This window comes from Canis lupus, chromosome 21, assembly GCF_003254725.2.
Source record: "Canis lupus dingo isolate Sandy chromosome 21, ASM325472v2, whole genome shotgun sequence".
Taxonomy (NCBI): domain Eukaryota; kingdom Metazoa; phylum Chordata; class Mammalia; order Carnivora; family Canidae; genus Canis; species Canis lupus.
Window position 1 is genome coordinate 28,880,239 of NC_064263.1, and position 59,172 is coordinate 28,939,410.

General features: G+C 40.3%; 4 protein-coding genes across 4 annotated transcripts; all 4 read right to left on the reverse strand.

The window, feature by feature from the left end:
• Positions 1-9,456: 9,456 nt before the first annotated feature.
• Positions 9,457-10,395, reverse strand: LOC112667510 (olfactory receptor 51I2). Its single transcript, XM_025459235.2, has one exon. The coding sequence runs from the start codon at positions 10,393-10,395 to the stop codon at positions 9,457-9,459; it is 939 nt and encodes a 312-aa protein (XP_025315020.2).
• A 13,153-nt stretch (positions 10,396-23,548) lies between these two features.
• Positions 23,549-24,496, reverse strand: LOC112667361 (olfactory receptor 52H1-like). Its single transcript, XM_025458940.1, has one exon. It carries the CDS (start codon positions 24,494-24,496, stop codon positions 23,549-23,551), a length of 948 nt encoding a protein of 315 aa, XP_025314725.1.
• Positions 24,497-37,169: 12,673 nt separating this feature from the next.
• LOC112667907 (olfactory receptor 52H1-like) lies at positions 37,170-41,375 on the reverse strand. The gene is made up of 2 exons (XM_025459965.1): positions 41,364-41,375; positions 37,170-38,123 (listed from the first exon to the last, which is right to left on the reverse strand). Exons 1-2 carry the CDS (start codon positions 41,373-41,375, stop codon positions 37,170-37,172), a joined length of 966 nt encoding a protein of 321 aa, XP_025315750.1.
• Positions 41,376-57,582: 16,207 nt separating this feature from the next.
• Positions 57,583-58,533, reverse strand: LOC112667908 (olfactory receptor 52H1-like). Its single transcript, XM_025459966.1, has one exon. It carries the CDS (start codon positions 58,531-58,533, stop codon positions 57,583-57,585), a length of 951 nt encoding a protein of 316 aa, XP_025315751.1.
• Between the last annotated feature and the right edge of the window lie 639 nt (positions 58,534-59,172).

Here is a 59,172-nt window from a genome sequence, read left to right on the forward strand (position 1 = left end):
AAAGGCTTGTAGAGCTCTAGGGCTAGAACAGAGGGAGGGACTATTTCCTCTAGAAATAGTCTTAGCTCTGAGACACACAAGTGGCCTCTAAGAGAGGTATTCCTTGGAGCTGTTCACAGAACAGAAGGAGCTGCAGAGCCACAAAGCTGGAAAAGCTACCCAATCATCTCCACCCAGTCCAGAAAATTCTCCTCCCAGTTAAGTGGAAAACTATATATATATATCTCCAATAGCTGGATATGAGTTAACTCTGTACACAATTATGAGCAAAAATGAAAGGAAGAAAAAGGACAAAGAGTAATCCACAGCCCTTAAAGTCATGCTTATAACAGGAATCTTTCTTATTTTTAAAAAAATGTTATATCCTAATGCTTCAGTATCTACAACTAAGTATTAATCATATGGGTTCTAATGTATTATGCTGAGTAAAATAAGTCAATCAGAGGCGGACAAACATTATATGGTTTCATTCATTTGGGGAATATAAAAAATAGTGAAAGGGAATAAAGGGGAAAGGAGAAAAAATGAGTGGGAAATATCAGAGAGGGAGACAGAACATGAGAGACTCCTAACTCTGGGAAATGAACTAGGGGTGGTGGAAGGGGAGGTGGGCAGGGGGTGGGGGTGACTGGGTGACGGGCACTGAGGGGGGCACTTGATGGGATGAGCACTGGGTGTTATTCTATATGTTAGCAAATTGAACACCAATAAAAAATAAATTTATAAAATAAAAAAAACGAAATCATATGGGTGACTTCAGTATTTCTTAGGTTTCTTTTTTTTTTTTTTAACATATATCTGAATTCAACCACAGAATTGAGAAGTCACAGAATAAGGAGCAAAGTGAGTGCTAGGTGTAACACAAAGTATTTTGGCCACCATTTTGTGCAGTGATGCCTTATTTATTTCTTTAGCAAACTCACATGGAATGATGAACCTGTACTGTACTCAAATGGGGACATGGCTGAATTGAATCTGGCTCCTGATAACAAAGTGTATTACATTGGGAGATGTTTCCTTGTGTGTGTCTCACTGTTGAATACAGATATGCTGAGCTAAGCTCTGAGTAAAAAAGGGACAAAAAAAAACAAGAAAATGATAGAAATTCCTTTCAGTGTTCCAGAATTACCCTCCAGCTCTCAGTTGGATAAGGACCACTGGGATGTACACACATGCATATGCATATACACATATATATACACACACACAATAAATATAACCTATTTGTAATGACTATGGATTAAGAGAAAAATATTGAGGCAGAAAATTAAAGACTTAACTTTTTAATATAGAAAAATCCATTACATATATGCATACGTATATGTATGTTTAACTGCTGCTTAAAAAATATTAACCAAGTCCCTAATTAACAGTAGTTTAAAAAAGGCTTTTCTTTTTGACATAAATTGCATTTGTTCAAACTGGTAAGATTAGTATTCAATGTGATATCTAAATATACTGATATCTAAGTAAATCATAAATTTATAAACCAGTTTATAATATTTTGTGTGGTCTGAAGTCTAACACGGTTAAAAGATTATATTGAAAATGAATCAGAATCAGTTTAAAAATAGTGTCCAATTTATACCAGAGTTGTGCCTTCATTCTTTCCTGCCTGAAAACCATAAACTTATTTTTCTACATTATTTATAAAAATATTCTTGCACATATTTGTATACAAAATGTTGAATGGTATTTCCCATAATCATTCATTTCCATCCTTGCTGAATAAATGAAATGGGAACTATTTACATTCTAGTGTTTGCAACCCAGGCGTATAAAGTTTTGGATGTATGTGTTTCACAGACATTTCTTTGTCTGAGTTTCAGAACTATTTTACTTGCTTCTACATTATTAGAAATTTTAGTCAAAGACCTATTACGAAACTACTGACTGCTGGATTTTTGTGTTAAAATCCACAGAAGATTTAGTTTACACAATGTCATGACATGTCAACTGTTCAAATACAGGAAAAGCCACCTAGCACTCTACTACTTCTAAGCTGTTTAACATTCACAGAAGGCTTTGTCTCAGAGACAGTGCTGGATTGCCAAATCTAGTATTTAAAGTTGACTCTGGGTTTTCTATGTAGAGTATCATGTCATCGGCGAAGAGGGAGAGTTTGACTTCTTCTTTGCCAATTTGAATGCCTTTAATGTCTTTTTGTTGTCTGATTGCTGAGGCTAGGACTTCCAGTACTATGTTGAATAGCAGTGGTGAGAGTGGACATCCCTGTCTTGTTCCTGATCTTAGGGGAAAGGCTCCCAGTGCTTCCCCATTGAGAATGATATTTGCTGTGGGCTTTTCGTAGATGGCTTTTAAGATATTGAGGAATGTTCCCTCTATCCCTGCACTCTGAAGAGTTTTGATCAGGCATGGATGCTGTGTTTTGTCAAATGCTTTCTCTGCATCTAATGAGAGGATCATATGGTACTTGGTTTTTCTCTTGCTGATATAATGAATCACCTTGATTGTTTTACGAGTGTTGAACCAGCTTTGTGTCTCAGGGATAAATCCTAAAAACCAAAAAGCCTCCACCCCAAGATTGCTAGAACTCACACAGCAACTTGGTAGTGTGGCAGGATACAAAATCAATGCCCAGAAATCAATGGCATTTCTATACAATAACAATGAGACTGAAGAAAGAGAAATTAAGGAGTCAATCCCATTTACAATTGCACCCAAAAGCATAAGATACCTAGGAATAAACCTAACCAAAGAGGTAAAGGATCTATACCCTAAAAACTATAGAACACTTCTGAAAGAAATTGAGGAAGACACAAAGAGATGGAAAAATATTCCATGCTCATGGATTGACAGAATTAATATTGTGAAAATGTCAATGTTACCCAGGGCAATGTACACGTTTAATGCAATCCCTATCAAAATACCATGGGCTTTCTTCAGAGAGTTAGAACAAATTATTTTAAGATTTGTGTGGAATCAGAAAAGACCCCGAATAGCCAGGGGAATTTTAAAAAAGAAAACCATATCTGGGGGCATCACAATGCCAGATTTCAGGTTGTACTACAAAGCTGTGGTCATCAAGACAGTGTGGTACTGGCACAAAAACAGACACATAGATCAATGGAACAGAATAGAGAATCCAGAAGTGGACCCTCAACTTTATGGTCAACTACTATTCGATAAAGGAGGAAAGACTCTCCACTGGAAGAAAGTCAGTCTCTTCAATAAATGGTGCTGGGAAAATTGGACATCCACATGCAGAAGAATGAAACTAGACCACTCTCTTGCACCATACACAAAGATAAACTCAAAATGGATGAAATATCTAAATGTGAGACAAGATTCCATCAAAATCCTAGAGGAGAACAGAGGCAACACCCTTTTTGACCTTGGCCACAGTAACTTCTTGCAAGATACATCCACGAAGGCAAAAGAAACAAAAGCAAAAATGAACTGTTGGGACTTCATCAAGATAAGCAGCTTTTGCACAGCAAAGGATACAATCAACAAAACTAAAAGACAACCTACAGAATGGGAGAAGATATTTGCAAATGACGTATCAGATAAAGGGCTAGTTTCCAAGATCTATAAAGAACTTATTAAACTCAAAGCCAAAGAAACATACAATCCAATCATGAAATGGGCAAAAGACATGAAGAGAAATCTCACAAAGGAAGACATAGACATGGCCAACATGCACATGAGAAAATGCTCTGCATCACTGGCCATCAGGGAAATACAAATCAAAACCACAATGAGATCCCACCTCACACCAGTGAGAATGGGGAAAATTAACAAGGCAGGAAACCACAAACGTTGGAGAGGATGCGGAGAAAAGGGAACCCTCTTACACTGTTGGTGGGAATGTGAACTGGTGCAGCCACTCTGGAAAACTGTGTGGAGGTTCCTCAAAGAGTTAAAAATAGACCTGCCCTAGACCCAGCAATTGCACTGTTGGGGATTTACCCCAAAGATTCAGATGCAATTAAACGCCGGGACACCTGCACCCCGATGTTTATAGCAGCAATGGCCACGATAGCCACACTGTGGAAGGAGCCTCGGTGTCCATCAAAAGATGAATGGATACAGAAGATGTGGTTTATGTATACAATGGAATATTACTCAGCCATTATAAATGACAAATACCCACCATTTGCTTCAACGTGGATGGAACTGGAGGGTATTATGCTGAATGAAGTAAGTCAATCGGAGAAGGACAAACAGTGTATGTTCTCATTCTTTTAGGGAATATAAATAATAGTGAAAGGGAATATAACGGAAGGGAGAAGAACTGTGTGGGAAATATCAGAAAGGGAGACAGAACATAAAGACTCCTAACTCTGGGAAACGAACTAGGGGTGGTGGAAGGGGAGGAGGGCGGGGATTGGGGGTGAATGGGTGACGGCACTGAGGGGGGCACTTGACGGGATGAGCACTGGGTGTTATTCTGTATGTTGGTAAATTGAACACCAATAAAAAATAAATTCATTTAAAAAAATAAATAAATAAATAAAGTTGACTCTGAGCCATTGCTGCTTACAAGCTATATTCCATGGTAAAAATACAGATGGCCACTCAGGAACCTTCTTTCTCTTGCCTTGTTGTAATGTGCGATATTTGCCTTAAAAAAACAACCTGAGGCTCCCAGCCTTCATTCTGTCCTGCCACTGTCCATATGAACATGTACTACATCCTCACCAGTCACATTCTCCATCACACTGCAGCTGTTCAAAACCTGGTGTGAAAACAAAACAAAACAAAACAAAACAAAAAAAAAACCTGGTGTAGCTGTGCAAGGAGGAGGTCATTTAAAAGCAATGGTTAGTAAACACATCTCAAGAGACTTTGGCCTAGCCCTTCCAGCTCTGTTCAGATAGATTTCTCTCACAAACACTAACAACCAAATTCTGTAATCACAGAGCCCTCCAAGTGAATATAGTGCCACCCACATTGTAGGTCACAATACACACTGTTGAAGGAATAAATAAAGGAGTGAGCTGTTATGTTTCTTTTAAGCAAACAAACAATGAAGCTTGTAAGGAACATAGTATGTTGCCAGAATTATATCTAGTCCCCTAAAAAAACCAATACTTTTTTTTTGACTAAAAAAAAGTTGAATAAAAAAGAATGTCTAAATATCTCTGCTAGGGAAAAGGAGATTGAGAAACACTCGAGAAAGAAATTTTTCTGAGCACCTGTCAGTTAAAGATATAAAATCAAGATTGTCCAATAACCAGCTCTGTTTGTTGTATTTCTATTAGTTGAGATCTGTTTAGATCTAAACTGTTAGTAAAGCTTGCCACACATCCATGCTTTTGGTGAGTGATGCATGACTCCAGAAATGTTTGGCTGGGGTTTATACATTCTCTTTGAAGATTGTGGGGGCTTATGCAAATTTCAGTGAAATATCCAATGTTTAGATAGTGTCAGCTGACTCCTGAATGACACATGTACAAAACAAACTAAATTAAATAATCATTTAACAGAGGGGTTGCTGGGTGGCTCAGTAGGTTAAACATTTGCCTTTGCTCAGGTCATCATCCCAGGGTCCTGGGATCAAGCCAGGGATCAAGCCCTGCTTCCAGCCCTCTGTTCAGCAAGGACCCAATTCTCCTTCTCCCTCTGCCTGATGTTCTGCCTGCTTGTGCTCTCTCTCTCTCTCTGTGAAATAAAGAAATAAAGACTTAAAAAGAATAATGATTATCTAACAGGTAACATACCTCTTTCTGTTTATTTTCTTACATATATTTGATAAACAAGTTTTCCATGTGTAATAGAAGAAAAGAAAAAGAAATAAAAACACTTCAAAAAAAAAAAAACCACCTCATATTATAAATATGACTGCAAGCCACATACAGCTACACCTAATGTGAAAAATCCATTAAATAAAATGTTGGCTACTGGCATTGGTTTGAAAGATCTTCCGGGGCTTCCCAAGTGTCATTTGAAACTGGCCACCATATTCCAAAGACAAGAAGAGCCTGAAAGAAGAGGCAGGACACTCCCAATCAGTAGGTGGCAGATGTAACAAGCAAGGGAACTTACATACGAGGTTTGTCTTGGGTGGCCTAAGGCCAGTACATCTTTAACCTGATACCAGAATTTTAAAAGTTTAGAGGTCTTACTTGGTCTCAGTCATGTATAATTTACAGAAGGCCTCAGCAAGACATGAGTATCTCAGGGTCATGACCTTGGGGCCATTTCAAGAAAGGGCAAGACAAACTATGCACATTCCAAGGACAGGGTCAGAAATGAGGAGCCTCGATTTCTGGGCTCCAGTGCTTAGGTCGACTGGGGTCACGTGCTCTCCATGATCCTCCCAACAGACATTCATGTGGAGGCACTGCTTGATTAGCTGTCCTCCTCTTCCCTGCATAGGGTAATGCCTCAGCAGGGACTCAATTACTTGTCTGAGGCCAGGAAGATGGTAATTCACAGAGTGATGACTGAGTTCATAAATCTGTGTTTTGGCCCTCTTGAAACCTGAGCCCTCTTCAGGGCACACACTCCACTCAACTGTCCAGAGGGCATCTGGTTGTCGTTGCTCAATGCACAGGCCCCAGCACATGAATCCCCTCTTCTCTGAAAATGAAATAGAACAGCTCAGCGTCCTGAGTCCACCCCTGTGTCAACACAGTGAGACAGTGTGGCAGCTGATGAGGGAGTGGTGGGTATCTTCCTGATGAGGCAATGCCCTTGCTGTGGAGAACTGTAACTCAGAAGAAAGGCAGTGTGTGCCCCTGCTCCTGTTTATTCATTCATAGAACAGTATCCGGGGAGGGGAACTTGTCATCCCACTGAGTGGCACCTGCAGTGGCAAAGCTGTCTCGTCCTAGCAGAGCTGAGTAGGTCCGGGTTGGCTTCCTTGAGGTGGGGCTGCACCTCCCTGATACTGGTGTCAGCCATACCCAGGCACTGGTTCATAAACCTCTACTACCTCATTCTTGTTTCTAAAGGTTCTCCCACTTCCCAGCCTCATATAGAAATTAATTCCATAGAAGGCCCCGCCCCCCCCCAAATGGATGTATGTTTTTTCAATTCTTATACTCTCACTGCATTGATTTTATTATGAGTCTTATGATGTGGGAAGGGAGACAGGAATCCAACCCTATCCTTAGTCTTGTTCTAGTTTCTTCTCTCTGTTACTTGTGTTGACCTACCTGACACAGGCCCTGGAGGATGAGATTGGCACCCCTGACAAGACAATGCAAAAGCATGACCTCTATTACTTAGAGATTTTTTCCCCCAGAAACCTCATTATAACTCCCATCCAAGATTAGTTGATCCAATTCAATATATAGTCTTCTTAGGTGACCTAACTTTCTGAGGCAGAAGTAAGAGGCCTAAAACAAAAGAAGTATAAAGTCTTCTTTGCTCCTTTTTAGTTGGCCAAAATCCAGATATTTTTCTCTTTCAATAAGGAAAAATATTGACTTCAAAGGAAAGCTTGTTTAAAAAGAGAGAGAGAGAGAGAGAGAGGAAATAAGGTGGAGAAGACCCAGAGGTGTTTATAGGAGGCTCCTATTTCAGTGCTCCTTGTCCTTTCTCCTTTCCACCCATGGCTGTCAAAATTAGGCTGTGGTCAAAAGGTTGTCTTCTTCTTCTCCCTGGGGTAGGAATCAGAGAATGTTTTCCAAATTTTCATATATAGAAGTTTCCCCAAGTCTTGCCTTTGTATCTATATAATTATTTAACCCTACTCTCAAGCCATGATAAATTATTACTATTACTACTACTACTATTACTACTACTACTGCTATTAATCAAGGTGACAGTATAGAGCTTCTTGTGTGAATCAAAATAATCATTATTTGAACTGATTGAAACCCATAGTCTGACTCATTATTTTCCATTTGAAATCATGCTGCACTATGTTACCCAATCATGCCCTTAAAATAATTTATATAGTGAATGAAGCACTTACATTATGAGTCTCTTATTTCACTTATAAGCATATATGGAAATGTGGATCCCAAATACATCACTTCCATTCAAAAATAATTCCCTCCCTCTGGCACCTGATATTTTTTCTTCATATTCCCTCAAGAAAGCTTCACAGAGACAAAACTAGATAACTTTATGCTCAGCCGCTTTAGTCTCTGGCTCAGTATCACTGGTGGTAGGTCAGTCTCCACAGAGCACCTCCTTTAATTTAGATTAGATGTATGCTAAAAGCTCATCTGAAAGCTCTCCACTTCTGCCAAGGACTTTTTATTGTATTATACCTCCCCAGTATCAAGGAAAGAGTGTCCATGAAAACCAATTTAATAGAAGTTCCAAAATATTTACTTTGTAGTGTCTAAATCATAAATTCTCTATTACCTCTCCCAGGGATTTTTAGAAGTTCTAGAAAGACATGATTTTTGGCATCTGTTATCACATCATTTTATAGAAGAAAATTAAAGTCCCAAGAAAGGAAGAGAAAGAGAAATCATATACTTAGTATAATGGCAAAAAAACACAAAAGTTTATCGTTCATATATTGAACACGGTTTTCCCTGTGGAAGGATAGATTGGTGAGCAGATGAAGGAAGCAGAGAAGAATCTGGACTTTCTTCTAGATGTCAGTCTCTTTCAGTTTTCCAGGGTCATACGTTTTATATCACATTCTGACAGTACATCAAATTTCACTTTGTGAAGTTGAAACACTCATGAATGTGATGACAGTGAAGCCAAAGGGAAGGATAACATTTGGAATATTAGTGAGGCCAGTTCAGCACACAGATAGTATTTGTAGGTGTTATATACACATAATGGAGACAGACAAGTATTTTTCTTTAAGATTTATTTATTTTTGAGAAAGAGAGAATACATATGCACGCTGCTGGGCAGGGGGAAGGGCAAATAGAGAGAATCTTCAAACAGTATCCCCCAGCACAGAGCCTGATGTGGGGTTCCATCTCATAACCCATGAGATCATGACCTGAGCCAAAACTAAAGGTCAGACTCTTAACTGAACTGAGCACCCAGGTTCCCCAGGAAACAAAAGTATAGATTCTCATCTGGATCACCAATTATCTGTATTACTCTGAAAAAATTGACTTAATTCTCTATACCTCTTGAGATCATTATAAAGTTTAAATGAATTAAATCATATCAATAATTTCTACAGAACCTGACATTTTTAATGATTCAATGAATTAGCTAATATAATATTGGTAACAGTCACTGTAATGGAAAATGATTCTTATTTATATCAGTCTTCCTCTGTTAACAGTTATCTAATAACCTATGACTCCAATATTAACCTCTCTATGAATGCCACTGAAATTTGGTGAGTGTACTAGACATTTTTTGTTCTAATTTCATTGCTCCATTTTCTTTTTTTTTTCATTGCTCCATTTTCTGACCTTTACTTTCCCCTATATATTTATTTTATTCTAGATGATACAAAGATGATAATGTTGACAATGATGATGATGATAAGGACACTGTGAGTAACAACATATGCCCGTATTGAACATGAGATATTAAAGGCAAACATGAAGGTCACATTCTGATGGGGCGAAACATACGGACAATGGCTCGGCGGATCTCCTTTGTCTTGGCACTATAAATCAGAGGGTTGAGCACAGGAGGTACAAAGAGGTAAACATTAGACATGAGGACATGTATGTAGCGTGGGGCATGCTTCCCAAAGCGGTGGACTACAGAAACCCCAATCATTGGTACATAAAATGCAAGTACAGCCAAGATATGTGACACACATGTGTTGAGAGCTTTCAGGCGTTCCTTGCGGGAAGCGATGGCCATGACTGAACGCAGAATGAGCACATAGGAGAGGAAAATAAAAAACATGTCCATGCCAAAGGTAGATACAAGAACAAAGAGTCCATAGATGCTGTTGATAGTGATATCAGCACAGGCTAGCTTCATCATGTCTGGGTGCAGGCAATAGGAGTGAGAAAGAACATTGGATCTGCAGACAGGCAGCCTCTTGAAGAGGAAGGGAAGGGGAAAGAGGGTGATGAAGCTCCGGGCAGTCACAGCTACGCCGATTCCAGCAATGACTCCATTGGTGAGCACAGTGGCATAGTGCAAAGGATCACAAATGGCCACATAGCGGTCAAAGCTCATGGCCAGCAGAATCCCTGACTCCATCATGGAGAAGGAATGAATGAGAAACATCTGGATCAGACAGGCATCAAAAGCAATGCTGCGGGCGTTGAGGCAGAAGGTTCTGAGCACGGTGGGCAGCGTGGCCATGGACATGGCCACGTCACTGAAGGACAGCATGGACAGGAAGTAGTACATGGGCTCGTGGAGACTGGGCTCCACTCGCACGGCCTGTAGGATCACAGTGTTGCCTCCGAGGGCCAGGGCATACATCACACAGAGGGGCCCTGCTAGCCAGGAGTGAGAGCTCTCCAGACCAGGGATGCCAGTCAGGAGGAAGGAAGCAGGATGACTGACATTGAACAGTCCCATGGCAGGGGGAAGCCAGGGCACTTTATAGGTTCGGACCTGGAGGACTTTGGAGAGTTGCCCTTTCTGGGGGGCAGGGGCCAGGGAGTCGGAGACACCGGGCATGAAGTCCACACAGTGGGAAACTGAGGCCTTCCTGAGATCACTGCTTAGGGGAAAACATTGGCAAACTTCCTTTCTTCATATTTCCTCAGCATCAGGCTTCCGGCTGGGATAATAACCCTCTGCTTTATAGATGAAGGAAGACATTGATAATACATCAGTTAGGTAAAAGAAAATGTTTCAGTCGCATTATGTTAAGCCGTATTCTCTACAATTTCAATATGTCCTTGAAGCAGCATTGAACGTGTTAATAGAGAACCTTGGCAGGTTGTGGCATCAGGAACTCACATTATTAACCCCTCACCACATAGGCACAGCCTTACCCGGGTTTTGTTACAATGACACGTTACTCACTGCATTCCCAGACCTTAACTGCAAAGACTTTTCTGTCTGTGAGAGTGATTATAGTTGGTATTCTCCCGTCATTCGGATGATCTGGAAACTCTTTCACCTTCATTGCCTCATGATGATTAAAGACAGGGCTGGAAAGCTTTGCTTCTGGCAGAACTGTGTCAGGCAAAGGCACCCTCCTTAGGCAGAGGAACTCCAGAAATATTTTCCATTTCCCCTTCTCCCAACACTAATGACACAAGGCCAGAGCCTAATCTCAGAGTCTTTGCTGAAGAGGAGGAAGGAAGAAGGGGACTTGGGAGCCTCCGTTATCTCAAGGCCCCAGAAGTGCTCCAGGTAGGACTAATGCAGCATTATTACATGGGGAACGTGCCTGGAATTTCTGGGGTAGTGTATGACTCGGATCACCCCGTGGTTCCCAAGATCAGTGCCACCTCTCTGTGTGATTCATTGCATCCGTTCTAGTCACAGAGCTCAGTCTGTGCCCGCCTGGCCTGTCTCCCTCCAGGCATGTGATTGCTTGGGATCCACCACTGAACAAACCCTTTTTTCTTCCCCCTGAATACAATTCCCATTCTTCATACACCACCAGTGATGGAATTTAGGGGAAAAAACCCAGAAGACAAGTGAGCAAAAGTGAAGGGAACAGAGAGAAGGAAGAAGAAACCAGGCTTCAATGAGCACGACTCCGGGCAGGGCAGGGCCAAAGCCATTCTGCGTGTAGGGATTTAAGTTTTAGTATTTGTGGGAAAGTGGCTGCCTGGCAGTCCCAGGATCACATTCTTTATCATTCCCAGCAGTGACTCACTCATGGTGTGAGTTGTCTGGATGAATGTGAAGAAAGGAAACCAGGAGAGAAACCAAGCAGTATGGAGCACATTATGTGTCAGATACTCTGCAAGGAAAACGTTGTATCTACTTACCAGGCTAATCCATGACAGATGAGGAGGCTTCTGGCTGTGAGCCTGCCTCCCACCACAGGGCAAGTAGCTGGTGATGCCTCAATTTGCATAGAGATGTATAAGACTCTCTAGTATCTTATCCAGTCTTTGAGGCACCAATAAGGTGTTGGAGGAGAATTTGAAAAGGAAAATAGAGTACACATTTCTGGACGGAGATTTCAAAGGTACTCTTGGACCCACGGGATGGGCACAGACTCATGTGGCAAAGAAGAGGCCGAAGTCCCTGTCTCCAATGCTGGACCCAGTTCCTGCAACCCTGGAACTCTGAACCCTCCCCTTCTCTGCAGTCAATAGGGACCAGGTGGTTTAGGGGAAGGGGTGCTGGAGGGGTGAGGAGCCTTGGGGCTAAGCTGGCTCTGGCTTGCCCTGGCTGTGTGTGAGCTTGAGAGAGTTTTGTTCTCTTTGTAGATCAAGCTCCTTCCCACTTGTCACTGTTGTTTGGATGTATTCTCTGATTCTTCATGGATCTCATGTTCTGTTACATTTGAACTTCTAGTCAAAGAGAGAATGCCTATAAAGTTTGCTGTGCAAGAAGGCACAGATAGGCAGAGATGGAGTTGGGGGATGAACAGAGAGGCTCTTCTGATGACCAGCCTTGAAACCAAGGGCAGAAAAAGCAAAAGATTAGAGATGCTTGGCCAAGTCAGGCTCTTGTAAAGTTTAAGACTAGCTGATTTCCTTACTCTCTTATTTCCTGAGCAGCTTTCACAGGCTTTAATGTCAGAATTCCTAATCAAATCGAAGGTTTTGTGATGTGATCACTCAGCTGTTAGTTTGATCCATTTTGTAGCTTGTAAACCCCTTGCTCCTGGATTTCAGAAGTTTGCCTGTGCCGAGCTGACTTTCCTCCCTAGTCTGTGTGATGTTAATGAGTCATAGAGACCTGGATGCCAAGTGCATTGAATCTGCCCAGTGAGCTGTGTGCACAGAGAATCACAGCGCAGTACCCAGAGTTGCACAGTTAGTGGCTGTGCCAGAACAGGGACCCCAGTCCTGGGGCTCTGCACCTGCTCTGCTCACTCTACTCAAAGCTCCCTTGTGCTAACCTCCAGGCACTCTCTCCCTTCTCATCTGTCATCTCCTCCATCCCTTTCAGGGTTTCACTCCTTCTTAAAGCAGGCTTCAGGTGAGTCAGCTAGCTGCCCCCTACAGGGTTTCAGAACTCACCAGAAGCCAGACAGAGGAGAGACCCTGGAGGAACAACACACCCTTCTCTCTATCAGCTAGCATGAATTCATGACTGCCCATTTTGTATCTAATTCTAAGCCTCTGGAGAGAGCAGAGTGATGCTGCTTTGTGTCTGAAAAGTCATCAGGAAGGTTTTAGCCTCTAGAGGTCCTTAGAGACCATGGAGAATAAAGCGTGTGCTCCTGTTTCTGAAAAAGAATTCAGCAATTAATTAGCCAGTCCAATTCTCTACCCCATGCAAGATACCATCTGTGACGGAAGGACAGGAGTTTAAGAAATGATCTCATTACCTTCTAGGGGATCCTGGGACTATGTAATATGTTGACCAAGTCCAACATTTAAAGTATTAACAGAAAATAAAACCAATTTTGCTTAACTGACCCCTTGGAATTAATTGAATCTGGCTAGTTCTTTCTTCCACCCTGGATGGAAACAGAGTTTCCTAAGATTTCTGGTCACATTCAGAGGATCGCATAGCCTCTGGTGACCCTGGTGCATATTCACAATGCCCATGCTCACATAATGGCCAGAAGGTCCAGCATTCAGTCACACTATTCCTCTCCCCCAATCCCTCACTTGCTAACCTGGCTTTTGATATTTCATTCCGGAAGGGCAGAGTAGAGACAGTGGATGATTCACAATCCATGAGTGCTTCAGTTGGCTGTTACCATGCTTACTAGGTGTGTTAAGTGTTTCGACCTGACTCTTTCATATTGTGTTTCATAGATTACTGAAGAAAATTCTGGGCAGCCCAGGTGGCTCAGCGGTTTACTGCCGCCTTTGGCTCAGGGCGTGATCCTAGAGACCCAGGATTGAGTCCCATGTCCGGCTCCCAGCATGGAAGCCTGCTTCTCCCTCTGCCTGTGTCTCTGCCTCTCTGTCTCTGTGTTTCTCAAGAACAAATAAATAAAATCTTAAAAAAAAAAAAAGAAACTTCTTTCCCTCTTTTACTTCTTCTTCACTTAATGTAAATTAATATCTCTTTATTCTGAATGGCTGATTATGATTTCACCCTACACAGGTCACCCTTGTAGAAATGTAGGCTCTGTGGACCAAATCAAAGACACCATGACAGCTGTCTCTAGCATACAGATCATCCAGGGAATGGTCAACCTTACACCAGTGTAACAAATACCCACCTCACAACATCACTAGTCTGTCATTCCAACAGCAGGGGCACTGTCATTTCTCCACTTCGATTTATAGGCCCTATGAATAAGGTACCTGTCTGCCACGTCTCTCTTTCCCCTAATATCAAGTAACATATGTTCTCTTGTAGAATTCTTAAGGATTCTTGACCCAAGGTAAAATGGGCTGTACCTCTCTACCCCTTTCTCTTGGGTGTGGAGTATGAGGTTGAGAACTTAATTCTTTCCAGTAGTCCTCTTCAGAAATCTTATCCTCTGGGATGCCTGGGTGGTTCAGCCGTTGAGCATTTGCCTTGGGCTCTGATTGTGATCCCAGGGTCCAGGATCAAGTCCCACAACAGGCTCCATGCAGGGAGCCTCCTTCTCCCTCTGCCTATGTCTCTACCTCTCTCTCTCTCTCTCTCTGAATAAATAAATAAAGCCTTTAAAAAAAGAAAAAAAGAACTCTTATTCTATAATTCATGACTCTTTTATAACTTTAATTAGTGTAGAATTTCTCAATCACAGCACTATTAACATTCAGGGCTGGATAATCCTTTATTGTGGTGTGATATCCTTTGCTTCCTGGAATATTTATCAATATCCCTGGTGTTCACACAGCACGTGTTCCACCCCAGTATTGACTTCCAAAAATGCCTTCAGACACTGCCAAACATCCCTGTGGGACAAAGCACCATAGGGGAGAACCACTGAATCCCAAGGAGGCAAGTAGGTGTTTAAAGTTTCGCTACCCAGTTCTCTAAAAACTAATTCCAAATTTCCCCCAGGTTGTTCATTAAGAAGAAAGTACCCACTGTCTTTACGTATTGACCATTTGGAGATACGAAGGATTCACATTAAAATTCTGTTCCTTGTAAGTGTACATGTCATAATCCCGGCAGATTGGAATCTGTTCTTCCCAAAGGCCACTTTGGAACTGCAGTTATCCAGTTTGGAGTTTGCCTATTTCCTTTATTGAACCCTTCCCTCTGCAAGGATTTCAGCTTGTGTGCAGACATTGCCTTCATCACTCCCCTTTCCCATCATTTCTGTTATTCCTTGACTTACCAACGTAGTTCAGAAAGAGGTCTTATGCATCTGTTTCAGGTTCTTAAACACTACTCTAGTTCATGCTTCCTGCTTCCAATCTTGTGGCCTCATCATTTCCTCTGGGTGGATTTCTGTTACCTAAATCTCTTCCTGCTGATTCAGGATAAGCCTAGGTTTCTCTAAGATTCTTAAGCTCTAAGCTTCATTAGAAGCCTTATGTACTCTGTGACTCTTCTCCTAATGTTTAAGCTTGTTCATGACACTCTAGTTCTTTTCTTTTCTTCATGAGGGAGTTTATCAAATACTACTGAATTCCCTACAACCTTAAATAAATTAAGGACTCCGTGTTATATTCATTGCCTTATCCGACCTACGTAGCTCATTGCTTGCATCTTGGTTGTGTTTGAGAATGAATGAATGACATTACTGTCAATGTCATAATCACAGATGAAGTCTGGCATGGCTTTCTGTGATATAGATATTTAGGAACTGCTGTTGGGTTGGAGTGAGTCTGTGGGCACATGCATATTCATGACATAGCTAACGATGTTTCTGTAAATCAGCAGTTCTTACATGGATCCTCTGAGAGTGTCATCTGTGTTTATTACCATTCACTGGTTTTCAAAGTTTCTTTAAAACTTAGATGTTGAGAAATATTTTTGGAGATGAGAAATAACATGAGCAGTGCAAACAGCCATTTTCAGAATATCACATGGGATTTGGACTTGCAGCCAAATAATTTGAACCGTGGTTTGGCCTCAGTCGATTCTTCCCAAATACTTCCTCCTTTATATTTCCTGAAATGTTGCTGCTATGGTCAATGAGGGGATGTATTCAGAGTGTCCACAGCCTATGGTTGCAAAATTCATTTTGAGACCATGAAGAAGTAAGGGGTCTGGTTCCTCTCACATCCCCTAATGTAACCTAGAGGCTCAATAATATTTGTTGAATAAAAAAGTAAATGATTAAATGAAATAGCCCAACACCACTGTTATGTATGTAGTCTGTGCCTAGATTGATTAAAGCTTTCGGAATTCTGGAATATGAATCCTATATCCATATTAGTATCAATTTATAAGTTAAAAATTACCAAAACATCCTCTTCATAATAAAATGTAAAATATTCCTTATTTTAATAAATTATGAATACTATGTGGCAAAGGGATATATCAAAGATGCTCAACATCACTCATCACCAGGGAAAAATAAATAAAAAGCACCATGAGATACCACTCCACACCTGTCAGAATGGCTAAATCTAAATAGTCAAGAAATAACAAGTGTTGAACAGATGTGGAGAGAAAGGAACCCTTGTACACTGTTGGTGGGAATGCAGACTGGTACAGCCACTGTGGAAAACCGCATGGAGTTTCCTCCAAAAATTTAAAATAGAAATAACACATGGTCCTGTAATCCCACTACTTTACCTGAGTATTTACCTGAAAACAGTAATTTTTAGTGATGTATGCAACCTTCTTTATGTTTATTGCAGCATTATTTTCAATAGCCAAGATATAGAAGTAACCCAAATGTCCATTATAGTTGAAAGGATAAAGAAGAGGTGACCTAGGGCGGGGCAAGATGGCAGAGGAGAAGGGTCCCCAAGTCACCTGTCCCGGCCAACTTACTTAGGTAACTTTCAAATCATCCTGAAAACCTACAAATTCGACTTGAGATTTAAACAGCTGGAATGCTAAAGAGAGAAGGGTTTCACTTCTACCAAGGTAGGAATGTGGGGAAAAAAAAAAAAGAAGAAGAAGAATCCAATGGGGGAGGGACCCCCGCGAGGAGCCGGCTAAGGCCAGGCAGCGAGGGTCTCCGGAGCAGGAAATTCCAGCCTCTGAGAAGCAGGAACTTTAAAAATCCACACCAGATTCTTCCCAGAGGGAAAGGCGCTCGCAGGGAACTCGGCCAGAACCGCAGGAGGGGCAGAGGAGCCCCCAGGTCCCCGGGGTCACTAACAGAGGAAGCGCCCCACACCGCGGGCCCAGCGGGTAAAGGGCTGGAGCGCCCGGCGGGGCCTCGGGAGCAGCTCAGGCGGGGGCTCCGGGGAGGGGGCTGGGGGCTGCTGCCTTCGGGAGCCGCGGGCCCGGAGCGTGATTCCAGGAGCTCAGGCCCCGGACCCCAGGGAGCAGAGGACACAGACCAGGATCCTGCTCCCCTGGGGCAGGCGGGGCGGGGAGGGCACAGGACAGCGAGGACGCTCCTGCTGCCGGGCTCACCCAAGCTGTGCAGATCGGCGCCTCCGTGGCCCCGGAACATCCAAGCCAACGTGGACTGGGAGACTGCGGGAGTGACTGCGGGAGTTACTGCGGGAGCTGACTCCAGGGCTGGACCCTGGCTGCCACCACTGTTGTTCCTCCCTGTGTCACCTTGTGCCTGGGAAGGTCGGGGCCACCAGGGAACAGGGACCTCACAGGATAAACAGCTCCCACTGAGCCCAGCACCCTGCAGGGGGCAGGGCATCTCCCCCAGGTGCACACACCTGAGAATCAGCAAAGCAGGCTCCTGCCCCAGAAGACCAGCTGAAAGGACAGGGGAAGAGCAAATTCTTGGACCAGCAGCACTGGAAAGCTCCAGGGGAAATCGAGGGATTTACAGTATATAGAACAGAGGATACCCCTCTTTGGTTTTTTTGTTTGTTTGTTTTTTGTGGTTTGTTTTGTTTTGTTTTGTTTTTGGTTTTCTTTTTCTTCCTTTTTCCAGTACAACTCGTTTTTAGCCACTCTGCACTGAGCAAAATGACTAGAAAGAACTCACCACAAAAGAAAGAATCAGAAACCGTACCCTCTATGACAGAATTGGAGAATTTGGATTACAATTTGATGTCAGAGAGCCAATTCAGAAGCACAATTATAAAGCTACTGGTGGCTCTGGAAAGAAAGCATAAAGGGTTCAAAAGACTTCATGACTACAGAATTTAGATCTAACCAGGCCGAAATTAAACATCAATTAAATGAGATGCAATCCAAACTGGAGGTCTAATGACGAGGGTTAATGAGGTAGGAGGAGTGAGTGGCATAGAAGACAAGTTGATGGCAAGGAAGGAAGCTGAAGAAAAAAGAGGAAAACAATTAAAAGACCATGAGGAAAGGTTAAGGGAAATAAAGGACAGCTTCAGAAGGAAAAAAAATCTACGTTTAATTGGGGTCTCAGAGGGCGCCAAATGAGGCAGAGGACCAGAAAGCATATTTGAACAAATTATGGCTGAGAACTTCCCTAATTTGGGGAGGGAAACAGGCATTCAGATTCAGGAGCTAGAGAAATCCCCCACTAATATCAATAAAAACCGTTCAACACCTCCACATTTAATAGTGAAACTTGCAAATTCCAAAGATAAAGAGAAAATCATTAAAGCAGCAAGAGACAAGAGAGCTCTAACTTATATGGGGAGAAATATTAGATTAACAGCAGCCCTCTCCACAGAGACCTGGCAGACCAGAAAGGGCTGGCAGGATATATTCAGGGTCCTAAACGTGAAGAACCTGTGGCCAAAAATACTCTATCCAGCAAGACTCTCATTCAGAATAGAAGGAGAGATAAAGAGCTTCCAAGATAGGCAGAAACTGAAAGAATATGTGACCACCAAACCAGCTCTGCAAGAAATATTAAGGGGGACTCTGTAATAGAAAGAGGATGCCCAAAGAAATAATCCACAAAACAGGGACTGAATAGGTATCATGATGACACTAAATTCATATCTATCAATAGTAACTCTGAACGTGAACGGGCTTAATGATTCCAACAAAAGATGCAGGGTTTCAGACTGTATAAAAAAGCAGGACTCATCTATTTGCTGTCCACAAGAGACACATTTTAGACCTAAGGACACCTCCAGTCTGAAAATGAAAGGTTGGAAAACCATTTACCATTCAAATGATCCTCAAAAGAAAGCAGGGGTAACCATCCTCATATCAGATAAAGTAAAGTTTATCTCAAAGACTGTAGTAAGAGATGAAGAGGGACACTCTATCATACGTAAAGGATCTATCCAACAAGAGGACCTAACAATCATCAATATTTATGCCCCGAATGTGGGAGCTGCCAACTATATCAATCAATTAAAAATCAAAGTAAAACCATACTTAGATAATACACTAATACTGAGAGACTTCAACATGGCACTTTCTGCAAATGATAGGTGTTTAAGCACAACATCTCCAAAGAAACAAGAGCTTTAAATGATACACTGGACCAGATGGATTTCACAGATATTGAATGTTACATCCAAATGCAACTGAATACACATTCTTCTCAAGTGCACATAGAACTTTCTCCAGAATAGACCACATACTGGGTCATAAATCAAGTCTCAACCAATACCAAAAGATTGGGATTTTCCCCTGCATATTTTCAGGCCATAATGCTTTGAAACTTGAACTCAGTCACAAGAAGAAATTTGGAAGAAACTCAAACACGTGGAGGTTAAAGAGCATCCTGCTAAAAGATGAAAGGGTCAACCAGGAAATTAGGGAAGAATTAAAAAGATTCAGGGAAACTAATGAGAATGAAGATACAACCATTCAAAATCTTTGGGATACAGTCGAAACTGTATGAGAATGGATACAACCATTCATACAACTTTTGGGATTCAAAAGCAGTTCTGAGAGGGAAATACATCGCAATAGAAGCATCCCTCAAAAAATTGGAAAAAATTCAAATACAAAAGCTAACCTTGCACCTAAAGGAACTGGAGAAAGAAGAGCAAAAAATACCTACGCCAAGCAGAAGAGAGTTAATAAAGATCCAAGCAGAACTCAATGAAACAGAGACCAGAAGAACTGTAGAACAGATCAGCAAAACCAGGAGTTGGTTCTTTGAAAGAATCAATAAGATAGATACACCATTAGCCAGCCTTATTAAAAAGAAGAGAGAGAAGACTCAAATTAATAAAATCATGAATGGGAAAGGAGAGATCACTACCAACACCAAGGAAATACAAACGATTTTAAAAACATATTATGAACAGCTATACACCAATAAATTAGGTAATCTAGAAGAAATGGATGCTTTTCTGGAAAGCTACAAACTACCAAAACTGGAACAGGAAGAAATAGAAAACCTGAACATGTCAATAAGCAGGGAGGAAATTGAAGCAATCATCAAAAACCTCCCAAGACACAAAAGTCCAGGGCCAGATGGCTTACCAGGGGAATTTGACCAAACATTTAAAGAAGAAACAATACCTATTCTACTAAAGCTGTTCCGAAAAATAGAAAGGGATGGAATATTTCCAAACTCGTTCTATGAGTCCAGCATCACCTTAATTCCAAAACCAAAGACCCCACCAAAATGGAGAATTAGATGAATACCCCTGATAAATACAGAAGCAAAAAATTCTCAACAAGATACTAGCCAATAGGGAAGTCCGGGTGGCTCAGCGGTTTAGCGCCGCCTTCAGTCCAGGGTGTGAACATGGAGACCCAGAATCAAGTCCCACGTCAGGCTTCCTGCGTGGAGCCTGTTTCTCCCTCTGCCTGTGTCTCTGCCTTTCTCTCTCTCTGTGTGTGTCTCTCATGAATAAATAAACAAAATCTTTAAAAAAATATATTATTAATAAAAAAGGATACTAGCCAATAGGATCCAACAGTACATTAAGAAGGTTATTCACCATGACCAAGCAGGATTTATCCCCGGGAAACAAGGCTGGTTCAACACTCATAAGCAATCAACCTGATAGATCATATCAACAAGAGAAAAAATAAGAACCATATGATCCTCTCAATAGATGCAGAAAAAAGATTTGACAAAATACAGCATCCATTCCTGATCAAAACTCTTCAAAGTGTAGAAATAGAGGGAACATTCCTCAGAATCTTGAAAGCCATCTATGAAAAGCCCACAGCAAATGTCATTCTCAGTGGGGAAATGCTGGGAGCCTTTCCCCTAAGATCAGGAACAAGACAGGGATGTCCACTCTCACCACTACTATTTAACATAGTACTAGAAGTTCTAGCCTCAGCAATCAGACAACAAAAAGAAATCAAAGGCATTCAAACTGGCAAAAAAGAAGTCAAACTCTCTCTCTTTACCAACGACATGATACTGTACCTAGAAAACCTAGAAAAAGACTCCACCCCAAGTTTGCTAGAACTCACACAGCAACTTGGTAGTGTGGCAAGATACAAAATCAATGCCCAGAAATCAGTGGCATTTCTATACACTAACAATGAGACTGAAGAAAGAGAAATTAAGGAGTCAATCCCACTTACAATTGCACCCAAAAGCATAAGATACCTAGGAATAAACCTAACCAAGGGGTAAAGGATCCATAACCTAAAAATTACAGAACACTTCTGAAAGAAATTGAGGAAGATACAAAGACATGGAAAAATATACCTTGCTCGTGGATTTGAAGACTTAATATTGTGAAGATGGCAATGCTACCCAGGGCAATTTACACATTTAATACAGTCCCTATCAAAATACCATGGCTTACTTCAGAGGGTTGAAACAAATCATCCTAAGATTTGTGTGGAATCAGAAACGGCTCCAAATAGCTGGGGAATATTGAAAAAGAAAACCAGAGCTGGGGGCATCACAATGCTAGATTTCAGGTTGTACTACAAAGCTGTGGTCATCAAGACAGAGTGGTACTGGCACAAAAACAGACACATTAAAAAAAAAAAACAGACACATAGATCAATGGAACAGAACAGAGAATCGAGAAGGGCCCTCAAATGTATGGACAACTAATATTCGACAAAGCAGGAAAGACTATCCACTGGAAAAAGGACAGTCTCTTCAATAAATGGTGCAGGGAATTAATGGATAGTCTCTTCAATAAATGGTGCTGCTGCTTCTCCACGTGCAGAAGAATGAAACTAGACCATTCTCTTACACCATACACAAAGATAAACTCAAAATGGATGAAAGATCTAAATGTGAGACAAGAATCCATCAAAATCCTAGAGAAGAACACAGGCAACATCCTTTTTGAACTCGGCCACAGCAACTTCTTGCAAGATACATCCACGAAGGCAAAAAAGACAAAAGCAAAAATGAATTATAGGAACTAAATCAAGATCTAAAGCTTCTGCACAGCAAATGTGATAATCAACAAAACTCAAAGACAACCTACAGAATGGGAGAAGATATTTGCAAATGACGTATCAGATAAAGGGCTAGTATCCAAGATCTATAAAGAACTTATTAAACTCAACACCAAAGAAACAAACAATCCAATCATGAAATGGGCAAAAGACATGAAGAGAAATCTCACAGAGGAAGACATAGACATGGCCAACAAGCACACGAGAAAATGCTCTGCATCCCTTGCCATCAGGGAAATACAAATCAAAACCACAATGAGATACCACCTCACACCAGTGAAAATGGGGAAAATTAACCAGACAGGAAGCAACAAATGTTGGAGAGGATGTGGAGAAAAGGGAACCCTCTTGCACTGTTGGTGGGAATGTGAACTGGTGCAGCCACTCTGGAAAACTGTGTGGAGGTTCCTCAAAGAGTTAAAAATAGAACTGCCGTACAATCCAGCAATTGCACTGCTGAGGATTTACCCCAAAAATACAGATGCAGTGAAACGCCGGGACACCTGCACCCCGATGTTTCTAGCAGCAATGGCCACAATAGCCAAACTGTGGAAGGAGCCTCGGTGTCCATTGAAAGAGGAATGGATAAAGAAGATGTGGTTTATGTATACAATGGAATATTCCTCAGCCATTAGAAATGACAGATACCCACCATTTGCTTCAACGTGGATGGAACTGGAGGGTATTATGCTGAGTGAAATAAGTCAATCGGAGAAGGACAAACATTATATGGTCTCATTCATTTGGGGAATATAAAAAATAGTGAAAGAGAATAAAGAGTAAAGGAGAGAAAAAGAGTGGGAAATATCAGTGAGGGTGACAGGAATGAGAGACTCCTAACTCTGGGAAACGATCAAGAGGTGGTGGAAAGGGAGGTGGGTGGGGGTTCGGGTGACTGGGTGATGGGCACAGAGGGGACACTTGACAGGATGAGCACTGGATGTTATGCTCTATGTTGGCATATAGAACTCCAATAAAAAGTACACAAAAAATAGAATAAAAAAAGAAAAAGAAATGCTGATCTTTCTATTGTTTTTATTAGCTGTTTTGTAATTGCCTTAGGACAATCATAAGGAATTGCTAAATTTCACTTCTAGAAATAAATATACACATATATAATATTGTCTATACTCAGTTTTATCAGGATTTTTTTTTGCAATTTTTATATCTGAATAGATTCTGCGTAAAGTAACAAAGAAGGCAAACCACATGTCAGATTAATAAGGAATTTTTTCATCTATTCCTTCTCTGGACCCAGGGCTACAGATTAGATTTCTAAGATAATATACATTAAGAACTTCTCCCACTCACCTAGACTTCAGGCCTATATCACTGCAACCTTCTGGGGAAAGAGCAGGAGAATAACTTTGTCCCGGATCTGCTTGGTCTTTACTCCATAGACAATAGGATTGAGTGCAGGTGGCATAACTACATAGAGGTTAGCAAAGAGGATGTGAAAAGTACGGGGGACATTATGCCCAAAGCGATGGGCAAGGATGGAGAAGAATGCTGGTATATAGAACATGAGGATGACACAGACATGGGAACCACAGGTGCCAAGGGCCTTCTGACGGGCATCTAGGGAGGGGAGGCGGAAGACTACACAGAGGATGAGGGTGTAAGAAACGGCAATGAGAATCACATCTGAGATGACTGTCATGATGGGAACACAAAAGCCATACCAGATGTTGATGGAGATGTCAGCACAGGCAAGTCGGGCCACACCTATGTGCTCACAGTATGTGTGTGGTATGATGCGTGTCCCGCAGAAAGGTAGACGATTTGCAAGGAAAACACATGGAACTATAACACAGAAACTTCTGAAGGAAATTCCCACAACAATTTTGACAGTGGTCCTGGGGTTCAGAATAGTGGTGTATCTCAGAGGGGAGCAGATGGCCACATAGCGGTCAAATGCCATGGCCAGGAGTATAGCTGAGTCCAGGACAAAGCTATAATGCAGAAAGAATAACTGGGTGAGACAACCAGGAAAACTGATTTTCTGGGGACCAAGCCAGAAGATGGTAAGGGTTTTGGGGACACATGTGGTAGACAAGATCACATCTGTAATGGCTAGCATGGAAAGGAAAAAGAACATGGGTGCGTGAAGACTCCGCTCCACAGCAATGAGGTAGAGAAGGATACTGTTGCCCACAATGGCCACGAGATAGATAAAGCAGAAGGGGATGCTGATCCAGACGTGGTACTGCTCAAGGCCAGGGATGCCCAGGAGGGTGAAGTCACCTGTGTTGTAGCTACTCAGGTTGTACATGGCCAGGGTGGTCTCATGAATAGATTTTGAGTCTGAAAAACAAAATGTGTATAGTGAACCTGAGAATATTGTATGGTAATTCTTCCTCCGCTCTCTCCTTCCGGTTAGTTCTCCTCTTTCCTATCTGCCAAGAAAGATACTCCCAGTGCTCATCTCTTTAAGAAAGATTCCCTAGACTTGATACCCTGGTAGTAGTCCTACCCTTGGGCATCTGGAATCTTCTTCCAACTGCTCAAATGCTATTCCCATTTTAATACCTAATATTATATATTACTGTATAAAAATTATATTATATCAAAAAATATATTATATCATAATATTATATTGATAATAATAATGTAATTTTTTGCTATATTGAAGTGAACAGAGAGAACCACAGCTAAGTACATACAGAGAAAAAAAACTAAGAAAAGTGGGGATACATTGGGAAAATAACAGGATAATTAACAATGACAGACTCCTACTAGACGTCAGGCTTTACACAGTATCATCTCATTTAGAATAATCTTCTGAGTAAGTATTTTCATTCTCCTCATTTGTTTTTTATTGTTTTGCTCTAGAATCTAACACTCTGAGAGAAAATTTTACCTAAGATTTCATTTTGGATAACTGGCAGAGCCAAGATCAGTACAGTCCACAGCTAAAACTCCACCACAGCTGTGGTGCCAACCAGGTGATTGCTCAGGTGACACACTGTTAGATGCCAGGCGCTGAGAAGAGGCCTGAGATGTAGGGAAGTCAGTGGTGGGAAACCTAACACTTAAACTGCAGTGTGTCCAGCACACTAAACCTACAACGATTGAAATTACTCTACTAGGAGAGTACACTCTACCACCTGGGATTTGCAGACCAGAATGTTCTCTGAGACTGATATTTGGTGCCTCACCATGGAGAATGATATGGAAATGGATATACAGTTCAGCCTCCAGCCCCCTCTCAGCACTGAAAGGGGAATCTTTTAAAATGTGCTCTTGATAGCAGCCCGGTGGCTAAGTGGTTTAGCAGTTTCTTCAGCCCAGGGTGTGGTCCTGGAGACCTGGGATCAAGTTCCAGTGTCAGGCTCCCTGCACGGAGTCCTGTGTCCTCCTTGTATGGGGCCTGCTTCTCCCTCTGCCTGTGTCTCTGCCTCTCTCTCTCTCTCTCTCTCTCTCTCTCTCATGAATAAATAAAATAAATCTTAAAAAAAAAAAAAGTGCCCTTGGTAAATATAGAGGGCACCTCTAGTGGAAGAAATGTACAATTGATACATTTAAATCCCAGGTCAAGATAAAAGCAAACAAGGAAATTCCATAACATAAAAAATAATATTTTGCGAAACGTTCACAGTACTATACTAGTTAAAACTCTTTACATAAAATCACTTCTATAATCCTCTTAAAAACTCTATGAGATAGGTAATAATGTTGCCTACATTTTGAGGATGCAGAAACAGAGCACAGAGAAGGTAAGTAATTGCCAAAGACCACAAGATAAGCAAATGTTAGAGCTACGGATAAAACCCAGGACGTCTTTTCATAGACTCTTATGTAATAAAGGAAATTCTCTACAGAGTGTATAGCAAATGGCATACACATGACAGCTGTATAGCAGAAGATAAAAAAATTAAGTCACATAAAGAATACACAAATACTTCATGAATCTACAGACAAGTGCTGTATATGCAATCTAATACAACAACATGAAAGCTTGTAGCTCATGGAAGCAGAGAACAGACTAGTGATTGACAGAGGTGGAGGTGGGGGTTATGAAATGAGTAAGGTAGTCAAATGTACAACCTTCCAGTTATAAAATAAATGAATCCTCCGGGTGGAATGTATAGCACAGTGACTCCAGTCTATAGTCTGAAATTCTATATTTAAAACTCGCTAAGAGCATAGATCTTCATGGTCCCTATCACAGGAAAATAATTCACCACGTGGTGATGGATGTTAACTTGACATATTGTGGTGATCATTTTGCAGCAAGTTTAACATCCTTGTCACTCACCTACTCCAAACTTTTCCCTCAAAGCATGATAATCTCATCTTGAATATCTTCATTTGTTCCTAAAAGGTCAGGCACCCAATTCTAGGACTCTTTCTTGAAGAATTGTAGCTTTGAATTGTCCAGCCTCATTAATCACACACATGCTAACTTTGTATCTGCTCAGCTATGCGGTTCAGTGATTACCAATTTGTTCTTCAACAACCTTGAGCTCCCCCCCCTCCCCGATCATTGTCCTTTTCACTACTTTTCATTCACTATCCTGGTGTCTTTGCATTCGTCTTTTCTGGTTTGAATTCTGATTCATCATGTCAACCACTCTCTTACACATATAAGGTCCACTGACCTCCTATCACATATGTATGCAAAACTCAAATCCTAAAACTCACCAACCTTATGAGTCCTTTAGATCAAGATGGAAAGGCACTTAATCAGGTTTAATTGTTTTCCCATAATTTCATGATCATCAACCTTAAGCTTCACCACAGCACTGCCAGATGACCTAAAAACATAATCTTGTTCAGCTCAATCTCCTTGGATGACTTTTTTCCTACTTTTCTCCAAGCACATACAACAACTCCAACTCCCTCTTTCTCAGCAGATAATCTTTCATTTTACTTCACATAGAAATTAGAAAACATTGGATATGAAATCAAGTAAGACAGCACATCTACATATATATGCATATACACATACACACACGCATATACTTTTTTTCTTGTCATAATTGAAAAAATATCCCTTTTTTTCTCTACTTTTTTCTGTCATAATTGAAAAAATATCTATTTTTTTCTCTACTTTTTTTGTCATAATTGGAAAAAATATCCCTTTTTTTCTCTACTATTTTTTCTGTCATAATTGGAAAAAATATCCCTTTCATATCTTGGCCCAAAAACAAACCGAAACTCCCTCTCTCAAATCTTTCCAATTTTCATTATTATTCATTTCCTTTCTTGTCTTTGCCTTCAGCCTAGGCTTTTAAAATTTCTACTCTTTTAACATTTAAACAATTAAAATGTGCTCAAGTATTTTCTAGTCTAAATTACACAGAAACAATTATATTCTCTCATCATAGACATGTAGTTGTCTACACCACATACATGTTTCTCATGTCCTATTCACCCTTTAATTCATCCTAATCTCATTTCTGTCCTCCGTTTTCTACCAAAGCAACTTTTGCTAACACCACCGGTGAAGTCCATGTCCCACCCTGAGTCCTTGCTGAACTTCACAGCAGCATCTAACACTATTCAATATCCTCTCCATCTTGAAACATCCTCTGAATACTTTATCACAACACTGAGTTTTTCTTCAATTTCGCTGGCATCCCATCTCATCCTTTGCCTGTTCTTCCTATTCCTTGTATCTTAAGTCCTAGAGTTCCTGAAGGCTCTGCTTGAAGCCCTCTTTTCTTTTCTTCATACTTTTCCTGATCTAGATCATCAACTCTTAAGATCTCAATTAATAGCTGTGTATGACATCTCCCAATTTTTTACATGACACATATATTCAACTCCTTTCTGGATCTCCTCTTATGGATATCTCATAGGCACTCAAATATAGCTTTTCAACAAGTAAAATCAAATTCCCTCATATATCATCACAAATCTGATGACCCATACTGTATCCAATAAGTCATAGGATATCAATATTATAGACTCAATAGAGGTGCACAGCTAGAGCTTCTCATCTTCCCCTGCCTGCTCTGCTCTCTGCCGGGTCTCTCACCTCATCTCCAGGCCTCCACACCTCAGTGTCCTCTCAGAGTCAGGGGTTCACAAGGGACATGCTGATGGAAGTGGCAGTGGGATTGACATTCCCCCTGACTCCTGGGCAAGAGACTGTCTCTGAGCCACAGCCTGGAACCCTGGAGCTGCTCCTACCTGCCGATGCACGCAGCCATCACTGTCCATGCCCCTTTCTGTGATCAGGAAACCAATGCACAGTGAGGCTCGGGTCACACACAGCTGGGACGAGGAATAAGGTCTCCTGGATCCTAGTCCAGGACCCTTTCCTGCCTGGGAAGTCTTTGCCTTGTTCCCACCAGATAGCAATTTTCCTCTTGGCAGGAGAAGCTACTCTGCCACTCACACAGATTCAGCAGCTCATCTGACCTGGGATCCCCCCACTCTGAGGGGGTCCTTGTTCTGACTCCATTCACACAGGCATGCTTTCTTGCCAGCATGAGTCACTGGGGGCACTGGGACACACACACCTGCATGAACCAGCCACAGACTCAGACTCACCTCGATCCATCCATGGTCTCGCCCCCATGGGTTCCAAGCCAGAGCCTGTGTCCTACCTCTTCCTGCGCTGATGATCCTTCTCACGCTGCCTGCTTCTCCTCAGAGTGGCTCACAGACTGTGTCCTGCCTAAGGGGCTGGGGGCACAAGTGTTCCGTCCAGGGAGGAGCAGAACAAGGAATGTATTAAATGCAGCTGGAAGCAGTCACACAGAAAGAAGGCAGAGGGGAAGAGTTCAGGAACTGAACTCTGGCAGCAGGTGTTCAGTCCCAGCTTTGTCATATGATTTGGAGTGAACAGATTAAGCACTTTGGCCGTTGGTTTAATCAGAATTCCTGATCCTCATGCTCTCTGTGGAGGTAGGAGTGAGAGGGAAGCCAGTCACAATGATCCACTTGTTGCCATGTACTTCCCCTTTAGCATAGTGGTTAAGATTTGGAGTGAGCTCCATGGCCACAGTATATGGTTCAGACCCTAGTCTGCCACCTACCAGCTGTGGGACTTTGCACAAGATATTCAACTTCTCTACGCCTTTATTTATTTTACTTAAACTGGGGATAAGACAACTTTTAAGGATAAATAAAATTCAAAAAATCATGTAAGAATCAAAAAACAATATATGTAAAGTGATTCTGGGACCTCTGGACAAGATAGTGGAGTATGATTCTGAGCTCACATTGTACTCCATAGCCCTAGATAATATCCATATCACTTAACCAACCCAGAAAATGACCCAAAGCCAGGTGGAACATGCTCTCCACAGTAATCATAAAGAAGAGGCCTCATCAAAAGTAGTTTTTGATTTAAGCATAATGGCTTAAATTATGAAATGGCTTTTTCATAAAAAAACAATAAAAAGTGAATAACGAATAAGTCAGTTTTGCCTGACACACAGCCAATACCAAAAACATGTTAAATAGAATAATTGTAATTATTGTACTTTCAGCATTTGTATTATTCCTGAATCTAATCCTGTTGAGAATTTTTCCACTTCATTCCTAGTCTTCATTTCATAATCTGATCAACCATCCATCCTTTAACATATCTTAGAACACAAAAAAAGGAAAGATAGAGACTAAACTAATGATATTTGAAAGAAGAATGGTCCTGAGTTTGGAAAAATCAAATTGCTAAAAGTCAGGCTGAAAGATTCAAAATAGACCTAGTTAGACCAAACTAGCAACCTTTTTTTTGCCATCGGAGCCCAAGAAAAGCAGGTTGAATATAAGACTGTTTCCAATAAAATAGAGAATGTGGTGGTATTGTCTTTTAATCCCTGTTCCTAGTCCCCAATCTGTACCTTCCATATTTTTTTGATCCAGGAACTATGACAAGGGAGTCTCACTGGAGTGAGACTCACTCCAGTTCTCAAACTTAACAGTCTCACTGGACCTCCAACACAGGGTCTCCTTGGCAAATCAAAGTTGTTCTCTGAAAAAGAATCTGAGGTAGTCTGTTTCTATCAGGACAAACAGGCTCTCTGAAACAACTACAGGAAGATTGGCACTTCACCAGGATCTTCAGTGCTTGGATCACCATGGGATAAATCCAGGTAGAGCATAGGGAGAGGAAGAGGTTTTCAGGAACCCTCAGATCCTGTGACTGAGCCTGGCTGAGGAAGTCCTGTTGCCCATCAGTCAGGAGCTCTCACCTCTCTGCTGGGGAGGTGGGATTAAAGATGAGGAAGGGACATCCATCCTCCATCTATCCAGTGCTGCTCCAGTCCCTGCTGCCCCACCCTGTCCATTCAGTAGTCAGGGCATCAGTGATCTGGGGATTCTGAAGGTACTCTAGGACAAGCCTGGGGGAGAGCAGGTGTGGGCAGGAAGAATTTATGGGTCTCTTTTCAGGACATCAGGGGGGCATGGACCCTGCATTCCTGGTGGGATTGAGAACCTGTGAGTCTCAGCTGTGCACTGTTAATGAGGGATCTGCAGCAATCTGCAGTCATCTCTGCTGACTCTCCTAGTCCCCCCAGGTTTCCATGCCTCATGCACTCAGAGCCCTGGAAAGGAAGAGACCAACCAGGGAGGTCTCTGCAGAGCCCCTGGGTGGGGCACAGCAGACTCAGATGGAGACATGCTTCCTGCTGCACAAATAACAACCCCAGCTGCCACCTAGACGTGGACAGTCCTCATTACTTAGTATTTGTTTCTGCCCCCTAGCCCGATATACAGACAAAGCAGTGTGGGGGAAGAGCCTGGGCTGTTGAATCAGGCGGACATGGGATTGAATAGATTCCACTATTAAACAGACTGGAGCAAGTGTCTTCTTCTTTGAGCTATTTTTTTTTCTTTTATACAATGACGATTCATGGACCTTCCCCAAGAGGTGGTGTGAAGAATAGAGCAGCAAACCGGAGCACCAGCAGGGTATTTGAGCTTGGGAGAGCTGACACGTTACTCAGGGTTGTGTGGCTTACAGTGTCAGCTTAAGGACAAACTCTGGCTATCTGAGATGCCTGTGGGACCCACATGGGGTAGCTACTGGACCCTCATAGTAGACAGTAGCTTCACAACTCTTCTCTCTCTTACCAATGCCTTTCCTTCCATGTAGAGGCACATAAGAGGATGTGGTAATGACGTATTTCACAATATGTCCTCCACAGTTTGTCTTTGTAGACCTCGTTTGCATGAATTGTTTTGCAATTACACCGTCACAAAACAAACTTACAGTATGCCAAAAAACAACAACAAAATCTTTATGGTATTTTCATGCTGTATTTTAATAGTCTAGAATACTCTAATAACCTCTTCTGCCCAACCTTTCCCTTGTGGAGTATGTGTGGATACATTGGACTAGAGCATATGAGAGCAATTGTTGATATATGGCCCACTCTGAAAACATGACAATTTATTTCTAAGAATTCTAAGTGAGGAATCCATCTTGCACTGCTCTCTGTGGGAGTATGTACCTCAGCAGGCTGATCATTTTACACGACCACATAATATCACATGTTTAAGGAGTGGTTAGTGATACATAGAACCCATAGAACAAACAAAGCTGGCAAAGTATTATTTCACGAGATAATATAAATTCTCTATAGTACATACCACTATGCACACTTTCAAGAACCAATATGTATATTTATGCTAGTCTTCATTGGTTTCCTCTGGTTAATCCAGTAGTACTTATTATAGTATATTTTATGCCTTTGAATACAATAGATATGAGACTGTGTTCCATGGTTATTTAAAATTGTATTTTTCTAGTAATTTATTTTACTCTACAAAAGCCTTAATATATGGTTTTTGGAAATTAAAAATATCATCTTTCCTCATTGATAGTTTGATATATCCCTATGCAAGTACATCCACCTTGGCGATTCATTGGTTTTCTTCAGCAGAAGAATGAACTACAGCGATGATTAGGTGGGTCTTGTCTCACTCTTGGATGTATCCTCCCAAGTTTACACTTGGAAATAAAATAGTAGAAGGCAACGTGAAGACACACTTATATCATATTCTTGATTTTGGCACTATGGAAATAATGCTCATATTTTCATATATCAGCTTGTCTGACTCATATGCCTATCCTCAATTCCTTTCCAAGAGGAAGTAAGAAATGTGTGATGAAATTATTAACTTTCGAGTGTCAACAATAGCATCAAGGTATGAGATAGTTTACAAACCTCATCTACTGATATTCCCACCAGCTTCCTACCTCTACCGAAGACTAGTTTATGAGTCTCCCTTTTCTCACTGTCCAGCTCCCCTGCACAATGCCATTATCATTATGGACGATTCCTATACCAACTTACAGATCAGAGTTAACAGATTTTGAAACACATGGTTTCTTGCCTAGGCTCAGTATTCCCTCTGGCTGGCAGATCCTGTTCCCCTTATTCATGAGGCTCAACTGCTTTGTGTTCTTCTAGACAATCACGGAAATGTACTTTGCCATAAATCTTTCCTGGCCTCTGAGGAATGGTTGAGTATGCTTCCTTTGTGTTTCCCTAACATCCTATGCCACTCATTGCAACATATAAGATTAGCTAAGCAAAGTCTTTGTAAATGTGATGTACTCCTTTTGCTAACATAGAAGCTTTCTGATTGTAAGCAGCGTGGGTAGTACTTACTATATATCAGTATTGCCAATTTCTATGCATTTTGCTTCCTATAACATGCACTTTGTGAATGTTACTCAACTGAAATTATGACACATAAATCATTGTCCATTTATTTTAAAACATAGGTTCAAAATGACAGGTGCAAGGCATAAAACCAACTGCCTTCTCTCTTCAAAGAGAGACATTGTAAATCTATTCCATTACTCATTTTTATAAGGCCTACATTATTCTTCTGAACACAAGAAATATATCCAGTTGCCATTGGCTTTTAAAATAAAACACGTACACAATCAGGTCTAGGTATACAATGCAAATGTCTGGCTAAATGGGAGTAAACAGGATGATGGAATGAGTAGCACTGAAATCTAAGAGACAGCAAATGTAATCACAAACACCTAAAGAATGGTGACATGGAGAATTTCTGGAAGAGAGGTTTTAGAGACACATTCTTGTATCTCTACTATTTGTAGGATACAGCTCTAAATTCTGAGGATGGAAAGGTAAAACCCTTCATTCCCCTAATGGTTTGGTTTTAATATCTCATATCTAATATAAGGGATGAGGAATTTGCAAAAAGAAAAATATATAGGATAAGACAATTTATGTTTGACACTATTCTCTTTTAAATCCAACCAGAACATGTAATGTCATTCATGGTCTGACACTGGAACAGAATATTTGCAGCCAGTCTCGCCACAAAGAGCCGTTAGCAACTGAGGCAGTAGATTTGACCTTGAGGAAGAGAAACACCAGGCTTAACCTGTTTTCTCCTTCCATAAACATCAAAGTGGAGTGGGAATTTATTTTATTTTAATTTACCTATTAATTATTTATTTAAAATCAATTTTGTTAACATATACTGTATTATTAGTTTAGGGAGAGAATTTAGTGATTCATTATTTGAATATAACACCCATGCTCATTACATCAAGTGCCCTCCTTAATGCCCATCACCCAGTTATACCATCTCCCCATCCACCTCCCCTCCAGCAACCCTCAGTCTATTTCCTATAGTTCCTCCTTTTTTAGGGTTTACTTCCCTCTCTATTGTCATCTTATTTTATTTTTTCTTGCCTTCCTCTATGTTTAACTTTTTGTTTCTTAAATTCCACATGAGTAAAATCATATGTATTTGTCTTTCTCTGACATTTCATTTAGCATAATACCTTCCAGTGGAGGAGGGATTTTATTTTTATTTTTTTTTTATTTTTATTTTTTTATTTTTATTTATTTATGACAGTCACAGAGAGAGAGAGAGAGAGAGGCAGAGACACAGGCAGAGGGAGAAGCAGGCTCCATGCACCGGGAGCCCGATGTGGGATTCGATCCCGGGTCTCCAGGATCGCGCCCTGGGCCAAAGGCAGGCGCCAAACCGGTGCGCCACCCAGGGATCCCGAGGAGGGATTTTAAATGACAATGATAAGCTCAGAGTTAAACATGCTGAGATTCTCCTTCCAGAAAAGAATGACAGTGGTAAGTAGTGGAATACTAACCTAACAGCTAACATAGATTAATATTTTACAATCTGCAAAGCACATGATCCACATTACTTGTTTCATCCTAACACTGGCCCCCTTAGGTAAAAAAGCAGACACTAAGATTTATTAGGAAGATCATATATGGACACTAGGGTATAGAGTTACCAGCACAGGGACTATAAGTCACAGAAATAAATGAACCCCTTTATAGAGTGATGGTAGAAATATAATAACAGGGCAGCCCCAGTGGCTCAGTGGTTTAGCGCTGCCTTCAGCCCGGGGCGTGACCCTGGAGACCCCGGATCAAGTCCCATGTCAGGCTCCCTGCAGGGAGGCTGCTTCTCCCTCTGCCTGTGTCTCTGCCTCTCTCTCTCTCTCTCTCTCTCTCTCTCATTAATAAATGAATGAAATCTTAATAAAAAAGAAATATAATAACAGATAACTGGGCCAAAGATAGAGAGTGGGAGAAGGTAAGGACACAATGCAGAACAAAATCTCTTGCTGTATTGCTTTTTCTAGGGCATTGAGCTTTCATGGGAGCCATTCCTGTGTGTTGGTGAACAACCATGGCTTTGAGTTCCTAACAGGATGAAACGAGAATGTACTCTTTGTGTGTGTGTGTGTGAGAACGTACTTTTTTTTTTAACTTTTTTTTTTTTTTTTAACGAGAACGTACTTTTAAATTAGCTCAGAATCTATTTATTTAGGTTTCCACAGTAAGCTTTTAAAAATATCAGCTCTTATCTAACTCATGTTCTCAGAAGGGCGGAAATAATTAGAAGAAAATAAGAGGTCATTTCTTCTGATATTTGTGAGCAGATTTACCAAGCTGGTACATAGAGCAGAATCCTCAATTAGTAGGATGGGGCTTAATTTAAGACAATTAGACTTCACCAAAATTAGAAAAACGGGCTCTGATATCTCTACTTATGTTTTCTTCCCTCTGACGTTATCTCAGGAGTGAGGTTATGTGGAGTGGGAAAATCTCTGAACGAGGGGTTTGGCAGATGCTATTCAAGCTCTGCATTTATAAGTGCCTTGCCATGCACCTTAGAGAAGTCATGTTCACTCTCCAGGCTTCAGTTTCCTCATCCTAGAATGAAGTTTGGATGATTCCAGTTCCACAGGACCTGACCAGGCTCCTCCTCCTCCTTCCTCTGGTCCCCCCACCTCAGTGTGCTCAAGCCACATGTGCCTCTGCTTTGTCCACAGTCATGTCACACTGTTTCCAGCCCCAGGACCTTTGTGTGTGCTGTCCTCTCTGCTACTGATCCTCTTTGCCCACTTGTAGTGCATCACTGCATTCACTTCATTTCTCTCTCAGTTACATTACTCTTTGAAGGTAGAGAATTTATTTGTTTTCATGTTTCTTATGAATCTCTGTCCTGAGAATATGAGCTCCACAGAGCAGGGCAGAGTCTCTTTGTATTATTAACCCGAATACTTAGAAGCATTATATCCCGAATGCTTAGAAGCTCATTGCAATACAGTGAGTACTCAATAGATAGCCCTAAATCAGTGGATAATTTTCAAAAAATGAAAGGTTTATCATAGGAACTCTAGATCATTCTTCGAATATGACACATAGTGTTGTGTGCCATGTGATCCTTGTGCAATTAGATGCACCTTCTCATGCATGTGCTACTTCCCTGTAGACTTCCTCTGTTTATCCCTCCTGTACCGCACTTATGCGTCTGATAGTTGATTCTTTACCACTGTCCAGGAAACACACTCCGTAGGTAAGGGCCTCACAGGCTTCAGGCCAGTGGGGTTAAATGTCTACTTTAGTGTCCCAGTGAACTGGCATGAGATCTCCTGACCCAATCTCTGCAGCTCCCTTCCTCAATGTGTCTTGGAGCCTAGAAGTTACTGTCTTCCACTGGGGTGAACAACTTTAGTGTTAAAAAGTATATGTTATCTCTTCCTCATTACAGCCCTGCTAGTAGACCACCCAGTTCATAGCACTTGTATTGAAAGACTTCATGTGTTGGGGCACCACTGAAAGGGAACTGTGAATGTACATCATGAATAATAATGAGCATTGAATATTATTGTAAATATTCTCAATCCACTTACAGATCCCCTCAATAATGGATTATTCATTGGTATTTTTACTTTTAGTCTCTCTGCTTAAGTGTTTCTCCCTTACATTTTTCACTACATAGTTGCAAAGTTGCAATTTTCAAATTTGTATTGTTTTGTCCATTTAAAGTAAGTCAGCTCTCTGTTTCCACCTCCTTTTCTTATTATATTCTATATAACTTCATATTCCACAAACAAATAGGCCATCAGGAATTTTTCATACATAGAACCATCTCCTACATTAGATTATGTCATTTTCCTGGTATGCAAAAGTACCTGCAGGCAGATCTTACTTTATATTTAAAAAGAAATTAGGGGATCCCTGGGTGGCTCAGCAGTTTAGCGCCTGCCTTTGGCCGAGTGTGTGATCCTGGAGTCCCGGGATCGAGTCCCAGGATTGAGTCCCACATTGGGCTGCTTCTTGCATGGAGCCTGCATCTCCCTCTACCTGTGTCTCTGCTTCTCTCTCTCTCTCTCTCTCTCTCTCTCTATCTGTGTGTGTGTGTGTCTCATGAATAAATAAATAAAATCTTAAAAAAAGAAATTAGCTTTTTTTAGGGGTGCCTGGGTGGCTCAGTTGGTTAAGTGCCTGACTCTTGATTTTGGCTCAAGCCATGATCTCAGGGTAATAAAATTGAGCTCTGTGTTTGGCTCTGTGCTAAACATGGAGCCTGCTTAATGTTCTCTCTCTCCCTCTGCCTCCTCCTCTCACTCCCTGCTCATGCTGTCTTTAAATAAATAAATTAGATTTTTTTCTCATATTGCTACATTAATACCCCTATACAGTGATGTTAGTTTTCCCATAGCATATTAAATATCATTCTGAACCCTTGGTAGAAAACAAAAGGATGACCTTATCTCTGATCTGCTTGGTCTTCACTCCATAGACAATGGGGTTGAGTGCAGGTGGAATAACAATGTAGAGGTTGGCAAACATGATGTGGAAAGTGCGGGAGACATTGTGTCCAAAACGATGAGCAAGGATGGAGAAAAAGGCAGGTGTATAAAACATGAGGATGACACAGACATGGGAACCACATGTGCCAAGGGCCTTCTGGCGGGCATCTCGGGAGGGCAAGCGGAAGACCGCACAGAGAATGAGGGTGTAAGAAACGGCAATGAGAATCACATCTGAGATGACTGTCATGATGGGAACACAAAAGCCATACCAGATGTTGATGGAGATGTCAGCACAGGCGAGCCGGGCCACACCTATGTGCTCACAGTATGTGTGTGGTATGATGCGTGTCCTGCAGAAAGGCAAGCGTGTAAGCAAGAATATAACTGGCAGGATGATGCAGAAGCTTCGACAGGAGATGCCCACTGCAATCTTGGTGATGGTCCTGGGGGTCAGAATAGTGGTGTATCTCAGAGGGGAGCAGATGGCCACATAGCGATCAAATGCCATGGCCAGGAGTATAGCTGAGTCCAGGACAAAGCTACTGTGCAGAAAGAATAACTGGGTGAGGCAACCAGGAAAACTGATTTTCTGGGGACCAAGCCAGAAGACGGTAAGGGTTTTGGGGACACATGTGGTAGACAAGATCACATCTGTAATGGCTAGCATGGAAAGGAAAAAGAACATGGGTGTGTGAAGACTCCGCTCCATGGCAATGAGGTAGAGAAGGATACTGTTGCCCACAATGGCCATGAGATAGATAAAGCAGAAGGGGATGCTGATCCAGACGTGGTACTGCTCAAGGCCAGGGATGCCCAAGAGGGTGAAGTCACCTGTGTTGTAGCTACTCAGGTTGTACATGGCCAGGGTGGTCTCATGAATAGATTTTGAGTCTGAAAAACAAAATGTGTATAATTAACCTGAGAATATTGTATGGTAATTCTTCCTCCACTCTCTCCTTTAGGTTAGTTCTCTTTCCTATCTGCCAAGAAAGACCCTTCTAGTGCTAGTAAGAACAACAATATTCATGTCTTGAAGAAAGATTCCCATAAAAAAAAAAGAAGAGAAAGAAAAGAAAAATTTCTCAGATGTGACACTCCTAGTACTAATTACTCAGTTACTCTGGAATCTTCAATCTCCCTAATTTTTTTTCCATGTAATGATTGAGTGTTCACTGAATCAATGTAATTAGTTTCTATGTAGACTTGAGTCCAGAAAAAAAAAAAAAAAAACAATCTAACCACATGCAGAGAAAGAAACTAAGAAATGGAGCACAATTGGAAAAATAAGTAGATAATTAATAATTACAACTCCTATTATTCCCAGCTTTACAAAGTATTGTCCAATTTAGAACAGTCTTCTGAAATATATATTTTCTTTCCAATAAAAGCAGCTCAACTTTATTAAAGGGAAGCTAGGGAGAAGCAGGCAAATGAAGGTCTCTGCAGACACTACCATCACTGATAGGACTGCCAGGCCCATGTCTGTTGGAAAACAGGAAAGGGTCAGTGTCCTGCCCCCTTTGGTCCATTTTGGGACCAGGGGTCCAGGCCCTCATTACTTGGGGCCCAAGTACAAATCAGCCTTCTATTTTCCTCAGGGTCTCCAGCAGAACATTGGTGCTTTGCTCAGAGTTGATGCAAACCTTCTTGTTGGGCAGGCCAATATCAAACTCAACTCTTCCCAGGTTGTTGAGAACCCTTACTGATGGCTTTAGAGCAGCCTTCTCAGGTCATGTCCACAGAGAACTCCTACTTTAGCATGACTGTGGATATGGTCTGAGACATATGTTTTTATCCCTCCATTTTTTAAATAGAATCTAATACTCTGAGAGAAAATTTTACCTAAGATCTCATCTTGGGGAACTGGCAGAGCCAAGATCTATACAATCCACACATTTATGCTATGGTGCCAACCACATAATTGCTCAGGCGATACATACTAGATGTCAGGCACTGATAAGAGGCCTAGGATGTAGGGAAGTCAGTGTGGAAAACCTAACACTCAAACTGCAGTGTGTCCAGCACACTAACCCTATGCCAATTGCAATTACTCTCTTGATTTCCCTTACATTCTAGCACCTGGGATTTGCAGACCAGAATGTTCTCTGAGACTGATGTTTGGTGCCTCACCATGGAGAATGATGTGGAAATGGACATACAGTTCAGTGTCCAGCTCCCTCTTAGCACTGAATGAAGAAACTGCATCAAGTGTCTTTTAAAAAAAATAAGTATTGGTGTGGGCGACCACAAACTAACTGGAGTAACTGAACCAAACCAGGGCCGGACTTGGGTCCCTCATTCACTCAAAAGGCTTGGGAGCCTAAAGGGTGAATAGTTGGTTGACGCTTGAGAAAGGGCTTGAGCAATGGTTCTCAGGGCTCGCTTGTACGTGGTCGCCCACATAACACAATAGATACAACTTATTCTGGCCTGGTCATAAATGTAAGTAAGGGTCTGTCTGTCCTTGCTGGTCTGTTTACCATACCTAATATTCCTTTGAAGTATGCACATCTGGAGCAACAAGCTTATCTATTTACCAAGGTCTTCTGGCACCCGTGAGTCTGTCTTACATGCTGAGAAAGGGGAACTTTGGAGGGTTTCACAAACATGCTAAAAATAGACATTTTCTTAGCTTTGTTTTGCTCATGCTATAAAATGTTGTAAAACCTTGAATAAAGCTGACACTGCTTGGACATCATCCACTGTGTCCCTCCTGTCCCCATCTCTTTACTTTTCTTTTATTTTCCTCATCCCCTTATCCTTGGGACCCTAATCGTGTTGCCACAGCACGTGCAACATATTGAGATGCCTGGGTGGCTCAGCTATTGAGCATCTGCCTTCAGCCCAGGGTGTGATCCTGGAGACCTGGGATCAAGTCCTACATTGGGCTCCCTGCATGGAGCCTGCTTCTCCCTCTGCCTGTGTCTCTGCCTCTCTCTCTGTGTGTGTCTCTCATGAATAAATAAATATTTTTTTAAAAGTATTGATATTATTACATTTTAAAATAGTATCTTAAAATTTTTTTAAATAAAATAGTATCTTAAGAGGGTTAACTTGCAAGCATACAAGTGACATACAGTGACATTTCTTGTCACTGTAGCCCATTTATCATCATTGTTTCCTAGCATAAGAAAAAGAATCTTTATAATATTTTGAATGAAAACAAACTATCCCCAATAGCACTAGGGTATAAATAGTATTATTATACCTCTCTCAAAGAGACTAACATAGATGGAAAGTTGAGTAAGACCCAAATCCAGGCACTTCTGACTCCAAATGGTGTGTTTTAAACTTCTATGATACCCCCTCCCCAAACCATAAACATGTGGTTAAAAACAGAAAAAGAAAAAGGAAAAAAAAAAAAACTATTAAAGACATGTATTCAAAGAGAGTAACTGAGGGACCTCTAATGGAAGAAATACAGAATTAATACATTTTAAATCTCAAGTCAAGATAAAAGCAAAAAAGCAACCTCTGTAAACAAAAGTAATATTTTGGGAAACCTTCACATACTACACAAGTCTAAAGCTCTTTACATGAAATCACTTCTATAATCCTCTTAAAAACTCTATGAGATAGGTAATGATGTGACCTACATTTCAAAGATACAGAAACGGAGCACAGAGAAGTTAAGTAAGCTGCTAAAGCCTACACATAAGCAAATGCTTAGAGCTGCAAATAACACATAAGAAGTCTTTATATAAACTATCATGTAATAAACACAATTCTCTATAGAGCATAGGGCGAGTGGCACATACATGATATCTGTATAACAGAAGATATAAAATTAAGTCACAAAAAGAAAACAAACAAGAGGTGCCTGGGTGGCTCAGGAAGTTAGGCATCTACCTTCAGCTCAGATCATGATCCCAGGGTCCTGGAATCAAACCCTGCATCAGGCTCCCTGCTCAGTAGGGAGCCTACTCCTTCCCGCTTGTGCTCTCTCTTGCTATCTCTCTCTCTCAAATAAATAAAACGTTAAAAAAAAGAATACAGAGACAAATATCATATGACATCACAGACAAATGCTGTGTGTGCAATCTCTAACCATAAACACAACAACAACATGAAAGCGTGGAATTCAGACACTGAGAACAGATTGGCGATTGACAGAGGTGGGCATGGGGCATTAGTGAAATGGATAAAGGGAATCAAATATACAAATTTCAAGTTATAAAATAAATGAGTCCTGGGATGGAATGTACAGCCTGGTGACTCAGGTTAATAATAACATATCGTATACTTGAAACTTTCTAAGAGAGTAGATCTTCAAAATTTTCATCACACAAAGAAATTTGCAACTCTGCGTGGCGATATGTATAACTAGACAGATTGTGGTGATCATTTTACAGCATGTTAACATCCTTGTCACTCACTTACTCCAAACTTTTCCCTCAAGGTGGCACAACATCACCTCAGACAGCTTCATTTTATTACCGAAAAGAAAGGTACCTAATTTCATTATTGTATCTTCAAGTACAGTAACTTAGAATTGACTGGCCTCATTAATCACACATTTGCACATGCTAACTTTCTATCTATGTGGTTTAGTGATTACCAATTTGTTCTTCAACAACCCTGAGCCCTCCAGAGCACTGATTTTTCACTATTTTTCATTCACTACCCTGGTGTCTTTGCATTCCTCTTTTCTAGGTTAAATTATGATTCATCATGTCACGTACTCTCATACATATTTCGCCCACCCTTGCGTGACCTCCCATCTCTCATGCATGCAAAACTGAACTCCTAGATTCACCAACCTAGTAAGTCTTAGGCACAGTAAGGCACTTAACTAGACATGTTAATGTTCCCATAATTTCATTATCATCAGCCCTAAAGTTCATCTTCAACCTCGCCGATGACCCAACATGATCTTCTTTCAGCTTAATCTACTTGGATGACTTTTTTTCCCTGTTTTTCTCCAAGCACATCCACCAATTCCAACTCTCTCTTTCTCAGCAGATAATTTTTCATTTTACTTCACAGAGAAATTCAAAGGCACTGTATGTGAAATCATGTGAGAAAGCTATCACATCTGTGTGTATGTGTGTGTATGTATATATTTATATTAGATTTTAAGTGTCTTTTTTATATACATTGGAAAAAATATTCCTTTTGTATCTGGGTCCAAAAACAAACCCATCCCTCTCTCTCACATCTTTACATCGTGTCAGGTATCTTTTATTATCATTTATTCTCTTTCTTACCTTTGTCTTCAACCTAGGCTTTTTAAAAGTTTACTCCTTCAACATTTAAACAATTAAAACGTGCTCAAGTATTTTCTAGTGTAAATTACACAGAAACAATTATATTCTCTCATCATAGTTAGACATGTAGTTGTCTACATCACATACGTGCTTCTTATGTCCTATTCACCCTTTAATTCGTGCTAGTCTCATTTCTGGCCTCACCTTTCCACCAAAGCAACTTTTGCTAACACTACCGGCGAAGTCCATGTCCCACCCTGAGTCCTTGCTGGACTTCAAGCAGCATCTGACACTATTCACTATCCCATCCATCTTGACACATCCTCTGGATGCTTTATCACAACACTTTGAGTGTTTCTTTAATCTCGCTAGCATCTCATCTCATCCTTTGCCTGTTCTTCCTGTTCCTTGTATCTTAAGTTCTGGGGTTCCTCAAGGCTCCGCTCAAAGCCCGCTTTTCTTCTCTTTATACTTTTCCTAACTAGATCATCAACTCTTAAGATCCCAGTTAATAGCTGTACATGACATCTCCCAATTCCTTACCTCTTCCTTACATCTTACAAGACACATATATTCAACTCCTTTCTAGATATCTTCTTTTGGATATCTCACAGGACTCAGATTTAATTTTCAAAAATTAAAATTAAGACCCATCGTATTTCTTCAGAAACCCAAAGCCCCCTACTGTGTCTATTATTTCACAGAATACAATATAATCCACTAAATAAGCCAAAGCAAAAACCTGACTTGCACTATTTATACCTTTCTCTCTTTAAACCCCCATGTACAATTGATTATGCTGATCCAATGCTTTTGGATCAAAATGAAAAATCTTTAACATAGCTAACAAGATATCCATAATCTGGTCTTGTTACCTCTTTTGTTTTCCTGTTACATCTTTGGAATGTTTACCAGAAAAAGAAGTCCTGCTTTTTCTAAAGATGTGTATATTAAAAGCAACTTCCATATAAGATGTGTGGTAAATTCCTCTACCACTTTATTTCAGGGGTTCCAACTACAGTGTTTAATTATTTCCTCAATTTTGACTTAAGTATCTGCTGAGACTCACACTTCTCTGCAGTTGAACAGAAATGAGGCCAGAGATATGGGAAAGCTATGTGATAAAGAGAAACAAGACCACCATGACTCCCTACAGGTGAGCTATCACACTGCAAGGTGTAGTATATTCAAAGCGATATCTGTTCAGTGAGTGGCCCACCCTGATGATGAACTTCTCTGAACAACCATCATTGTAGATAAATAAAAGTCTAAACAGACAATGTGTGTTATTCTAAATACAGATAGGCTACCACATGTTCCCTCAGTGCCAAAGTCTCCTGACTATGAGACTATGTACATATTTCCCCCTGGACTTTAGAACAAGCATCGCCATCCCTTTTCTTATCTCCAAGCAATGCTAGGTTCTACTTATCATTCAAATTTCAACTAAGCTCCACTTCATTCAACTGAAATATCGCTTCCCTGGGAGCAGTCTTCCTGATCTCTGTTAGAGTATTCTATTTCCAAATTATATTTCTTCTTTTCTTAAATTCATCATACTTGCGAACACCTGTTTACTATTTATTTTCTCTGCTAAGCTGCGTTCTCTACAAAGGCAAAGATCATGTAAATTTTGTTCTTTCTGCTTTTGTTGTTGTCGCTATTGTTGTTTCAAAAGTGCTTTCAATATCTGCCCAATAGTGGAGCTTAAAAAGTGCTCAGTGACTATTTCTGGAACTGAATGTTGCTATTGAGTCAAGACACAAAGAATATTCCCATCTTCTCATGAGCATTTAAATTTTGTTGAATAGATGAATAATGATTAAATTCCTGTTATGAATAATGTTAAATTTCCACACAAGTCCTTTTTGATAGTGATCTTTGCTCTTTTTCTGCCACATATCTCTACCCCACCTCCATTTTCTCTTCTATTTACTCTATATTCCCTTAGAGTTTAATAAGTGGCTAAAATAATAAATGAATGAGTGAAATAAAACACACACATGGAATTCCTAGGCAAAGTTTATACGAAGTCATATTATTGCTACTTCTTAAGAACTTGCATTTTAGAATCCAGTATTAGATTTGCATTTGATCAGTGCCTGTTTTTTCATTATACCAAACAAGTTATATGATCTCTCTAAAATGCCTGTTTCCTTATGCCTGGGTGGTTCAGTGGTTGAGCATCTGCCTTCAGCTCAGGTCATGATCCCGGGGTCCTGGGATCAAGTCCTACATTGGCTCCCCGCAGGGATACTGCTTCTCCTTCTGCCTGTGTCTCTACCTCTCTCTGTGCGTTTTTCATGAATAAATAAATAATTTTTTAAAAAAGATGCCTGTTTCCTCATAGAATTTTTGTGGCCATTACATGAGGAAAGTCCCCAGCTCAATGTTAAGCTCTCAATAAAGAGTGACTATTATGTAATGTCATTATTATCACAAACACTTGCAAATAGACATGGATGCCAGAAACCCACACAGTAACAGAAAATTTCAAATCACATACAGAAAACACAGAGTTTGACCTGCTCCTTCCAATCCAGGCTCTCAGACCATATGGTTTCCGCTGTTGAACTGTGTCCTGAAGAAAAGGACCAGTCCTATTTGTTCCCTTTGCCCCATTTGTCCATCCTTTTGCCAACCCCTAGGAACTATTTAAAATCTGGCCCCCAGTCTTGTGGGCTCTATTTCACGGGGAAAGCTGGATTGAGCCCACTGATCTTTTCTCAGCATCTCTTTGCCCTCCTCTTGGTTCTTCTGTAAATCCTTCAATTAGCTGTCCTAGGATCCAAACCTGAGCTCTGCCCCTGGCTTCCCCAACACTCACCAAACCCAGGCCTTTGGTGAACACCGAGAATACATAGAAATGGCACCCTCAATCAATTAATCCTCTTATTTCTCTTTCTGGTCTTCAGAGAGGGCACTCAAAACTTGTGGGCTCCTGAGAGACCATAGCCACAAACCTAATTATCAAGCTGTGGCCTGCAGAGGAAACATTTCCCAGGGGTCTAGTTCCTGAAGTTCTGAGGTCCCAAGAGAGACCCTGCAGCCTCTTTTCTTCAGCCAGTATCCTGAGTGGGCACAGTCCACTGGGGCTTGCAAAATGGCAAGTGGACTCTCTACCACATTAAAGCCATCAACAGTGCGACCTGTGTGTGTGTGTGTGTGTGTGTGTGTGTGTTAGAGAGAGAGAGAGAGAGAAAAAAAAGAATTATCTTGTTTCTGCGGGTTATTGTATTTATGTCATAAATATCCAATCATTTGTGTAAGTACACATAATGGTAATTTTAGTATGAAAGTGCAAATAGACCTATGGAAGGAGGGGTACAGATTATTCTTTCTGATTCAAGCCTCAAAAAGGAATACCTTCGCTATCATGAATCAGTCCTATTGATCAAAGACTTGAACTATCATGTAAAACTCCTTACACACATGCTTGCCAACCCAGCCATTGAGACTTTAAGATACTGTTAGAACACATTTCTCCTTTGTCACCATTCTTCAGTCCCTTGTCACCTCTGCTATTGGATACTCATTGATCTGAAGATCTCAGTTCCACCCCATGAATCCCTCCCCTTCTCTCAAACCATAATAATCCTTATAAAATAGAAATATAATCATCATTTCTACAGAATTTATAAAGCCTTTAATATAAAATAGATCCCTATTAGCATCACATACAATATCTAGCAATTTCAGTCCCTTGACATCCTTTGGAGTGTCACCTCTTCCCATTTGTCCCCCAAACACCCTAAATTTCAGACTAATCTATTTGGAGTTCCAAATACACATTATAATTTTGCAGTCATCATCCCTGTGCATATATGTTTTTTTTTCTAGAATATCCTTCCTATCTTTTTCTGTCTGACTCAGCTTAAAATCTTAGCATTACCCATTTGGAAAGTCACCCCTTAGTCTCCCTTGACTTTATCCTTGCCCTGGCACTAATCACATCATGTTGTAATTATCTGTTTAGCTGTTTCTGCTTCTAGAAGGCAAGTTTCTGAATGGAAAGGATCCTACTCCTGATGTTCACTATTAGATTTGGTGCTAGAATGGGGAAGATGCACTTAGAATGAAGCTTTAGCAACAGTGAAATTAATTTGAGAACTTTCACTGTAGTCCAGCCAGAGATGATGAGGAGCTAGGCAGGCTGGGAGGACATAATAATGAACTAAATAATGCTCCTTCCAGAGCTGGGACTAGGATGTGGCTAGGGAAATCCCCAGGATGCAAAATTTAAGAAGACACTTTCCTTCATGGTCTTGGGCGCTCCCAAAATTGGAGGTGCCTCCTTAAATTTTTGCATGTCCCTATAGGGTTTAGTACAGGGACAAAGAGTTATTGCTATTTCAGCAGGAAAGGAGGTCAGTATGTTCTTGAGTCATTTGTCCCTGCCTGCAGTTTAGGGGAAGCAGGAAAGGCACAAAGTCCCAGAGGTTACTCCCTTGGGATATTCTAGGAGCAATACACAATCCTGGGCTCATTCTGCCTTCTGTGTAGTGGGAATCTCCCTTCTGGGAATAGATGGAGGTGACTGAGCTAGGTTGTGCAGATATGAGGTTGACCATTTCCAACACGTAGCAGTTACTGTAATTACCCACACTTCAAGAAGCCATTTCTGTCTGTGAATTGGCCATGTGAGCAGGAGTTTAAAAAGTAACTTTTTTTTAGACTGTACTTTTTTTTGACCACCCTTCCGCATATTAATTCTCTGGATCGGCATTTCCCCTCTGCTCTCCCTGCAGTAATTTCTCTTTACCTCTAGGCTCAGTTTTCTTGTGCTTTTCCAAAAGTAATTAACACTCCTGTACCCTGCTCTCTGAGCCTCCCATAGTAATATTTTAAAGCTGCAATGACCTCATTCTAGTTTGCTACTCATAGGAGAGCTCATGATGAGAACACCAGCAGTCCTCCACTGAACGAGACAGGCTTTTTTAAAAATTTAAATTCAATTAATTAACATATAGTGTATTATTAGTTTCAGAGGTAGAGTTCAGTGATTCATCAATTGCATATAACACCCAGTGCTCATCACATCACATGCCCTTCTTAATGCCCATCACCCATTTATCTCATCCCCCTCCCCCCCCCAGCAACCCTTAGTTTGTTTCCTATGATTAAGTGTCTCTTATGGTTTGTCTCCCTCTATGATTTTGTCTTGTTTTATTTTTTCTTCCCTTCCCCTATGATCCTGTTTTGTTTCTTAAATTCCACTTATGAGTGAGATCATATGATAATTGTCTTTTTCTGACTGACTTACTTGGCTTAGCATAATACCTTCTAGTTTCATTCACATCATTGCAAATGGCAAGGTTACATTTTTTATGACTGAGTAGTATTCCATTGTATATCTATACCGCATCTTCTTTATCCATTCATCTGCAAATGGACATCTGGGCTCTTTCCATAGTTTGGCTATTGTGGACATTGCTGCTATAAACACTGGGGGACAGGTACCCCTTCAAATCATTATTTTTGTATCCTTCAGATAAATACCTAGTCGTACAATTGTTAGGTCATAGGGTAACTCTAGTTATAGCTTTTTGAGGAAACTTCATGTTGTTTTCCAGAGTGGCTACAGCAGCTTACATTCCCACCAACAGTGTAAAAGGGTTCCCCTTTCTCCTTATCATTGCCAACATTTGTCATTTCTTGACTTGTTAGTTTTAGCCATTCTGACCTGTGTGAGGTGGTATCTCATCATGGTTTTGGTATGTATTTTCCTGATGCTGAGTGATGTTGAACATTTTTTCATGTGTCTGTTGGCCATCTGTATGTCTTCTTTGGAGAAATGTCTGTTCTGAGATAGGCTCTTAGTACAGTCTATTTCGAGAGAGTATTCTGATCTTTTAACCCAAGGTGGGACTCCAGATCTGAGCTGTGCCTGAAGGGTGATCTGGGGAAAGGAAGCTCTTGATGGATCAGGGTAATCATAGAATCTATGAGTCCTTCTCAAATTTTATCCTCTGTGGATGATGAAACCCTGACTTTGACTTCTTGGTTGCCTGTCTATGAAGTCTGGGCTTATGCACACAGTTTCTTACACTTTAAAAGCATGAGATACCACATCAAATATGTTATTTTGTCCAGCAAGTTAATTTTTGTACAGAGAATGCTCTGGTTTTAAACACTAAATATTAGGAAGATATATTTTTTAAGATTTATTTATTTATTCCTGAGAGATACAAAAAGAGAGGGAGAGACATAGGCAGGAGAAGCAGGCTTCTTGCAGGGATCCCGATGCAGGACTCGGTCCCAGATCCCGAGATCATGACCTGAGCCAGAGGCACGCGCCCAACCGCTGAGCCACCCAGGTGTCCCAGGAAGATATCATAATATGAAGTAAAGAACAAATGTATTGTGTATTGTTTTACACACACCTTTTTTTCTTGTAAATGTAATTCCCTATTCTTTGCCATGCAAATTTATGGCATCAATGAATATTTTAGTTGATGCTAATCAATACTAGACTTCCCAGTTTATCTTAAACAGCTAAAGGGCAACTATAGATGGGTCATTGGCCTGAAACTGGTCCAACAGAGTTAGATTACTATAGACTAGAAGGGATATTGCGTCAATTCCTCCAAAGGTAGGAGATATAAATCAAATAACTTCTAATAAAAGCTTGCATTTTCAGCTCTCCCTTTAATTACAACAAAACAACTTCATCTAATTATTGTCATATATATTTGACAATAGTAAAATAATGTTATATTTTTCCATATAATAGAAAAATAGAAACTATCAAGACAAAACAAAAATAAAGTAAAATCTATTGGTTTACTATGCAGATATAACTAATTATTTCCACATTTTTACCCATCAGAAAGCCTATCTATACAAATATATATTTATGTACCATTGATATTGTTCAACAATGACACCAAGCACAAGTATTTTGTAACCTTCTAAAAAGTTTAATAAAAACTGAAATCTATTAAATGTCATTTATTTTTAAAATAAAATGTATTAAGCTTTGTATATAAGTTAATCTTTTATGATACAGAATAGCAAGATTTTTCTTTGTTAATAAGGAAATTAACTTTCTTTTTAATGAAAGTTTAATTTTCTTTTTAATGAAGATTTTAGTCTATTTAAAATGATGGCAGGATAGGGCCCCTGGGTGACTGTCAGTTGCTTAAGCCTCTGACTCTTGATTTTGGCTCAGATCATGATATCAGGGTCCTGAGATTGAGCCCCGTGTTGGCTCCACACTGGGCATGGAGTCTGCTTGAGATTCTCTCTCTCCCTCTGCCTCTGCCCCTACCCCAGCCCCTCTCAAACAAACAAAAATCTTAAAATGATGTAAGGGTAGGAGACTTTATTTTTATTTTCTTTAAGGGGTATAGTGTCCATTATATGTCATTTTTTCTGTGATGAAACTCATTTAGCACCAGGTGGAGGGTTTCACAGAAATCTCTGGGAGGGAGAATTTGAGGAAAGTCAACTGTATTATGTTTCCTGAAGGATATAATTTTCTTGCTTACTAATTTTATTCAAACTCAGTGCTTGCACAAACACAAAATAAAACTTGAAGGAATTAGAAACCAACAAAGAAAGAAATTATCAAATCTATTTTTAAAGAAGTTTAAATATGAAGTGGTTGGTAGCAGTATCCAATTACATCTATGATTTATATTTTTGGCTTCTTCATTACTTATTTCTGATGATGCTTTTTTAAGGTAACAAAGTTGAAAAAAAAGTAATGAAGTTGGAATGTATTAATAATGAAACTTTGACATAGAGAAACAATATTTTTTGAATAATCTAGGTAAACTTTAGTATAGTGTCTCATCCTCAGTGAGTTGTGCTATAACGATCTCCACCCATTCTCAAGAGCAGTATCCCCACCTGCAATGATGGCTGTTCATAATTTAATAAAATTTTTCACCATTGAAACTTCAAAACAAAGGGTATCTATAATCAGTGGATAACAATTAATTAAATAGAAAACATCTCTGTTGGGACAATGGTTCTATAAACTATACCCTGACATGTGAGATTTCTATTCTATAGGCTTTGAACTCCTTTTCCCTTTTATGCACATGAGGATATCTCTGTACACATTGTAGGTGATTAATAGATGTTTAGTTGATCAATAGATTAATAGTTACTTAGGTAAATATGTGCACTGGATTACAGAATTGTTGTTTAATTAGTTCAACCAAAAAAAAAAAAAAAGCTTTTTGTTTTTATTTGGTTTTGAATATGTTTTACAAAAATTTGTAATTTTCTTCCCTGTCTTAAAATATTTAGTCAGAGAATACAATTTATTATTATAGATTTTAAAATTTCCTATGACTATCATTTTAAGTTTATGACAGTTGTGTGAAAAAACATTATCAGCCTCAGGAATTTCCTCAGAAGCATCTTTATGAAATTCTTTTATCCCTCACATTTAGGTACATACTTAATACCTTTGAGTAGGAGGGGACTTACTAACTGAAATTTTACATAGCAGATCATGCTAGTCGATTGTGACAGGCAAGCTCTCAAACTTTCTTTATTCTTATAGGTAAGTGATGAAAATTCCCAAGCATAATTCAGGCATGGTTCATCCTAACAATTTCACTGTCATTTATGATATGTTTATGTTCAATGGCATTCTTGGCCTAAAGAGCTGCACATGTGGATCTCCATCCCTTTCTGTCTGATGTACCCAGTGGCTGTGTCAGGAAATGTTATCCTAATCAGCATCGTGGCAGTGGAACACAGTCTTCATGAACCCATGTACCTCTTCCTCTCCATGTTGGCTTTTTGGGATCTGATGCTATCCACATTCATAGTACCCAAAGCCCTGAGCATCTTCTGGTTTGATGATATGGACATCTCTTTTGGGGTTGTGTAACCCAACTCTTTTTTTTTTTTTAATGAATTTTGCCTTTTTAGTGAAGTCAGGCATTCTCTTAGCCTCTGCTTTTGATTGCTATGAACCCTTCTGCTCTGCATAGCAGTGGTCATCTGCTACCCACTGAGATATACCACCATTCTCTGCCATGGTGTCATTGGTAAAATGGGGGTGCTGTAGTGCTGAGGAATTTTGCAACTGTTTTCCCCATTATCTTCCTAGTGGGGAAAGATAATAGAGGTGTCTGCCCCTCTTTTTACAAACATCATTGCCCACACATTCTGTGAACACATGAGGCTGGTAAAGTTGGCTTGTGCTGTTATCATCATCAACATCTGGCATGGAATCTCTGTGTCATTACTCACTATTATGCTAGATATGGTGACAATAGTCATCTCCTATGAGCTCATTCTTGAGGCAGTCTTCAGACTGCCATTCCATGATGGACAAATTAAAGCCCTCAGCATGTGTGGTTCTCACGTCTGTGTCATCCTCATGTTCTGCCTTCCAGGGGTTTTCACTGTTATTGCTCAGCGCTTCAGCTGAAAAATCCCCAACCATGGCCACATCCTGTTGGTCAATCTCTATGATGTCCCCATAACAATCCCAATTATCTATGGAGTAAAGACCAAACATATTCATGACTGAGTGGCCTTGCTATTTCCCTCAAAAAGAAGTTGCTGAGGATAACTGGCTCTCATGGTTTTTTAGAATGAGGAAGAAGGATCCTATTAAAACAGAAGACAGATAAGTTGTCATTTAGGATAGACTTTACTTGCTATGAAATTAGTCTTTTTTCATTCAATAGAGATGACCCAAATTGTAGGCATCCGTATTTCAAAGATGAATATGTATTATAGGCATAAACCTATTTTATTTATTTTTTTAAGATTTTATTTATTTATTAATGAGAGACAGAGAGAGAGAGAGAGAGGCAGAGGTATAGGCAGAGGGAGAAGCAGGCTCAATGCAGGGAGCCTGACGTGGGATTTGATCCCAGGCCTCCAGGACCACATTAGGCTGAAGGCAGGCTCTAAAACTCTGAGCCATCCAGGGATCCCCTAAAGCTACTATTTTAAGTGCCTAAAGAGGGCAGTTTGGGTGGCTCAGCAGTTTTAGCGCCGCCTTCAGCCCAGGGCGTGATCCTGAAGACTGGGGATCAAGTCCCACACCGGGCTCCCTGCATAGAGCCTGCTTCTTCCTCTGCTTATGTCTCTGCCTCTTTCTCTCTTTGTGTGTGTCTCTCATGAATAAATAAAATCTTTAAAAAAAATAAAAATAAATAAATGTCTATAAGCTTCTTCAGTGTTCAATAACAATATATTTCTATTTCTACCAAACAAAAACAAGATATATATAACACTTCTCCATCTACTATTTAAATTTTTAGATCTCTATGCATACTCCCCAACAACTATATTGAATACAAATTAGAGTTCAAATCAAAACTGTATAAGTAAGGGAAATGTAAAGGTTCTCCCTTCTATCTCAGTTTATTTATGGAAGAACTGCTTCACAATCTTGTAACACAAATCGGAAAATTTGATGATAGTAGATAGTACGATCTGCATAAATGAAATATTTATGGCTATAAGTATGTAATTTGGAAGAAAAAAACAGGACAAGACAATTAGATGTTTGGAAACACAAACGCCCTTGAATGCTGGGTGTCCCTGTTACCCTCCTTTTTTAATTTTTTTTTCCTGTTACCCTCCTAATTTGCACTTGAGCAAGCCTCTTTTAGACTCCTTTAACATCTATCTCACAGAGTTGTGACATGAAGATCCAAAGAAAATTGGATGCTAGAGCACTTTGGAAATTATAAAATGTTATACAATGCTATGCACATATGTTGTGTCGTTGTTAATGTCATTATGTTTCCTGGTATAAGCTTTCACCCTCCTTATGGTCAAAGGATAAGAACAAAACAAAGCAAAAACCCCATCCTTTGTCCACAGCAAAGTCCTTCTATCTCCTGTCTTCTTTCTTTTCCCATCAGGGTTTATTTAACTGCAGGGAAGTGTCCTCCTACAGTTTTTTCCTATCAGGCATACGCCTCCCACTTTGGATGGGGGATGATCATAGATACTCTTCAGGTGCTCAGTCTGCAACGCCCCTATTCTAGGCAGTGTGGGCCGGTTTTGCATTTCCTTCAGAATCCCCTACAGGACTTCGCAAGGAAATTATACCTTGCTCCTTAACCATGGAGCTTACTTTTCAGCTGTCTGCTCAGACTTCTGGCATATTTGGTTTATAAAGAAAATATTTCTGTGTTTTCCCTGAGTGAGGTGAATAACTTTTGCCAAATCTTGGCAACCTGGCCTAAGAGCAAATCTTGGGAAGTTAATTTATAATGATAGTGAGATATATAAAGATATTAAGAAAACCCGAGAGAGATTCACCTATTTCCAGAAGCACAAGGACGTGGCTGGGTTTAGAGCTGAAGACAAGTGTTTCATCTTTTCCCTGGAGAGTCTTCTACTTCCATAACGTTCAACCCTGTAAGTCTTGGGTGGCTGCATTCTGGTCTCTCCTTTCCACTCTATTCCTTGTAGCCACATAAATCCATATACCTAAAAGAGCCTACCTCAATCACAACAAAATAATGTGTTACACCCCCATCCCCAACTCCCAACAATACTAAATACTAACAAGCTTAGGAATGTGAAGTATGGCCAAAGGAACATAAACAGCCCAAAAATGTCTGAAAGTCAAGTGTAGCCCTATAAGGTCTGAAGTCATGGCCTCAGCCACATTCAGGACTCTGAACCAGGCTTTAAGAGGATTACAGCCAATGATGTGCTAGTGAATGTTTAGCAACTATCTTTTGAAAATTTGGTCTGTACATTTACTGATTCCCAAGGTGTAGATATTCCCACTATTGCTGATTTCAAGCAGCCAATATGATGTTGACCTGTTTGCAAAATTCCTGAAAATTTAACACTTAGCTCTCATAAGCCAGTATGAGCAGTCTTCATTCACCACACCACCAATTGCAGGCCTGACACACTGAGATTAGAATGAGCTTGAAAATTGCAGCTTTGCTTTAACTCAGAAAGGATACAAAAAGTGAGGTCTCCGTGCTAGAGAAATCCTGCCTCACTGGGAGCTAGGACATTGAGTAAGTAAGAGCAAATACTTTGAAATCAGAGGACTTATTACCTTTATGCTCATCATATATTGTTTATATTATGCTGAGCATATTTAACTTTTTATTAAGGTAAGATTCACATTACATGACATTCACCATCTTAACCATTTATAGTGTGCAATTTAATGGCTTTTAGTACATTTGCAATGTTGTGTAATCATCCCCACTATCTAATTGCGGCACATTTCATCACCCCACAAGGAAACCACATCCTCAATTAACAGCCACTCTTTATTTCCCCTCCCCCTCAGTCATCTAGCCACTACTAATTGACTTTCTGTCTCTATGGATTTGGCTATTCTGGACTTTTGACATAAATGGAATAGTACAATATGTCAGGCTTCTGTGTCTGGCTTCCTTCACTTAGCATAGTGTTTTTAAAGTTCATTCATGTGATATTATATATAAGAACTTCATTCCTTCTTATGGCTGAAAAAGACTCCATTGTTTAGATTGGACATATTTGTTTTACCCATTCATTGGTTGATATGCATTTGATATGAGTTGTTTCTATTTTGGGGGCTATTATAAACAATGCTACTTTAACATTTATTTACAAACTTTGGTGTAAACAACTGTTTTCAATTCTTTTTGTTATATATCTACAAAGAGGACTGGATCATTTGATAATTCTATGTTTAACCATTTGAGGAACTGCCAATCCATATTCTACAGAGGCTGCACCATTTTACATTCCCTCTAGCAGTACATCAGGGTTCAGTTTCTTCATATCCTCACCAACACTCATTATTTCCCATTTAAAAAAATTACAGTTATCCTAGTGGGTGTGAAATAGAACAATAAAAAGGGATTAAACAATTATTTCCTTTCACTCCTTTTCTTACCCAAGTGCAAGCTAAGCTTCTGACTCTAAAGGAAATAGTATGCATGAAACTCCAGAAGGAAAGAGAACATAGTTTGAAAAAAGCATAAGATGTATGGGGTGATTAGAGCATAATGCGCATGTGAATGAAAGGGAGAGCTGGTTAGTGGACACCAAGCAACAGTTGGTTAGCACCAACCCTGCTGTGAAGGCTTTGAAGATATGTTGGGGAAAAGTGGGTAACTAGAATGATTTTTAGGTAGAGGATTGACATGATTAATTAGGATTTAGTAAGACCACTCTAGTTTGTGATTTAAAAAAAATGGATGCAGATGGTCCGCACTGCACTCGGGCTCTCAGCCGCCGCCCCGCCCCGCAATCTCTGGCTTCTCTTCCTCCTTTTCTTTTTTTTTTTTCTTTTTTTTTTAATAAATTAATTTTTTATTGGTGTTCAGTTTACCAACATACAGAATAACACCCAGTGCCCGCGGGGCAGCCCAACCTGAGGAAGCGAGCCCGTTCCCTGGCCCGCTGCCGCCCCGGCGCCCGGCCAACCCTCGTTCAGAAGAGAGGTTTTAAGATCAAAGATGGGAAAATCGGAGAAAATTGCCATTCGCCACGGCCAGCTTGTTCATGGTATACACTTGTGTGAACAACCAAAGATAGACAGAAAAGCAAATATAACTTACCACTAACCGAGATCACCTCTGCAAAAAGAAATGGAAATAACTTTTGGCAGGATTCTGTTTCATCTGCTTTAATTCAGAAGCAGGAAAAAAAAAAAGCCTTTTAAAAACACTGAGAATATTAAAAATATGCATTTGAAGAAATCAGCATTTCTAACTGAAGTGAGCCAAAAGGAAAAGTGTGCTGGGGCAAAGTTTAGTGATCCACCTTCTCCCAGTGTTCTTCCAAAGCCTCCTAGTCACTGGATGGGAAGCACTATTGAAAATTCCAACCAAAATAGGGAGTTGATGGCGGTATACTTAAAAACTCTCCTAAAAGTTCAAACTTAGATCTCAGATTGCAATGTCTGTCAGTTTCCAAAATCTCTGGACTCTTGAAAAGAGAATTGGTACAGAAATGAAAATTTGCCTTGTAACTTACAAGTGCAAAAGATGAGTTGAAAAAATTACAACCAACAACTTGTATTATATTTTATATTTTGTAAATACTGTATACCATGTATTATGTGTATATTGTTCATACTTGAGACGTACATTATAGTTTTGTTATGAAAGTATGTATTTGCTCTGCCAAACGGTAGGTGTTTTGTATATATACGATGGAGAAATTTTAAGTGTCCTAAGGCACATGGAAGACCGATTTATTTGCACAAGGTACTGAGATTTTTTTTAAAGGAACAGCTATCTAATCTCAAGGTGAAGATCTAAATGTGAACAGTTTACTAATGCTCTACTGGAGTTTAAATCTGTGGCACAGTCATTGTAAACATGGGGTTTGTCATGTTTCTCTAAATTGATTTCTGCCTTCTAATCTGTAATTACTGGAAAACTATTCCCATTTTTACCAAACTTAATTTCTGGTTTTTGGTTTATCCATTCAAATTTAAGATACCTCTAATTTTAATGACAACAAAATTGGTTGTACTCAAATTTTTAAATAATAATATAATTTGGCCCCCCCTTTTAAAAAAAATGGATGCAAATTCCAAATGAGGCTGCTGAATAGATCCAGGACACAGAAAGAGTGGTGATCATATTTTAGTGTGAAACATATGATGAATTTAAAGGAAATTCAGAAGATGTAATTGATAATACGACTTTTAGTTCATGTTGATTGTGAAGTTTCAGTAGGAGAGCCAGGAGGCATTACTAAATACAAAGTTGTCTATGTGGGACTGAAAGAATTGTGAGTAGAGCTTTCGATGTGGAAATTTTCAGCATGCAGATGGTTATTGAATTTATGAGCTTACCGGATACTAAACAAGCCTATAAATAAGGTACTATTTTTTTCTTTTCTTTACTTCTTAAAATTTATTTGAGGAAGACATTGAAACAAGATAAAAGAAACAAAGAGTAAACAGTTTTTGCATTTAAGTTTTTGATTGTAGAAAATTAGGATTCTTCCATCTGATGTCTGTCATTTTCTAGGGACTTGAAAAATCCTTACCTCTCTTCCTCTAGTTCTACCAATGATTTTCTCTTACATAATTAAGGCCTTGAAATTCATAGGAATTGAGTCCATTGTTGAAGGTCTTCCTGCTACTGATTTACTTAAAAAATTCTATTAAATCAGACTTCCCACAATTTTTCTCTCCATGTGCTCAGCCCAGGGTCACTGCATCCCTTTAGGAAAGAATAGAAGGATGATCTTGTCCCTGATCTGCTTGGTTTTTACACCGTAAATGATAGGATTGAGTGCAGGAGGTATTGCCACATAGAGGTTGGCAAACATGATGTGAAAGGTGAGAGAGATATTGTGGCCAAAGCGATGAGTAAGGACAGAGAACATGGCTGGTGTGTAGAATATGAGAATGACACTGACATGAGAACCACAGGTGCTGAGGGCTTTCTGCCGGGCATCTCTGGATGGAAGGTGGAAAACAGCATGAAGGATGAGAGAATAGGAAATACCAATGAGGATCAGGTCTGAGATAATAGTCATTACAGGCACAGCAAAGCCATACCAGATGTTGATGGAGATGTCCGCGCAGGCGAGCCGAGCCACACCTATATGTTCACAGTATGTGTGAGGAATGATTCGCGTCCTGCAGAAGGGCAAACGCTTCACCAGGAAAACAACAGGCAGAATGACACTAAAGCTCCGACCCACAATGCCCACCATGATCTTGACTATTGTCCTAGGTGTCAAAACACTTCTGTATCTCAAAGGAGAGCAAATGGCCATGTAACGATCAAACGCCATGCCCAACAAAATGGCTGAATCCAGAAAAAAGCTGAAGTGAAGAAAGAACAACTGGGTAAGGCAGCCAGGAAAAGTGATTTTCTGAGATTTCAACCAGAATATGCCAAGTGTTTTGGGCATACACGTGGTGCATAATATGAGGTCTGCAGAGGCCAACATGGAGAGAAAGAAGAACATGGGTTCATGGAGGTTGTGGTCCATAGTGATGAGGTAAAGAAGGATGCCATTACCTACAAGGGCCACCAGGTAGATAACGAAGAAAGGAATTCCAATCCAGATGTGGAATTGCTCCAGTCCTGGGATCCCCACCAACATGAAGACACTTGGATTGACACTTGTTAAATTCAATGTGGACATCATGGTAATTGTAATTCCTTGAGGATAAAATATACTACTTTATTCCTGGAACTGGCTGGCAGTGAATTCCCTTTAAGTCTTTTCCAGAACTAAGATCCATTTATTCCCATCACATAACAAACACTAGGCCAAACACAACCTACCTTTTGTCACAATTTCCACAGCATTTGATACCTTGATACCAAAGGCTGCCAAGAGGTATCAATTAAACGAATAACTCCCTGTCTACAGATATTACCATAACAGTATTGTTACCATATTGGGACCGTGTACCATCAGATCCATGATCTAGGATCATTACTGGCCCTGTGTTGTCAACTAAATTTCCAAGATTATCTTGCCTCCACCAAGTAATTCACTCTGAGATTTCTCAAAGATGTAAGTATTGAATATCCTACCTGGCATGAGTCTCAGTAATATTTTCACTGAGGTATCCATTCAAAGAAATAATAGGGACCAGGTCAAATTAGCAAATCTGCATTCTTCATTGCCAGCTCATCATTAGGACTCTGGCAAGCCAATCTACTGCTGTCTATTTGCTCCACTTCCTTGATATCTGGAAGAAAATTTCCACCCAAATATTCTTCTGTCAACCCATCAACAACTCATAATTCCTTCCATCTGCCAACTTCCTGACCAGCT

Coding starts and splice junctions, on each gene's coding strand:
- LOC112667510 (XM_025459235.2), bottom strand. CDS start 10,395: ATGGGACTGTTCAATGTCAGTCATCCTGCTTCCTTCCTCCTGACTGGC.
- LOC112667361 (XM_025458940.1), bottom strand. CDS start 24,496: ATGTACAACCTGAGTAGCTACAACACAGGTGACTTCACCCTCCTGGGC.
- LOC112667908 (XM_025459966.1), bottom strand. CDS start 58,533: ATGATGTCCACATTGAATTTAACAAGTGTCAATCCAAGTGTCTTCATG.